The sequence below is a fragment of the Pseudonaja textilis genome, chromosome 4, assembly GCF_049901715.1.
Source record: "Pseudonaja textilis isolate UNSWEBS1 chromosome 4, rPseTex1.2, whole genome shotgun sequence".
NCBI lineage: Eukaryota > Metazoa > Chordata > Lepidosauria > Squamata > Elapidae > Pseudonaja > Pseudonaja textilis.
Window position 1 is genome coordinate 90,021,722 of NC_141993.1, and position 57,504 is coordinate 90,079,225.

The 57,504-nt window shown below is 44.4% G+C and overlaps 1 protein-coding gene and 1 non-coding gene across 2 annotated transcripts; both read left to right on the plus strand.

Annotated features, from left to right (window-relative positions):
* The first annotated feature begins 26,455 nt into the window (after window positions 1-26,455).
* On the plus strand, window positions 26,456-46,941 carry NUCLEOLIN (nucleolin multifunctional protein). Its single transcript, XM_026721659.2, has 15 exons — window positions 26,456-26,554; window positions 29,619-29,729; window positions 30,552-30,801; window positions 31,429-31,575; window positions 32,832-33,023; window positions 33,270-33,347; window positions 35,598-35,727; window positions 37,662-37,798; window positions 38,453-38,576; window positions 39,612-39,763; window positions 41,941-42,067; window positions 42,167-42,318; window positions 43,002-43,128; window positions 45,100-45,323; window positions 46,440-46,941. The coding sequence occupies exons 1-15, from the start codon at window positions 26,537-26,539 to the stop codon at window positions 46,523-46,525; spliced, it is 2,055 nt and encodes a 684-aa protein (XP_026577444.1). The 5' UTR covers window positions 26,456-26,536; the 3' UTR covers window positions 46,526-46,941.
* Window positions 31,798-31,863, plus strand: LOC113450482 (small nucleolar RNA SNORD82). The gene has a single exon (XR_003375949.1). It is a non-coding gene; the product is annotated as a small nucleolar RNA SNORD82 (small nucleolar RNA).
* Window positions 46,942-57,504: the final 10,563 nt, after the last annotated feature.

Consider the following 57,504-nt stretch of genomic DNA (forward strand, 5'->3'; position numbering starts at 1 on the left):
AATACTATGAGGCGCATCCTGAAAAGCAAATGGCTTTGATATTTTTAGATGCTCAAAAGGCATTTGATAACGTGAATTGGAGATTTATGTTACTTTTAATGGAACAGATGGGCTTTGCTAGAAGATTTATTCAGGCAATAGAAGCAATTTATAATGAACAAACAGCTAAGGTAATGATGGAGGGAGAATTTACAGATCCTATTAATATAAGAAAAGGCACAAGACAAGGTTGTCCTCTTTCTCCCTTGATATTTGTATTGACTTTGGAAGTGTTGAATAGAAATATCAGAGAAGATAAAACTATAAAAGGAATGAAAATTAAAAAGGAAGAATTTAAACTACAAGCCTTTGCAGATGACCTAGTCTTTATCTCGGAAGACCCTATAGAAACAGCCTCGAAACTGTTGGAAAAGATAGAGGTCTATGGGGAGGTGGCTGGTTTGAAAATAAATAGAGATAAAACAAAGATTTTGTCAAAGAATATGTTGCTGAAACAAAGGGAAGAGTTGGCAGAACTGTTAAAAATTCAAGTTACAAACAAGGTTAAGTATCTGGGGATATATTTGACATCAAGATGTAGTACATTGAAGGAGAATAATTATATTAAACTTAAACAACAGATAGCTCAAGATTTGAAAAAATGGGAGAACTTACAATTGTCATTAATAGGAAGGATTTCAACAACCAAGATGAACATTTTACCCAGAGTCTTATTTTTGTTTCAAACAATACCAATTAGGCTTGGAAAAGAATATTTTGAGGATTTAAATAAAATTGTTTTGAAGTATATATGGCAAGGCAAGAAAGCAAGAATAAAGTTAAAGCTTTTACAGGATGCTAGATTTAGAGGAGGGTTTGGTCTGCCTAATTGGGAGTTGTACTACCAAGCTGCAAACTTGACGTGGGTTAAAGAATGGATAACATTAAGGAAAACCAGATTGTTGACATTAGAAGGTCATGATTTGTTGTTGGGCTGGCATGCTTTTTTATGGTACAAGGGAACTAAAACACAGGGGTATTTTAGAAGACATTATATACGGGAGTCTCTGTGGTTGAATTGGGAGAAGATAAAAAAACAGTGTTATTTGAAAATTCCAGTTTGGTTATCGACGATAGAAGCGTTTTCTTATCCTATAATTTATAAAAAGGAACAAACAGTTAACTATGGGGAATTATTAGATGAAAAGGGTGAACTTAAATCGATGCAAAAATTGGAAGAACAAGGTATACAGATGAATTGGTTTTCATATTTGCAAATACATTCAAAGTACTATGAGGATTCCAAAGCAGAGGGATTTTATGATAAGCAAACTGACTTGGATAAGATTTTGATGGGTACTGATGAAAAGGTGATTAAAAATTGTATGGTTATTTATTGCAAATTAAGCTTGAGGAAGAACAAGTTAAAGAAACTATGATTGCGTGGGGAGGAATTTTGGATATGGGATTGATTTAGAGAAATGGCAGAAATTATGGTCGCAAAATTATAAAATGACAATGTCTACAGCCTATAAAGAAAACCTGTATAAGATGTTTTACAGGTGGCATTTTCCCCGACAAGGATAGCAAGAATGTTCAAGAACAAATCCGAAAAATGCTGGAAATGTCATCAGAAACCTGGTTCATACTATCACATGTGGTGGACTTGTGAGGATGCTAGAAAATATTGGACTAAAATCCACATGTGGCTGGAAAAATGACAAAGAAGCACATAGACTTGAAACCGGAGTTTTTCTATTGGGAATACTACCAGATACTTATAGTAAAGAGTTGAAATATTTGATTGTAAATGTATTGACTGCTGCTAGGATTGTATTTGCAAAAATTGGAAAAATGAGAAAATTCCATTGCAAGAAGAAGTTGTAAAGAAAATTTTGGAATGTGCTGAGATGAGTAGATTGACTTTTGAAATTAGAGAGCAAGAAGATAAACAATTTTATTTAGTTTGGGATCTTTTCTATCAATGGTTGAATGATGAAATATTAAAATATAAAAGTTAGATAATAAGGAATAATAATGACTTTATTTTCCCTTTCCTTTTATTGGTTTTTGATACTATATCTATATAATAGTTTTCTTTGTTTCTTTCTTTTTCATATTTGGGATAGAATTGGTATGATTATAAGATTTGTTTTAGAATAAAATATTTAAAATATAGTTATCTCATAAAGGCATGACCGAATAAAAGTTTAGTCAAATTTTTTTTTTTCTTTAATAGCGATACTAGGATTTATAAATTTGTATTGATAAGAGTATTATATAAAGTAACTGTAATTGTGACTATGAGGTGAATGCACAAAACCGATGGACCAACCGACTTACTGTGTGTACAAAAATATGGGGGAGCTGATACTTTTATGTTTTGTTGTGTTTTTTATGTTAAAAAAATAATAAAATTTTTTTTTTAAAAAAAAGAATAGAAATAGAGAATAGAATAGAGTAGAATAGAATAGAATAGAATAGAATAGAATAGAATAGAATAGAATAGAATAGAATGCAGAATTTTAATTATTTTAATTTTTAAATGCTCTGTAGTGTGATTGTGATGTGGTATTTGGGACACTGTGCTGGAATAGCTTTCAAATTTCATTGTATTTGTAGAATGCAATGACAATAAAGGTATTCTATTCTATTCTTTAGATCTTTGGCTCTGCTTTTAAGCAGAGCCGAACCTTCCTTAGGACTGAAGCTGTGCAGGTTCAGCTAACCGATGGCAGAAACACAGGTCTCTGAGTAAATCTGTGATTCTGTGAATAACTCAATCTGCCTGACTGCTTTGCCTGATTTTGGGTAAAAGTTGCTCTTTTTTAAAAAAAAAGTCAATATTTACATACATGTTGTGTTGTGAGTTAATTTTGTGAGTTTGCTTGCTAGCAAATTTTATGTGCTCAATTTCAGGTAGCCGATGGCAGAAAGATAGATGTCTGAATCTGTGATTCTGTGAGCAACTCAATCTGCCTGCCTGCTTTGCCTGATTTTGGGTAAAAATTGCTCTTTTTTAATAAAAAGTTCAATATTTACATAAATCTTTATAATATTTACATACAAGCCATGACCAGCAAGCCATACCCACAAATTAGGCCACGCCCAAGAACCAGTTGTTAAGAAATTTGAATCCCACCCCTGCCTCTGTTGTTTGTGTGTGTGTGAGAGAGAGAGGGAGAGAGAGAAAGAAAGAAAGAAAGAGATGGAGGGAGGGAGGGAGAGAGAGAGGTTAGATCAGATCTCTCTCTCTCTCACTCTCACTCTCTCCCACCAACGTCAGCAAGCCACCATCAGTCAAAATTCATATTAGTGGTCCCCGGGATTTAAAATTATAAGTTTGGTAGTCCCTGAGGTCCAAAAGGTTGGTGACCCTTCTTCTAGTCCATCCCCCTACTTAGGCAAATGGTTGTCCAATCTCTTCTTAAAAACCTCCAGTGTTGGAGTATCCACAACTTCTAGTGGCAAGCTGTTCCACTGGTTAATTGTCTTCACTGTTACGATGTTTCTCCTTAGATCCAGGTTGCTTTTCTCCTAGATTAGTTTCCATCCGTTGCTTCTTGTCTTGCCTTCAGGTGCTTTGGAGAATAATATGGTAATAATAATAATTTTTCTCTTCAAGTCTCCCTTTGGCAATTTTGGGGAATCTGCCAGAGGTGTTTAACCTGAGGCTTCCAGGGATTCTCTGAAGCTATCATTTCATAGCAGAAGGAAAATAAAGATTAAATACTCAACCAGAGGGGAATCACAAGCGGCCTGCAATTAAATTTGAATGGAGTTGCAATTAAATCAAATTTAAGGCTGCTAATTTTTACTTGTGAATTTTGACCAGGGTTGGATTTCAGCTTCGGTGAAAGCAAGGGGATGTCACATTATAAAGGCTTACATTACTTATTTTTACCAGTTTGGATAGGATTCTCGAAAGTTTGGCTGCCAATTAAATTGCCTGGCCTTTCAAGCTTTCATTCCCCATACACACGCTCCGTGACTTATGACTGTAATTGAGCTTGCAATTTCAAGCGTAAGTCACGATGTTCGTTAAAGCGGACACAACTCATGACCGTGCCCAGTTCTACAACTGTTTTTTTTTTCAATCGATCAGAATCAGAGCTGGAATGGGCCTTGGAGGTCTTCTAGTCCAGGGGTCGCCAACCTTTTGGACCTCAGGGACCACCAAATTTTAAATCCCGCAGACCAGAGACCGTGAGGAAATCCCCCAAAAAGTCTGCAGGAAAATCCCCCACCCCGTTTTCCGACCAATCGATCATTCTTTATTTGGGATTGCAGGATACTGTCTCCAGCTCCATTCTCAGAGGGAGAGGGAGAGAGAGACTTTTGGCTTCATGCAAGGAAAGCAGCAGAAGCCGCAGAAGTCTTTCTCTCCCCCAAACTCCGCCAGAAATGAGTCTTTGCCGGCGCAGCCTCTTGGAGCAGGAGGCCTTGCAGGGTCCCAAAGACTCATTTCTGGCAGAGTTTGGGGGAGAGAAAGAAAGACTTTGGCTGCTTTCCTCGCATGCAGCCAAAAGCAGAAGAAAGAAGCGGAAAGAAACAGCCTGGTGGCCAGGTGAGGCGTGTGGGGCGAGTGGGGCAAGTTCTCCCCCTCTGCCCTTCCCCCCCTCCCCTCATTACCTCGTGTTGTTCACAATGCAACAACACGACACAAGCGTCGTGTTCCTGAGGGCCATGTGGGCAGCTCAGCCTCGTGTAACCGCTCAGCCTGGATTAATTGCTTTGGGGGGGACACATTTCTCTGCGGACCACCAAAATTTTCTTGTGGACCACCCGTGGGCTGCAGCCTACTGGTTGGTGACCACTATTCTAGTCCAATCCCTTGCTCACGCAGGAGTCTGTGCGCAGAGAGGTGATTGCCAGTATGTGCCAGTTGCCGAGCGGCCGAAATTTGATCGTGTGACCCTGGGGAGGCTGCAATGGTCAGAAATGTGAAAAACTGCCATAAGTCACTTTTTTCAGGGCCATTGAACTTGGGCCAGACACTAAACAGAAGTTTAGGACTCGTCGTATTGTTAGGAGCTACAGCCATTATTCTCAATTTAAATCCCTATTCGGCCATAGAGGATGTCATGACCTCCGTTGGAGCCTGAATTTAAGGAGTACGACAGAGCTGGAGGTCATGGAGCGGGCAGCTTCATTGGCTTCAGAGGAATGTGGGGAGGAGCAGGCCGAGGTAGCCCAGGTCCCCTCAGGATTGGGGCAGCTGGTTAGCAGGGAGGAACGGGGGTGTCATGCCCCTGTCGGAATCTGACTCGGAGGAGGAAGCCGAACAGCTGACAGGGAGTGGGAATGTGGCTCCATTGGCTGTGAGAAGGGCAATGTCTGGCTGGGCAGAGTAGGAAAGAGGTAGAACAAGGGAGAAGGAGTTCAGAGGAAGACCCAGGCCCATCCCCTGTTCATCCTAGGGCATGCAAGGAGGAACGGAGAAGGGCGCAATGTGGGTTGTGGGGTTTATGGTGGAGGAAAGGGCCCTGATTCCCTTCATTAGCTGCAGCTAGGAACACGGTGTTTAAAAATGGAAGCTGCATGCAGCAGGCTGTTGGAAGCAAACGTGAATTTATCTTGTATTTATCTTATCTGTATTCTTGGCGTCTTCCCAACTGTGTGAGTTTTGCCCTATTTTCAAGTTTGAAATTCCTGATCCTGCCCTGCCAAACCAATTACTTCAGTTAAGCTTGTTCGGATTTTAAGTTACAGTTTGTGTTGACCATGTTTTGGACTTAATTTTCTGCAGTCAAGTTTTTCTCCAGCCCAAAGGTAGCCCGGACATTGGGGGGAAAGTTGGAGATAATAAAGGGACTCCTACTGATATTCAGATGGTGTTGCCTTTGTGCCACGCCCCTTTGGGTGATCACAGGGGGCAGGATGAGTGAGAGAGGGCAAGCAGTGGCAATGAGGAGTGATAAAGCTCAGGCGATGAGCAAGGTCCCCCCCACTCCTGATCCCCGACCACAGAGAGTGGAGAGGAGGCAGGAACAGCGCAGGCCAACCCAACAATTCGGGAGGAGAGCGACCTGCCCCTCTTCACAAGGCATACCTGGAGATTGAGACTTAAGGAGATGCAGTGGGGAGGGGCATTTGTTGGGAACAAACGTTGAATTTGTAGAGTTTTGTGTGCCACTGAAGATATTTGGAGTTTGTAGGACTGTTTGTGCACACCTAATGCATGCGCAGCTTTCCATACCCCAGCTGAGGTCTGCAGCGCCAATCAGCTGACAGGATAAAGAAGAGAAAAGCACAGGGGCCAGTGGGAGGGCCGATCCTGCGCTTTACTCTTCTTTCTCCTCTCAGCTTTTCTTTTCCTTTTCCTCTCAGCTTTTCTCTTCCTTCTCCTCTCAGCTTTTCTCTTTTCTCCTCTCAGCTTTTCTCTTCTTTCTCCTCTCAGCTTTTCTCCTCTTTCTCATCTCAACTTTTCTCTTCTTTCTCCCCTCAGCTTTTCTCTTTTCTCTTCTCAGCTTTACTCTTCTTTCTCCTCTTTTCTCTTCTTTCTCCCCTCAGCTTTTCTCTTCCTTTTCCTCTCAACTTTTCTCTTCTTTCTCCCCTCAGCTTTTCTCTTCTTTCTCCTCTCAACTTTTCTTTTCCTTCTCCTCTCAGCTTTCCTCTTCCTTCTCCTCTCAGCTTTTCTCTTCCCTCTCCCCTCAGCTTTTCTCTTCCTTCTCCTCTCAACTTTTCTCTTCCCTCTCCCCTCAGCTTTTCTCTACCTTCTCCCCTCAGCTTTTCTCTTCTTTCTCCTCTCAGCTTTTCTCTGCTTTTCTCTCTCAGCTTTTCTTTTCCTTCTCCTTTCAACTTTTCTCTTCCCTCTCCCCTCAGCTTTTCTCTTCTTTCTCCTCTCAGCTTTTCTCTTCTTTCTCCTCTCAGCTTTTCTTTTCCTTCTCCTTTCAACTTTTCTCTTCCCTCTCCCCTCAGCTTTTCTCTTCTTTCTCCTCTCAGCTTTTCTCTTCTTTCTCCTCTCAGCTTTACTCTTCTTTCTCCTCTCAGCTTTTCTCTTCTTTCTCCTCTCAGCTTTTCTCCTCTTTCTCCTCTCAGCTTTTCTCTTCTTTCTCCTCTCAGCTTTTCTCTTCTTTCTCCTCTCAGCTTTTCTCTTCTTTCTCCCCTCCGCTTTTCTCTTCTTTCTCCTCTCAACTTTTCTCCGCTTATTCCCCTCAGCTTTTCTCTTCCTTCTCCCCTCAGCTTTTCTCTTCGTTCTCCTCTCAGCTTTACTCTTCTTTCTCCTCTCAGCTTTTCTCTTCTTTCTCCTCTCAGCTTTTCTCCTCTTTCTCCTCTCAGCTTTTCTCTTCTTTCTCCTCTCAGCTTTTCTCTTCTTTCTCCTCTCAGCTTTTCTCTTCTTTCTCCTCTCAGCTTTTCTCTTCTTTCTCCTCTCAGCTTTACTCTTCTTTCTCCTCTCAGCTTTTCTCTTCTTTCTCCTCTCAGCTTTTCTCTTCTTTCTCCTCTCAGCTTTTCTCTTCTTTCTCCTCTCAGCTTTTCTCTTCTTTCTCCTCTCAGCTTTTCTCTTCTTTCTCCTCTCAACTTTTCTCCGCTTATTCCCCTTAGCTTTTCTCTTCTTTCTCCTCTCAGCTTTTCTCTTCTTTCTCCTCTCAGCTTTTCTTTTCCTTCTCCTTTCAACTTTTCTCTTCCCTCTCCCCTCAGCTTTTCTCTTCTTTCTCCTCTCAGCTTTACTCTTCTTTCTCCTCTCAGCTTTTCTCTTCTTTCTCCTCTCAGCTTTTCTCTTCCTTTTCCCCTCAGCTTTTCTCTTCCTTTTCCCCTCAGCTTTTCTCTTCGTTCTCCTCTCAGCTTTACTCTTCTTTCTCCTCTCAGCTTTTCTCTTCTTTCTCCTCTCAGCTTTTCTTTTCCTTCTCCTTTCAACTTTTCTCTTCCCTCTCCCCTCAGCTTTTCTCTTCTTTCTCCTCTCAGCTTTTCTCTTCTTTCTCCTCTCAGCTTTTCTCTTCTTTCTCCTCTCAACTTTTCTTTTCCTTCTCCTCTCAACTTTTCTCTTCCCACTCCCCTCAGCTTTTCTTTCTCCTCTCAGCTTTACTCTTCTTTCTCCCCTCAGCTTTTCTCTTCTTTCTCCTCTCAGCTTTTCTCTTCTTTCTCCTCTCAGCTTTTCTCTTCTTTCTCCTCTCAGCTTTTCTCTTCTTTCTCCTCTCAACTTTTCTTTTCCTTCTCCTCTCAACTTTTCTCTTCCCACTCCCCTCAGCTTTTCTCTTCTTTCTCCTCTCAGCTTTTCTCTTCTTTCTCCTCTCAGCTTTTCTCTTCTTTCTCCTCTCAACTTTTCTTTTCCTTCTCCTCTCAACTTTTCTCTTCCCACTCCCCTCAGCTTTTCTTTCTCCTCTCAGCTTTACTCTTCTTTCTCCCCTCAGCTTTTCTCTTCTTTCTCCTCTCAGCTTTTCTCTTCTTTCTCCCCTCAGCTTTTCTCTTCTTTCTCCTCTCAGCTTTACTCTTCTTTCTCCCCTCAGCTTTTCTCTTCTTTCTCCTCTCAGCTGATCCTCAGAGGCTTTTTTTTTTTACTACCGATTCGGCTGAACTGTACCGAACTGGTAGCATGCCACCACTAGTTTGAACTCTCAGCTGGCTGTGTGCCCTTTGTGCCTTGTCCCAGGTCATAACAGAAGGTTCCTGCGGGATGAGCTGTCTCTTTCCCTCTCTCATCAGCCCAGCCTACCTCACAGATGGGGGTAGGATTCTACCGGTTTGGACTGGTTTGACCAAACTGGTAGTTCTGGTAAGCATTTGGCCCCACCCACCTGCCACTGCTCCTTCCTGCTCTTTATTTCGTTGTTTTAGAGCACAGCTGATTCACGCTAAACCTAACCCTAACCCTCAGCTGTTTTATTCGCAGGGGTTGCTGCAGAAGGTAAGTATTAGAGCTGAAAATGAGCTTTTTAAAATGCTATGCGCGAGCATGCTAAGCGCATGCTCACCGAAGCGGTTGTTACACCAGTTGAATCGCACCACTGCTCAGAGGGTTGTTGTTGTGGGGTTTCAAAAGAGAGGATCAGATAACAGATAATCAAAGTTGGAAGGTACCTTGTAGGTCATCTAGTCCAACCCCCTGCCCAAGTAGGAGACCGTCCACCATTTCTGACAGATGGGAGTCCAGTCTCTTCTTGAAAGCCTCCAGGGATGAAGCTCCCACAACTTCCGAAGGCAACTTCTGTTTCATGGGTTGATTGTTCTCACTATCAAGAAATTTCTCCTTGTTTCCAGATTTGTGGTAATATATCCATCATATTCTGCAAGTTCTTGTACAGCTTTGTAAGATCTGGGGGTATCACAAACGCTCCTCATGAGGGCAGTAGTGTCTTTATGATGAGAGTTTGATCCTGTTATCTGCAAAGCTCAGAGACCAGGAATCTGTGTGGGAGTTCACAGTACCTATCCGAGCCATTCCCATGAGACCTTTGGTGCCCTGCTTTCTCACGGAACTTTATCACCTTCGCCGAGGCCTAGCTAGATAATGTTGCTGAGCTAATGTTGAAGTCATTGTTTTGATTTTGTATTTGCATTTTCTTAATAAATACTGCTACCCGGGGCTCTCGGGGCTGGCAGTTGCTCAGGCGTCTTCCCTGCGTCTCCCATCATTTTCAATTGCCAGTCCATCACAAGTGGTGACCCCGGCGTGATAGTTTGGAAGGCTATACGTTTTGGCGTGATAGCTTGAAAGCTATCGTTTCCCGCATCCCATACTCATCGTCGCGGACGTCGACTGGGCCCTCATCTTCTTCGCTGGACGGAGATAGATTCTTTTCGTAAGTATGGGGGAGATTTCTCGAAGGCTCAGACAGGGCACATTAGGAAATGAGAGAAATCACAGGGAATAGTTTTAAGTTTGGAGTTCATAGTAGAGGACATGAAGTAGGAAAGAAAGAAATTGAGGATTTATTACAGTATGTTTGGAAACATATTCCGTGTTATCCAGAGGGAGGTAGTATTAAAGTAGGCTGGAGAAAGATAGGGAAATTTTGCACGAGGAGCCTCGTGCCCCTTCTTCAATTTTGTTAACCTGGAGGGTGGTTATGGATGCATTAGCTACGCATGAACAACCGCTCCTATCACCCCGAAGAAGGTTTGCCGCCTTACAATGCGTGCGTATATTGCCACCGACAGCACCTCCAGATAAATCCAGAGGGCTGTCAGGCACTGAAAATACTTTGTCAGAAGAAGAGTTTGCCTTTAAGAGTTCAAGTAGATGCAGTTACTGCAGCTATTCAAGAAGCAACAAATAGAGGGGAATTATCAGGAGATGATTTGGTAGATTTTGGAGTGGAGATTCAACTTAATCCAGTAGAAATTGGTGTAGATGCTGCTTTAAATCCACAGAGAATATGGAAGCCTCTGCCTCTTAAGATTTTAAAGGAAGTTAAGCAAGCAGCAAAAGAGTATGGTGTTAGATCGCCATACACTCAGGCATTGTTAGAAGCAGTTGGCTATGGAAATAAAATGATTCCAGCTGACTGGAGAGCTCTATTTAATATGATTCTAACTCCAGCTCAATATTTGGTGTTAGATCAGAAATGGAGACAGCTGGCAGTTCAAGGGAACAGCAAATGTTACTCCAGATCAGCTTTATGGATCTGGTAATTTTACAACAGTGGAATTACAGCGAGATGGAATGCCTGAGGAGGGTTCATTCTTCTCCCACAGTTAATTTTTTCAAGCCGTACGGACTCTCCCTGATGGCGAAGGTGGTGAGAAGACCTTTACTAACATCAAACAAGGAAACAATGAACCCTATGAAAATTTCATTAGCAGATTGAAAGTGGCTATTGAAAGGCAAATTGACAATCAATTTGCCGGAATGAATGCTTTTGAAGTTAGCAGTAGAGCAGGCAAATGCAGATTGTAAAAAAATTCTAAATCCGCTTATTGCGAGTGGAGAGAGAGAATGCGGATTTGATAACGCATGTAGAAAGGTGGGGAGTCAGACTTTTAATATGGAGACTTTAGCTCTGGCTCTCCAGGCAGGAAATAACAAAGGCACTTGTTTCAATTGCGGGAAGCCTGGACATTTTAAAGCGCAATGTCGGGCTCCTGGGGGGGTCAAAGTCAGCAAAAAAAGAGATTATTGGGACAGGGTGCTCGTCCTAAATCAGTGTGCCCGAAATGTAAGAAAGGATACCATTGGGCAAATCAGTGTAGACTTCATTCTGAGGGAAAAACTAGGAAGCAGGGATCGGGCATTCTCCTACTCTAAAGAGTGAAGTAATGTCCGAAGGGTTGGAGCCACCAGAAAGAGGTAGGGATCAAATATGGTCACCAGCTACAAAAGGTTCAGCAGGAATTGATCTTCCATTAGCTGAGGATTTGGAATTAGGATATCCACATGTAGTTTGTTTAGGGTCAGCAGGATTTCTATGGACCGTTGCCTCTGGCTTCTGTGGGTCTTCTTCTTCCTAGATCATCAGCTCATAAGCGTAAATTGTTTGTGGTTCCAGGGTTATTGATTCGGATTATGAGGGTCAGATCAAAATTCAAGTTCATTCACCTGTTCCTCAATCTTTGAAAAAAGGGATTGTTTTGCACAGCTTTTAGTTTTGCCATATCTGTCATTGGAGGAGTCAGATAGAATTCGCCAGGGTGGATTTGGATCTACAGATATGTTTAGTGAGTCTAGTGTGTTTTCCATCATGCAAAATGTCAAGGCTGATCAGAAACCAAAATTAATTCTTTTGGTTGAAGGCAGACAGTTTATTGGATTGCTGGACACTGGAGCAGATGTTTCGGTGATTAGCGAAAGTGAGTGGCCTAGGGGTGGCCGACAGATCCTACACCGTCTGTTCGAGGAGTCGGAGGACTTCAAGGCTTACGGGTTAGTAGGAGGATTCTTTCTGCAAAACAAAGCAGGAAGTGCTATTGCACATTTCCAACCGATTGTTTTGCGCCTTCACGTTAACTTGTGGGGCAGAGATTTGATGCAACAGTTTGATACAACAGTTGTCATTCATGATGACTGAACACCCACCTGTGGAGTTATTAAAATTACAGTTACTCCAGCAGGAGCCAGTGTGGATAGATCAATGGCCTTTGACTAGTGAGAAATTAGTTCATTTACATGAATTGGTTCAACAACAATTGAAAAAGGGACATATAGTGCCTACCACTAGTCCTTATAATTCTCCAGTCTTTGTTATCAAGAAGAAATCTGGGAAATTCAGATTTCTTCATGATTTGAAGGGATAAATTCAATTTTAAAGCCAATGGGCCCACTGCAGTGTGGGACACCTAATCCTAATTTAATACCTGATGGATGGAATATAAGAGTGTTAGATTTGCAAGATGCTTTCTTTTCCATTCCTCTGCACCCTGAAGATGTAGATTTGTTTGCTTTTACTATCTTGAGTATAAATCAGGGGCAGCCCGCTAGCGATATGCATGGACTGTCCTTCCACAGGGGATGTTAAATAGTCCTACCATGTGTCAAATGTTTGTAGATTGGGTTTTGCAACCTTTCCGGAATAAATTCCGGATTGGAAGGTTTATCATTACATGGATGATATTTTAATAGCTGCTAATATTTCTGATGCTGCAATGGATTCTGCTGTCCTTCTTTTAACTGCTATGCTGAAGGAGAAAGGGCTGATAGTCAGCCTGAGAAATTACAAAAGGAATATCCTTTTGCCTATCTAGGTCATAAATTATTCTTGAGTCACATTACACCTCTGAAGTTGGAATTTGTTCTTCCTGATCCTTTAACTTTGGTAGGTCTACAACAATTTTTGGGTCATATAAATTGGATCAGACCGTATTTGGGTTTAACTTACTCTTCAATTAAGTCCTTTGTTTCAAGCTTTGGCTAGTGCTAAGCAAGCATCTGACATTATAACCCTGAATAAAGAACAGAAGGGAATTTTGTCATTAATTGAGCAAGCTTTGAGTCGTAGGTGGACAGATAGATGTTTGCCAGATTGTCCATTATCAGTGATTCTAATCTCAGAGCGTAGAGTTACTGCATTGATAGTTCAGGTAAAAGAAAAAACAGCTTTAAGGATTCTGGAATGGATTCATTTGTCTCATACACCATCGAAATCCATAAATTGTATCACAGAACAACTTGCTGATATTTTTAATCGTGCTCGTCAGCGCTGCAAGGCTATTGCTGGGATGGAACCAGTAACATGTTATGTTCCTTTTGCTTTAGCCACCTGGGAACAAATGATTTGCAATAGTGAGTTTTTACAAGTTTTGGTAGATTCTTGGCCAGGAAGTTTTCTTGTCATCCTCCAGCTGATCCTAGGTTATCTTTGTATAAATCAGTTAGAATTAATTTAGCAAATCTTTTTGTAAATCAGCCTATATCAGATGCTCCTACAGTCTTTACTGATGGAGGGAAAGTTTTTAGTGCTTGTGTTTGGAAAGATAAATCTGGAATTTGGCATACAAAAGTGACATCAGAGCAGAAGTCTGCCCAGCAGGCAGAACTTGCTGCTGTAGTTTTGCTTTTCAAAATTTTCAAAATCAGGATTTTAATCTAATAGTGGATTCTTTGTATGTATATAATTTGTTACCCTTTGTAGCAGGTTCTTATTTGTCTCCTGGAATATCACCTAATATTCTACGTTTGCTTTTGTTGTTGCAAGAATGTTTGGAGCAGCGTATGAATGTGTGTTTTATTGCTCATATCCGTAGTCATAGTAATTTACCTGGAATTTTATCACAAGGCAATGCCAAAGCTGACAGTGCTGTAACTTCAGTTCTCACTGTCCAGCCATGGGACAGCCATAGTTATTTTCATCAAAATGCTAAAGCGTTGGCACATCAATTCAAGCTTACTGCTGCAGAAGCTGCTGCCATAATTCAGCAATGTCCAACTTGTTCAAAGCAAGGCACGGCTATTCCTATGGGAGTCAACCCCAGGGGTTGAAACCTTCAATGATTTGGCAAATGGATGTTACTCAGTATCCATCATTTGCACCTTGGAAGATATATACATGTGACTGTGGATACTTATTCAGGATTTCTAATGGCTACTCCTCAAAGAGGTGAAGCGGTTAAACATGTCATCAATCATTGCATTAAGACATTTTCAGTCGCTGGTACGCCTCAAACTTTAAAAACAGACAATGGTGCGGCTTATCGGAGCACAGTCTTTGATCAGTTTTGCAAACAGTGGTCCGTGGAACATAAATTTGGAATTCCATACAATTCCACAGGACAGAAGCTATTGTGGAGCGTTATAATGGCACGCTCAAGAACATGTTAGCTAAATTAAATAAAAAAGGAGGAAGCTCCTGGGGCTTCCGGCAATTCAAGATCATTTAAATCTTTGCTTTGTATACTTTAAATTTTTAAATTTGTCTGGTAACCCCCTGCAGCGCTGCGGCCAGCAGGCATTTTTCTTCCCTTCTACAGATGCAGTGAGGCCTCGAAAGTGTTGGTGCGATTCCTTCCGGATCCGGCATGGGTTCCGCTGAGCTGATTACGTGGGGACGTGGTTATGCAGCAGTAGAACATCTTGGTCAAATTCGTTGGGTTCCTGGTCGATGTATCCGGCCTGATCATTCTGGCGCCTTCGCAGGTGCCAGTGAGGGATGTTCCTGATTCTCAGGATGGCGTTCCTGTGGTTCCTGATTCCGTTCCTGATGTTCCTGATTCTCAGGATGGCGTTCCGTGGTTCCTGATTCTCTTGATGCCGGCAGTCCAGGCGTGGCGCTGGGAAAGCTGGGAAAAGATGACTGCTTATCCGAAGTTATCAACTTGTATGCAGCAGGTTCCTTTGGGGAATTGGACTAAATTAATCTGCAAACAGCGGCATCTTTTGATTTTTCCAGCATATTGGTCCTGGCATAAGGGTCAAGACATTCTTTACTGGGACCTGATAAGGATATTATATCTTCAGCCTGTGCTACAACTCTGATTCTGTTTAATGTTTCTGTTTCAGACTATGGACAATATTGGTGTCAATTGGAGTTGCCTAAGTTACTTTACACAACTTCTTTTTCCATTCGTCTTATGCCTCCCACGGACTCTAATGCGGAGGCGGAGAGCTGCCATTATCTCAGAAACTAGAGACCTTGGTGATAATTTATGGAAAGAAAATTCCTACATCAAGGACGTTCGGATTGCAGCAAAGAGTTTAAATGTAACTAATTGTTAGCTTTGTATGCATGTACCCACCTTTTGGAATAGCTATGAACTATAGAGATATTCATATTTTAAATAATTTTACTGTTGCTATGTTTTATGATACTGTTGAGAATATTAAGATGTTAAATGAAGAAGTGTCTGAAATTCGCCAAGTTACTTTATGCTTTAGATATAATGTTAGGAGTTTGTGCTTTAATTCATTTACATTGTTGTGTTTTTATACATAATTATGAGCCTAACATTACAAGAACTGTTCATGATATGGAAGACCGCATAGCTGAACACGAAGCAGGGAAAGATGGCTTCAATAAGTCACTTTGGGCTTTGCTATGGGATTGGCTTCCTGACAGCTCATGGTTACGTTTATTGTTTCAATTAGTTGTAATAATTGTTATTACACTTATTATGTTATGTTGCTGTATTCAATGTATTCCTAATCTATTTCAAATGTGTGCCTCAGCCTTAAGTGTACGAAACCAAGTTTGCGAGGGAACTGTGTATTTTGCCACTGAAACACCCCTATCTTTGAATAAATAAAAAAAGGAGGGAATGTGGTAATATATCCATCATATTCTGCAAGTTCTTGTACAGCTTTGTAAGATCTGGGGTATCACAAAGCGCTCCTCATGAGGGCAGTAGTGTCTTTATGATGAGAGTTTGATCCTGTTATCTGCAAAGCTCAGAGACCAGGAATCTGTGTGGGAGTTCACAGTACCTATCCGAGCCATTCCCATGAGACCTTTGGTGCCCTGCTTTCTCACGGGAACTTTATCACCTTCGCCGAGGCCTAGCTAGATAATGTTGCTGAGCTAATGTTGAAGTCATTGTTTTGATTTTGTATTTGCATTTTCTTAATAAATACTGCTACCCGGGGGCTCTCGGGGCTGGCAGTTGCTCAGACGTCTTCCCTGCGTCTCCCATCATTTTTCAATTGCCAGTCCATCACAAGATTGAATTTCTTCTTGTTCAGTTTCCATCCATTATTCCTTGTCTGGCCTTTGGGTGCCTTGGAAAATAGTTTGACCCCCCTCCTCCTCTCTGGGGCACCCCCTCAAATATTGGAAGATGCTCTCCTGTCTCCCCTGGTCCTCCTCTTCCCTAGACTAGCCAGGCCCAGTTCCTGCAACCGTCCATCGTATGTTTGAGTCTCCAGTCCCCTCATCCTCCTGGTTGCTCTTCTCTGCACTTTTTCTAGAGTCTCAACATCTTGTTGAAATGTGAACAAAACTGGATGCAGTACCCTAGGGAGGTCCTAGGTGACTTTTAGGACCGTTCTGGCCACCGTTGTTAAGTGAATCACTGCAAGTCGTTCAGTTAGTAACACAGTCATTAAGTGAATATGGCTCTCCCCGTGAATTTTGCAGTCAAAAATCAGTCGCAAAACGGGATCATAGGACACTGCGGCCATCATAAATACGAGTCAGTTGCCAAGTGCCTGCATTTTATTCCCGTGACTGTGGGGATGCAGCAACGGTCGTAAGTGTGAAAAAATGGCCGTACGTCGCTTTTCCCCCCCTGCTGTTGTAACTTCAGATGGTCACTAAATAAACCATTGTAGGTTGAGGACTACCTGTAGTTAGGATTTTATTTTCTGCAAGGAAAATCAGCATATTTGTCACATACTTCTGCACCGCAGGCTTCAGCCTGCCTGCTGTGCCATTAAAAAAAAAAAGCTTTTATGCTGATTCAATTCATTTTTGCTGCCTGGTTTAAACACAGGGTGTTCTCTCTCTATATATATATATAAATTAAAATTTTTACCTGCTTTTCCTCTTTAGGTTCCTTCAAATCTGAGTTTTTTTTATAAAAAAAAAACAGGAATAGAAGGTAAAAGTAGCTTTGTGCTGCCCCCTAGTGGAGGCCTCACACATAAAAGCGCAGCCAAGCTTGCGCAACTAGCTGAGAGACCAAAAAAAAAATCAAATCAAAATTAAATTACTCTGAAGTGTCTTAACAGATAATAGATAATCAGAATTGGAAGGGACCTTGTAGGTCATCTAGTCCAACTTCTTGCCCAAGCAGGAGACCCTACACCATTTCTGACAGAGGGGAGTCCAATCTCTTCTTGAAGGTCTCAAGTGTTGAAGATCCCACAACTTCTGAGGGCAACTTCTGTTCCATGGGTGGATTGTTCTCCCTGTCAGAAAATTCCTCCTTATTTCCAGGTTGAATCTCTCCTTGTTCAGTTTCCATCCATAATTCCTTGCCTGGCCTTCGGGTGCCTTGGAAAATAGCTTGACCCCCTTCCTCCTCTCTGGGGCAGCCCCTCAACTATTGGAAGATGCTCTCCTGTTTCCTCTGGTCCTTCTCTTCCCTAGACCAGCCAGGCCCAGTTCCTGTAACTTCTTCATATGTTTTAAGCCTCCAGTCCCCTCATCATCCTGGTTGCTCTTCTCTGTACTTTTTCCAGAGTCTCAACATCTTTTGTATAGTGTGGGGACCAAAACTGGATGCAGGACTCTAGGTGTGGCCTTACTAAGGCTTTAAAGAGTGGTATTAGTACCTCCCTTGATCTCCAATGTATCCCTCTGTTAATGCAATTTAGGATTGCGTTGGCTTTTTTGACTGCCGCTGCACACGGTTGGCTCCTATTTAGCTGATTGTCCACAAAGACTCCAAGATCCCCCCACCCCCCAGTTCCTGCTATTGAGCCTGGTTCCACCCAGTCTTTCAGGGCTCCTCAGTGCTCTCTGATCTTGGTTGTTTTCCAGCAGACATTTCATGACCCAACTAAGTAACATCATCAGTGTTAGAAGGGAGCGGGGGGCTGCTCTCTTTTTATATACGAAATTTTGATCCCGGGACCATGGAGATGCAGTGACAGTCGTAAGTGTGAGAACCAGTCATAACTCACTTTTTCCCACTGCTGTTGTAACTTTTGAACAGTCACTGAACAAGTGGTTGTTGCAGGTCAAGGATTCCCTGTGTACAGATGGAGCAAAGGAGGAGGAGGTGAGGGAGGGAGAGAGAGACAGTCTAGGAGTTTAGGGATGCAAGTCTATGTGTGTGGGGGGGGTGTCTAATTTTGTTTATTAAAAGTTTTACAAAGAACATGAAATCAACAAAAACTGGAAGGGAGGAAAAGAGGAAGGAAAAGAGGGAGGGAGGGAAGAAAAGACGAAGGAAGGGTAGAAGGAAGGAAGGAAAGAAAGGGTGGGAGGGAGGGAGGGTGGAATGAAAGGAAAAGAGAAAGGAAGGGAGAGAGAGGGGAAAAGACAGAGGGAGGGAGGGAGGAGGAAGGAAGGAAGGAAGGAAGGAAGGAAGGAAGGAAGGAAAAGGAATGGAAGAGGGGAAGGAAGGAAGGAAAAAGATGAAGGAAGGAAGGGAGGGGAGAGGAAGGAAGGAAAGACAAAGGGAGGGAGGAAAGAAGAAAGAAACAAAGAATGGAGGGAGGGACGAAGAAGAACGGAGGGGAAGGAAAGAAGGAAAGATAAAGGAAGGAAGGAAGAAGGAGGGAGAGGGAGGAAGGAAGGAAGGGAAAGACAAAGGAAGAGAGGGAGGAAAGAAGGAAAGAAACAAAAGAATGGAGGGAGGGAGGGAGGAAAAGACGAAGGAAGAACGAGGGGGAGGAAAGAAGGAAAGATAAAGGAAGGAAGGAGAAGGAGGGAGAGGAGGAAGGAAGGAAGGAAAGACAAAGGAAGAGAGGAGGAAAGAAGGAAAGAAACAAAAGAATGGAGGGAGGGAGGAAGGAAAAGACGAAGGAAGAACGGAGGGGAAGGAAAGAAGGAAAGATAAAGGAAGGAAGGAGAAGGAGGGAGAGGGAGGAAGGAAGGAAGGGAAAGACAAAGGAAGAGAGGGAGGAAAGAAGGAAAGAAACAAAAGAATGGAGGGAGGGAGGGAGGAAAAGACGAAGGAAGAACGGAGGGGGAGGAAAGAAGGAAAGATAAAGGAAGGAAGGAGAAGGAGGGAGAGGGAGGAAGGAAGGAAGGGAAAGACAAAGGAAGAGAGGGAGGAAAGAAGGAAAGAAACAAAAGAATGGAGGGAGGGAGGAAGGAAAAGACGAAGGAAGAACGGAGGGGGAGGAAAGAAGGAAAGATAAAGGAAGGAAGGAGAAGGAGGGAGAGGGAGGAAGGAAGGAAGGAAGGAAAGACAAAGGAAGAGAGGGAGGAAAGAAGGAAAGAAACAAAAAGAATGGAGGGAGGAGGGAGGAAAAGACGAAGGAAGAACGGAGGGGGAGGAAAGAAGGAAAGATAAAGGAAGGAAGGAGAAGGAGGGAGAGGGAGGAAGGAAGGAAGGGAAAGACAAAGGAAGAGAGGGAGAAAAGAAGGAAAGAAAGAAAAGAATGGAGCGAAAGAGGGAGGAAGAAAGGCTTAAATCACCACATTCAACCAATCTGAAAATGAAACTTGGTATATGTTTAAAAGCTACCGCTCAGTCTTTGGATTTGGGGAGGAACAATTTCAAGGTACAGGAGTAGACTAACTTTTCCCCCCAAGTTTAGCAATTTTAACATGTCTGAGCTTCAACTCCCAGAATCCACCAGCCTGCACAAGCAAACAGAGTTTACCAACCAAATGGTGGAAATCTGAATTTCTATTTTCTTTTCCCAGGTCCATTGATGCAATTGTCTTTGTTTTCTTTTTCTTTTTTTAAAAACTATGCAGTTTTGACAAGAGGTCTGCCACTTTTCACTTCTGGCTCAGCTGATAGAAGACAGGGATGCAACTATTTTATTTTTTTCATTGTTTTCTCATTCCTTCAGAGGCCACCCAGCTCCATAAGATTCCAGACAGACATTGAATCAACCAAAACTCCACCTCGTCCTATCTTTTTGCCTGGGGAAAACGACTAGATTTTCAAGGACTTTCTAAAAATTATCAGAATGCTAACAACAGGTGCTAACAACAAAGAAGGCCCATTCCCTGCCTCCTTTTGTAATCATTTTATTAAGGGTTATCTGAAAGAAATAAAATAAAAGCTACAAAAATGCAGGTGGGAAAAAGAGAAACATATTTTAAAAGTGCAGAAAAAAGAAAGGAAAGAAAAAGAGAGAAAATATATCAAAAGAAACCTCACCCTTCATTCCCAGCAAGTATATTCAACGTTGACAAATTGTTCTCTTTTAAACTACAACCTAATATCTCTTCATTTCAAGCCTCACTTCATTTTCTACAAACGCAACTTGTTCTCCCTGTCAGAAAGTTTCTCCTTATTTCCAGGTTGAATCTCTCCTTGATCAGTTTCCATCTGTTATTCCTTGCCAGGCCTTCCGGTGCTTTGGAAAATAGCTTGACCCCCTTCCTCCTCCTCTCTGGGGCAGCCCCTCAAATACTGGAAGATGCTCTCCTGTCTCCCCTGGTCCTTCTCTTCCCTAGACTAGCCAGGCCCAGTTCCTGCAACCATTCATCGTATGTTTTTGCCTCCAGTCCCCTAATCCTCCTGGTTGCTCTTCTCTGTACTTTTTCTAGAGTCTCAACATCTCTTTTACAATGTGGTAACATCTCAAACCAGGGGACTTATTCAGCTCCATGAGTTTCCTGGAACTTTCACAAAGAAGTCCTGCAGTGTTCTCTCTCTCTCTCTCTCTCATATATATATATATCTCACACACACACACACACACACACACACACACACACACACACCAGCTGGTGGAAACCTACTTTTGCATAAAAATGTGTCCATCAGAAAATGTGTTACCAGATACTTCCTGGGGTTTTTTTCCCCCAGGACTTTAGGATGGATGAAAACCATAATATCACCTCAACCTAAAATTGCTTTAAAAAATAATAATAATCCGTAGAGTTTGTATCTTCCTTCTGAGAAACACGTGGGTGGAGAGTAGAAACCTCTAATTTGCCTGAAAAGTGAATTGGCTTTTTTTACAATCACTCATTAGGGAATTTCTGTTTGTTTCCTATCTGGCATTTGTGACGCCGCAGCAAATGTGCACGTTTTGTGTTGAGCATTTGCAACACACATCCTGGAGCCGTCGCAGTTCGTATGCAAAGACATAAGGAAGCCAGAGGGACCAAGAAAGGAACGGGCTGAAATAAAGAGAGAACATCTCAGCTTCTCTTGATCTTAGAGCCAAACTTGGCAAATTTGTGGACTTCAGCTCCCAGAATTCTACGCTGTCTGGGGGATCCTGGGAGTTGAAGTCCACATATCTTCAAATGGCCAAGTGTGGAGATCCTTGTCTTTGAGATTCTCTCAGCAGTATTCCAGAGGGTCTTTTAAATATTAAATATTTTCCTGAGAATTTAAAGAAAGACAGAAGCGCTGTTCTATCTATACCAGGGGTCGCCAACCTTTTGGACCTCAGGGACCACCAAACTCATAATTTTAAATCCTGGGGACCCACTAACCAGTTCTGTGGGTGTGGCCTAACTTGTGGGTGTGGCTTGGTGGTCATGTGACTGGCTGGGCGTGGCTTTTGTGTAAATATTATAAATATTGATATAAATATTGATTTTTTTATTTAAAAAAGAGCAACTTTTACCCCAAAGCAGGCAAAGCAGACAAGCAGATTGAGTTGCTCACAGAATCACAGATTCACTCAGAGATCTGTGTTTCTGCCATCAACTAGCTGAGCCTGTATTGCTTCAGTCCTAAGGAAGGTTTAATCTAAAGGTTCTTACTAGCTAATCTAAAGAAATCCAACGATTTCCTGCTTTCTAGCTAATCTAAATCTCCCTGCACAACAGAACAGCTGATGGTCAGGGGGAAAAGAAAGGAAAAATAGCAATTTAGCAGGCAAGTTTGCTGGGTAAGGAGTAAGTGGGTGGGAAGGGTTCCTGCGGGCCATGCGGATGGCAGAGCCTTGTGTTCCTTTGCAGCCTGGGTTAATTGCTTTGGGGGGTGCTCTGGGGGTGACATTTCTCTGCGGACCACCAAAATTTTCTCGCAGACCACCAGTGGGCCACGACCCACCAGTTGGCAACCGCTGATCTATACCAACCAGGGGGTGGGATTCTACCGGTTCACTAGAACCGGTTGTTACAATTTTGCCCCGTTCTGAGAACTGGTAAAGCGTGTCCCTGGCTGGCCTGCCCTTCTCCATCCGCCTCTCCTCTCCCCATCCGGTCAGTCCTTATAGCACATGCACGTCACGCGCATGCGCGACATCACTGACTACATTTTCCCCTGCCCGCCTCACCCCACCCAGTCACTCCTTATGGTATTTGGTTTTTTTTCCTCCCGACGATCAGCTGTTCCGACAATCAGCTGTTACCTGTGAGCATAAATGGCCTCCTCGGAGGCTTCCCTGAGGCCCAGGAGGCTACAAACATGGACTGTGGTGGAGGGGGGGTTGCTGCACAAAAAAACTCACACCCACACAGTCACATGGCCACCCCGCTTAGCCACGCCCACAGAACCGGTAGTAAAAATATTTGCCTCCCACCCGATACCAAGTCCGACAGCTGGTTTTCCTTACTCAAGGTTCCATGAATGTGACTTACAAAACAGGAAGGTTTTCTGAGAAGATGGGAGTTTCAATGACAGGCAGTCCTCGACATATGACCGTAATTGACCCCAAACCTTTCTGTTGTTAAGTGAGATGTTTGTTAAGTGAAATTTGCTCCATTTTACAACTTTTCTTGCCTCGGTTGTTCAGGGAATCACTGCAGTTGATAAATTAGCCACCTGGTTGTTAAGTGAATCTCCCCGCCCTTGACTTTGTGTGTCAGAAGGTCGCAAAAGGGAATCGCGTGATCCTGGAACACAGCAACCGTCATAAGTATGAATCGGTTGCCAAGCACCTGAATTTCGATCACACGAGCACGGGGAGGCTGCAAAGGTTGTAATTCTGAAAAACGGTCCTAAGTCACTTTTTTTCAATGCCATTGTAACTTTGAACGGTCATTAAATGAACCATTGTAAGTCGAGGACTTACCTGTACACTAGGAAATTAAGGGGACTGAAACTGGAAACTTTAACACACAGGCTCCACACAACACTGCAGATGTGATCACCTGAACACAGCTTGTTTAGTTACGGGGTTTGTCGGATGTGGGGTGCAAATAGCATTCCCAACAACTCAAACTGTTTATTTGCATGATGGTTTAATAAAGTTCTCCAACATTTAGATTATCTCCACTGTGTTGATATTTCAGAGGGCTTAAAGACCAAGTTTTTGCACAGGTCGATAACACGAGATTGTGTGTTTTTATTGTGTGTTTGCTTCCTTTTGTCCCTGTCTGATTGTTTTATCATTTTCCCCAACTTTAGAACAGAATAACAGAACAGAATAGAATAGAATTCTTTATTGGCCAAGTGTGATTGGACACACAAGGAATTTGTCTTTGGTGCATAAGCTCTCAGTGCACATAAAGAAAAAATAAAATACATTCATCAAGAATCACAAGATACAACGCTTAGTGATAGTCACAGGTTACTAATAAGCAATCAAATCATACTAGGGAATGAATATAACAATATAAATTGTAAAGATACAAGCAACGAAGTGCAGTGTTGGTGCAATGTCAGGGGGTTTCGGTTCAATGTGTGGAGTGTGAAGGGTGTGTGTTTGTGGTTATTTTCCTGGTCATGATGTGCATTGAAAATGGTGTTTGATTTCGTTGTATGAGGTGAAATGACAATAAAGTGAACTAAACACGGTTATAGTCATCAGTGGGAAGAGATGGGTACTAGGAAGGATGAGAATAATAGTAATACAGTCTTAATAAATAATTTGACCGTGCTTGAGGGAATTATTTGTTTAGCAGAGTGATGGCGTTCAGGGGAAAAAAATTGTCCTCGTGTCTAGTTGTTCTGGTGTGCAGTGCTCTATAGCGTCATTTTGAGGGAAGGAGTTGAAACAGTTTATGTCCAGGATGTGTGGGGTCTGTAGATATTTTCACAGCCCTCTTTTTGATTCATGGTGCAGGATACAGGTCCTCCATGGAAGGCAGATTGGTAGTAATTATTTTTTCTGCAGTCCTCATTACTCTCCGAAGTCTGTGTCCTGTTGGGTTGCAGAGCCAAACCAGACAGTTATAGAGGCACAGATGACAGACTCAATAATTCTCAATAATTTTACTCTTATCATATTTTATTATTTTAAGGTTTTCACTTGTAACCGGTTTCATTGAGCATCGGGCAGTTTGTATAATTTCCAAGGTGTGTGTTGAACATTTCATAAGTGAATTTGGTGGGAGACGCTCACACTCTGTCTAAACACCATTTATTTTCTTATTGAATGTGTGCTCTGTGGCAATCTCATGTATTTATTTATATCCTGTCTTTATTATTTCTACAAATAACTCAAGATGGTGAAGATATCCAACACACTTTCCTCCTCCTATTTTCCCCACGACCCCGTGAAGGGGGGCTGGGTAGAGGGGTTGTCCTGGTCACACAGCTGGCTTTCATGGCTAAAGCAGGACTCAGTAAGGTTACTATCTGTTGTAGAATATCATATATTTTGGCATATCCACCAAGTGGGTAAGTCCCATTGACCTGTCATATTTTGGATTGTGATTTGGGTTTATTATGATATTATCAAATTAAAAAAATTAAAAACTATCTTTATTGGCCGAGTGTGATTGGACACACAAGGAATTTGCAAATGCTCTAAGTGTACATAAAAGAAAAGATACATTCATCAAGAATCAAAAATCATCAGGTACAACACTTAATGATAGTCATAGGGTACAATCAGCAATCAAATCATACTAGGAAACAGTCCATATAAATCATAAGGATACAAGCGACAAAGTTAGTCATACAGTCACAAGTGGGAGGGGATGGGCGATAAGGAGAGATGAGAAGATTAATAGTGATAGTAGTGCAGACTTTGTAATAGTTGAACAGTGTTGAGGGAATGATTTGTTTAGCAAAGTGATGGCATTTGGGAAAAAACTGTCCTTGTGTCTAGTTGTTCTGGTGTGCAGTTCTCTATAGCGTTGTTTTGAGGGAAGTTGACACAGTTTATGTCCAGGTCTGTAGGGGTGTGAGGGGTCTGTAGATGAGAATAATAGTAATACAGTCTTAATAAATAATTTGACCGTGCTTGAGGGAATTATTTGTTTAGCAGAGTGATGGCGTTCAGGGGAAAAAAATTGTCCTCGTGTCTAGTTGTTCTGGTGTGCAGTGCTCTATAGCGTCATTTTGAGGGAAGGAGTTGAAACAGTTTATGTCCAGGATGTGTGGGGTCTGTAGATATTTTCACAGCCCTCTTTTTGACTCAGGGTGCAGGATGCAGGTCCTCCATGGAAGGCAGATTGGTAGTAATTGTTTTTTCTGCAGTCCTAATTACTCCCTGAAGTCTCTGTCTGTCCTGTCGGGGTGCAGGTGATAGACTCATTATTAGTAGCTTGTGACTCTTGGATGTTTTGACACTGTCTTGAGAAACCCCTGAAAGATGCAAAACTAAGCAAGCTGATCGCTTCCAATATTTTACTTTTTATTCCCAAAATCGAGGTAGAGGTTAAGAAGTTTCAAGATTATATTGTTTTATGTGGAGTCTAGATTAAGTAGGGTGTGAACGCAGCCTGAGTTCTATCAGATCTATGCCAATTTTCCTGTCCTGGAAACCAAATGAAGTATCAAAATCCCCCAGAAAAAGCCAATATATTCTCCACAACGCCCAAGAGACAAGAGACAGACGATGTTTCTTTATGGTATTTTAATAATTGAACAAAGCTCCAGCTCTTACCCTTTCAGAATACAAAATGACCGAGTTGGAAGGGACTTTGGAGGTCTTCTAGTCCAACCCACTCAAGCAGGAGATCCATTTCAGACAAACGGCTGTCCAATCTCTTCCTAAAGGCCTTCAGCGATGGAGCATCCACAACTTCTGGAGGCAAATCATTCCACTGGATCAAGGGTCTTTGAACTTGAGTTTTAAGACTTGTGGACTTCAACTCCCAGAATTCCTGAGCTAAGACGACTGGAGGAGGAATTCTAGGAGTTGAAGTCCACAAAAGTCTTAAAGCTGTCAAGTTTGAAGACCCCTTCGACTGGGTTGTTCTGTCAGGAATGTTTCACACCAAGAACTGGAAGATTCGCCATCCGAGTTGTCTCCGGACACCGGCTCTTGCGTTCACACGATCCGCCCCAATCTAGCCAACCACGTTTTTGGCGAGGATGATGATCAAGCGCATGGTAAAGCAGCATACAACCCAGCGCCACGTGCAGCCTCACTTCCTCCACCCCGCCGCTTCCGCCCAGCAGAGCGCCCCAATCAGAGCGCCATGCCTTGCCAACTCGGCCATGCCATTGGCTAGGTTTCCTCCGCCCGCCTTCGAAAGAGGCGCGGCTTCTGATAGGATGAGGCGGGGACGGAGTTCATTGGCTCGCCGTGCGCTGTTCGCGAGAGCTCGAACGGCGGGCCGTCCATCCCGCCGAGCGGGCGGGGCGTAAGGGCGCGCGGATCCCGATTGGCCAGAGCAACCCAGCGGGGGCGGGGAAAAGAGCGAAGAGCTCCCTCAACCTCCCTCTTTTCGGCTCAGGCGGAGACTCGAGCTAGGCGCTGGGAGCGTGAGGTGGGGTTTTTTTTCTCGCTGCAGCTGAACATCCGGACAACTCCGCCGCCATTATGGTGAAGCTCGCTAAGGTGAGACGCGCGGGCCTAGCCTGAGAGGAGGAGAATGGCGGCGGCGGCCTTAAAACAGCCAGGCTATTGAGGGGCGGCGGGAGAAGGTGCGGGGGGTTAACAAGGGCGGGTAAACTCGGGCGGCCTTGAGCGCGCGCGCGCGCGGGGCGACGGTTTCTAGGCCTCCCGCGCGCGCGCGCAGTCCATGAAGAAAGCAAAGCGGTGACGATGATAATTAGAAACGGTTTAAGCGGCCGCCCGCTTAATTTTTTTTTCTTCCTCCTCCTTCAATTCCTTTCCTCGCGCTTACTTTGAAGCGTTTCTCGGGCGCCCGCACGCGTTCGGCGGTTTCTAGGCACCCCCCACCCCTCCACGCATCGGACCGGCGATTTGAGAGAACGCGCGCGCGCTTGCCTGCCGAGAACGGTTTCTAGGCGCCCGGCCTGCCGCCCGACGTCGCCGCTCCTACGCACGCGCAGAGAAGCTAAAAAAAAAAAATCCCTCCCGTATTCCTTGGCGCGCGGGTTTTCCGCTCGCGCGCGCGCGCGCGCCGTCCGACCACGTGACCCCTACTCCTTTCCGAGAACACGTGAAAGGAGGGAGAAGCCGCGATTCCTCGTGGGTGGCTGGATGGAGGCGCACGTGGAGCCCTCCTCGGGCCAGGCCGCGGTCCTAGGGATCGCCCACCCGCCTAGGCTTCGGGACACCCCCCCACCCCACCCCTGATCTGCCCTTTTGAAAGGGAACCCGGGCGGGAAGTCGGGTGGCTGCCCACGAGGCCGAGACACGGAGGCCCGACTGGCCGGGCCCAGCTTGGCTCCCTCGAAGTTGTTGCCCCAAACCCCCCACCCCACCCGCGGGTGACCTAAACGGGCTGCCCCGTGGGGCGCCTCTGCTTACCCTAACTTTTAAGTCAACCTCAAAGCGGGGGCATCGAGGTAGGCCGGATCGTAGACTTGCCTCGGGTTTCCCCGCAGCCCTGATTCCCTAAGGCCTTTCCTGGGGTTTGTGCGGAGCTTTCGGTGGGTAAAGCACGTGCATAACAGGGTGATCGAATAAGTTGGAAGGGGACTTTGGGGGGGGGGTCTTCTATTCCAACCCCGTGTTCAAGTAGTTGATCCTGTGTAGAATAGAATAGATACTGGAATGAAGAATAGAGAGTAGAATAGAAAACGGAGTTAGAAGGGACCTTGGAGGTCTTCTAGTCCAACCCGCTGCTTAGGCAAATGGTTGTCCGATCTCTTCTTTAAAAACTCAAGTGAAGCACCCACCACTTCTGGTGGCAAGCAGTTCCTCTGGTTAGTTGTCCTCACTGTTAGGAAGTTTCTCCTTAATTCCAGGTTGCTTCTCTCCTGGATTAGTTTCTGCCTTCAGATGCTTTGGAGATGGAAGATGCTATGTCATGTCGTCCCCAGTCCTTTTTATTAAACTAGACATACCTAATTCCTACAACTGATTGCCTCCAGTCCCCTAGTTATCTAGGTTGCTGTTCTAGGTCTTCTAGTCCAACCCCCTGCTCAAGCAAGGAAACCCTGAAATCCATTTCAGACAAATGTCCAATCTCTTAAAAACCTCCAATGTTGGAGCCCCCACAAGAGTGTTCCCCGGGGGGGGGGTTATTCCTTATCACATAAATACAGTTTGCTCAATGGAAGATTCCTTCTCTATCTTCAGCAGAGTTCAACTCATTTAATCAAGATTTTCTTTCTTTGTATTGGCGTCTCAAAATTGGTGTCTCTATACTGTACCCTGATACCATCCATATCGGAGACTTGAAGACTTCAGCATAGCAAACTGAGAGACAAAAGAATCTGATTTATTTAGATACAAATGAACTGTAGTAAGAATGCAGAATATTTCAGTTTGAACCATTTCAGGTGGTGAATCTTGCAGAAAACCCATTTCTAGTACGAAATTTGAGTGTTTTGAGCACTGGGAGACTTTGAAATGGAATATCTCACGAAGTTTCATCTTGAAACGGTTTTGAGATTAAACTTTTTCAAGAGTTTGCAATGCATCATTTTTGTTCGCAACTAAAATTCACAATCTAACGATTTCTGATCTTTCTGTTTTAGGAGGCTGATACAAATTCTGCCAAATAGACACCCAACCATTTGTCACTCATGCTATGAAGCACTTAGTGTGATTGAAAAAAAATATAACTTCAGTGCTTTAGATTTTAAGGATGAGGCAGCCCAGCAAATTCAAATCATGAAATATCCTTCAAGATAGTAGGACAAATAAAATATCTGAAAACTAATCATTGCAGAGTGAAATATTGGTGGAAGACTCATTTATCAGCAAAACCTATTTGCAATTCCAAATACTTAAATCATTATATGATAGGACAATACATATAAAGGTAGTCCTTACTTACCGACTGCTTAATCAGCAACTGTTCAAAGTTACAACAGCACGGAAGAAGGTTTTCAACTAGTCCCTAAATTAGTGCCCATTTTTGCATCATAACTTTGTAACATTCACAGCCAATTTCCAGCGAGCAAAATCAGTGAAGCAGGATCCAGTGTGGGTCAGGAACCAGTACTTGGGCCGGAGCCCATCCTCGGGGAACATCTCTGACCATGGGCTCCAGCAGGGGCCTGAAAGCTCAAGATAAAATCTGGGGATCTGGGTGACTGACCCGGATTGGGTCCTGCAGCATTATCCTGGGACACATATATTAGTCAAAATCGATGATGCTGGCGAGAAACCACAAATCACGGTTGCATGTTACATTTAACAGCCATGGGCGATTCACTTAATGACTGCTACTGGAATTGACAGTAAGTGGGCCCAGTTACTTAAGCTTCACTTAACTACCACGTTGCTTAGCGATGGAGTTTGCAGCCCCTGTTACTCAGTAAAGACTGAAATACCTGGCTAGCTGTAGGTATTTTAGATCATGGGTATCCAACCTTATTGGCTTGCCTAGACCTCACTGCATCAAGAAGGGTTGTCTTGGGTTACCTATAAAATATATACTCGATGTATATAAATCATGTAATGTTACAAGTTTATGATTTTGTGCCAGACCCGCCAAATTCCAGATGATGAGAAAAGACCTCACGTATTTTTTGTTTTGCAGAATGTTAAAAATCAGCCTAAGCAAAAGAAAATGACTACCCTTCCCCCAAAGGAAATTGATGACAGTGATGAAGAAGATTCATCAGAGGAAGAGGAGAGCAGCGAGGAAGAGGTGAGAACCATTGTGTGGTGAAGGTGCTGTACTAGGAGCAGCGATATGAGTACTGGTACAGCCTCAGCCCTGGAAGTTAATTGGAGGACTTTTGCTCTGTCTCCCAAGTTCAGTCTTCTGCACAAGAGTTATCGTTGTGGGTGACAAAGAATAATAAGACGGAGGGCTCCGGACACAGCTTTGAGCTTCCAAACAATCTTGGCCTTAAATCCATTTCACGTTATATTAGAAACACGATTGGAATTGAAAGCTGCTCCTGTTTCTTTGTGCCTCTCTCCCTCCCTCCCCCAACGTGGCTTGAACCTGTTAAATCTGATAAAAGCACAGGTAGTTTTCAATGACTGGAAATGGAAGTCGAGGTATCCACATAGCCCGAAGTACTTTTCTCGCCTTTTTTGTGATGCTCTTTAGCCCAGCCCGTTCATTTGCTGGAAATCCGCAAAAAAATAACCTGCCGTAAAACATCATGTGACCACATGCTTCCACGATGGATAACTGATCACACGATGGGATCGCTGTAATCATTTATGGTGATAGGGGGCTTTATTAACCGTGAACCCCCATTGTGTGACCATTGTAACTTCACACAAGTGTAAAATGAGGGGTTATAAGTTATAAGGACTGCCTGTAAATGAAAATATACAGTTTATATGGATAATGATTGTTCCCTAAATGGAATGATGGTTGCACAGTAGTTTTTTCCCTGCTAGGTTATACTTTTTAGCTTAAAAATAATTAACTGAAGCTACTTCCTTAGTGGATTTTAATCCCTATTTCCCTTATTTCGGGGGCTCCGCCTATTGTGATGCGTTTTCTCCCTAGATGCTTGCTCCTAAGAAAGCCGCTACCCCAGCAAAAGCAGCTGCTCCCAATAAAAAGGCAGCAACTCCCGCAAAGAAGGCGGTAGCTACTCCGGCCAAGAAGGCGGCGGCTCCTCCGGCAAAGAAGACGCCTGTCCCTGCCAAAGGAGCCAAAAACGGGAAGAATGCAAAGAAGGAAGAAAGTGAGGAGGAAGAAGATGAGGATGATGAAGACGAGGATGAGGATGAGGAGGAAGATGATAGCGAGGAAGGTAAGTTGAACGTGCTAAACAGGAGGGCCCTGTTTGTAAATGGTTTTGTTTTCTGCCCTATCCAGAGTCCCCCGGAGTTGAGTGGTCAGTACACTGAAACAAATAAATGGCAATGCAGGCGCTCCTTGACTTACGATCACAATTGAGCCCAGGATTTCTGTTGCTAAGTGAAACATTTCTTAAGTGAGTTCTGCCCCATTTTACAGCATTCCCTGCCGCATTCATTACATCCCTGCTTAGTCACAAGGTTGTTGCAGGAATCGCTTGTCCCCAGGATAGCATCATGTTCCCAAGTGTCCACATTTTGATCACATGACCACGGGGAATGCTACGACGGTCATAAGTATGAACAAAGTCCCCTTTTCTAGTGCCGTGGTAACTTTGAGCAGTCGCTAAAAGAACTGCTGTAAGTCAAGGACAGCTTGTATCAATATTCCTTACGTTTGGCGCTCCCAAGCCCACGTCTTCTGGAAAACATCTTCCCACAAATGTACTTAGTAGGGAGTCCCTGGTTGTTGTTTGTTTGTTTTTTCCCACCCTTTTTCAAAAGGAGGGTCAATTTGTTAAATGTAAGCTTTTATCAGTTGATTGACTTAAGAACTAATCTAATTAAAACTGCTAATACAGATGAATCTGAGGAGGAACCTGCCGCTGTGCCGGTGAAAAAACGGGTCGCCCAAGCACCTCAGAAGAAGCCTGTAGCTCCTGCCAATCTGAAGCAACTGGAGGAGGAGGAGGAGGAGGAGGACGAAGAGGAGGATAGCGAAGATGAAGGTACGTCTCCTTGAGAAATGCGCGGCTTCCCGAGTCTAACAAAAGCTACGAAGAAGGGCTAGCCGGCCAAAGCGGATTCCACAAGACTTCGCGCTCCTTTGCTTTGCAACAAACCCGACTACAACTGAATTGGGTTGAACGAAGGGGAGAGCAGTTAAATTTAGGAAATTAGCAGGGAGGGCAAGGGGGACTTATTGTGAAAAGGGGTGGTAGGAAAACATCAGCACAAGTGATGAGTTTTGGGACTTAATACTGATCCGGTGATGTCTCGTGTAAGATCTGATGTGTTGATCCCGCCCTTAAGTCAAATTACAGAAAAGGAGTAGCTCTTAAACAGGTTTTTTTTTTTTAATTGTCTTGAGTTGAGGGGAATTTTAGAATGGCAGCCGATGAGCCTACAGGTAAGTCCTCGCTTTTGAGGGCTTACGTCATTTCATTCAGTGACCATTCAAAGTCACAACAGCACAGAAAAAAAAGTTACATATGGGCGTTTTTCGCACATACAACGTCCCCATGGTTACCTGATTAAAATCTGGATGCTTGGTAACGGGACTCCTTATTTATGACGGTCGCAGTGTCCCGGGGTCATGCAGTCACATTTTGTGACCTTCTGACAAGCCATGGCGAATCCAGATTCACTTAACCGTGTTACTACTTTAAGGGCTGCTATCATTTGCCTAACAGCTGTGTCAAGAAAGGTCATAAAATGGTTCAAAACTCACTTAACAACAGAAACTGGGGGCTCAATTGTGGTTGTAAGTTGAGGGTCACCTTTATGTTCTTCCGCTTCTCTCTTTATGTCTATAGAGATTCTCGGTCATCCAGGTCACAGTTGTCCCAAAGGTGCTATTTTTTCAGGAGGCAACTGGACTTTCTGTTTTTTCTTTGAAGACATTTCTCTTCTCATCCAAGAAGCTTCCTCAGCTTTGAGTGAGTGTGAGGAATAGAAGGATTTACGCTCCTTTATCTGCCTTCATACTTACAAGAGTATAAATCCTTCCATCCCCCACCGTCCGTTCAGAGCTGAAGAAGCTTCCTTGGATGAGAAGAGAAATGTCTTCGAGAGAAAAACCAGTTATCTCCTCGGAAAAAAAAAAAGGCACCTTTTGGGACTCCTCTCTTGACATTAATTAGGATTGGCAGGGCGTTTTCGGGAGGGGAGGGGAGGGGTTAAGCCAAAGATGCCAGAGAGAGGTGAAGGAGAAGGTGATCCTTGAGAATTGGCCTCTTCCACGGCCCTTCTGTTCCGGCTCCAGAGTCAGAAAACGAGCCCATGGAGACCACTCCAGCGAAGGGGAAGAAAGCTGTGCCAGCAAAGGCAACCCCTGCCAAGGCAGCTCCAGCGAAGGAGGATTCTGAGGAAGAAGAGGAAGACTCTGAGGAAGAGGACGAGGAGGAAGGGGATGAAGAGGAGGAGGAGGAGGAGGAGGAGGAGGACGAGGAGGAAGGTGAGTTCACCTGTCCCGCTGCTTTTGCATGAAGCCCAAGGTGGATTTTCTTTTTCACCCCAAACTGGAAATGATGATTTCTCGCTGAACTGATGTGGTCCAAAATCACACATGAGCAAATCCTCAAGATAGTCAAGTCCTGATCCAGTGCTACTTTTGGGGACTCTTTGTCTTGCGGGCTTTTTTCCTGTATACATGAATTTAAAAAAAAAAAACAAAACACCTGTTTGCCTTTTTACTCCCCAGACGCTCTTCCCGGAAAACGAAAGAAGGAATCAGCCAAGCAAAAAGGTGCCCCGGATGCCAAGAAGAAGAAAACAGAAGGTGAACGCCCTCTGCAAGACCCCATACCCCCCCCCCCAACAGAATTGCTAATCATTACTTCTCTCTTCATTAAATCCTTAAATTGGCTTCGGATATTTTAATCATCCAATTCTTGACGTCCCTGAAAGTTTCAAATAGGCGACAAGACATTCTAAGTTCAGGAACAGCAGTAGCATTTTGGGCTTCTGTCCCGCCCCATAGCCCTTTACAGCCCTCTCTGGGCAGTTTACAGTGGGAAAACGTCGTTTGCTTATTTCCCCCAACAATCCGGCTCCTCATTTGACCGACCTCAGAAGGCCCCATCAGGATCGAACTCCTGGCAGTAAGGCAGAGTCAGTCTGCAATATGCACTTCAACCATGGTGCCATCAGGGCCTCCTGTAAAGGTAGGAGGGTGAATCATTAGCCCCAATCGTTAGGTTCTTGCTGGTCTGCCCCCAGTATATAAATTATTGTTAGGGATACACCCTAGCAGAATCTGCACGGCAGTCAGGCAGGCATAATATGTGAGATAAACGTTTTTGTAGCTTGCACTCAATAAAACATACACTGTGCTAGTTAAATAGTTTATTCCAGCAAGAGTTACAGCATAGTCAAAAACAGTCCATATACCGTATTTCCCCATGTATAAGCACCCCCTTTGTATAAGCCACCCCCCCAATTTTTGGACTGTGAAGTTTTGAAAAAAATATTTTATTAGAGAAACAAGTTATGAAGAAAGAAAATTTACAAAGAAACAAAATTCGACGTCTAGATCTACAACTTCGGTCATGACGCCGAAAGCGGTGCGGGCGACGCTAGCAATCTACGCATCGGAACGAGAGTAGGAACGAAGCATTCAGGCTGATGCCTAGCGTATGCATTTCTATCGCGTACTCGCACTCGTAATCGTATCATCATGTACAATTTTTACAAAAAAGTATAGCATACTGCTGGAAAACCAGTTTATTCCTACTTTATTATTTTATGCATTTTTCACGTATAAAAAGTGTACCTGCTTTGTATATGCCACCCCCCTACTTTTGGGGCTTGAAAATTTTGGAAAAAAGGGGTGGCTTATACATGGGGAAATACAGTATCATTCACTAGTTCAGTCCAACCGGGGATTATTCAGTTGCAAAGTCCAGTGTTGAAAAAGAGGTCAGTAAACTTACAAATATCAGTCCAGTAATATATCTCCTGGCAGTAGAGAGATGAAGAAGTCAAACCTCCTTTCTTCCTTCAGCAACTCAGCAGTAGGGAAAACACGCAGTTAACAAACCATCAAACCAGCAATTAGCAGGAATCGTCAGGTTCTCTTGCTCCCTCTTATGGCGGTTTCACAACCGCACCCAAAATTACATGCTTTGCAGTTTAAAGTGACACACACTTAAACTTACTATCATAGTTTATATGTATTATTTTACCCAAACTATGTTAGGTAACCTTGTTATTCCTAACAATTGTCCCTCAGAGCAGGGGTCCCTAACTTGTGGGCCGTGGCCCACTAGCAATCCACAGCCTATTCTCAGCCGGGCCACATGAGTGGCTGGCTGGTCCATGCATGCAGATCCCTACTCTCAGATGTTGCAGGCACCTGCCCCTCCCACAAAAGCATCCCCCCCCTCTTCCCCCACAGCTCCAGGCCACCAACGTGGAAAGGTTGAGGAACTCTATTAGAGGATAGTACAGGTAGTCCTCAAATTACAGCAGTTTGTTTGGAGACCGTTCAAAGGTACAACAGCACTGAAAAAAAAGAGACAGACATTTTTCACGTTTATGTCCATTGCTGCATCCCCATGGTCACAAGATTTACACTCAGACGCTTTGGCGACGGGCACGTACTTGGCGACAGTGGCAGCGTCCCGGGGGGGGGTCACGTGACCCACTTTTGTGGCCTTTTGACAAGCCAAGTCAGCGGGGAAGCCAGATTCACTGAACAAACCGTGTTTAACAATCAACTGCGCTGAATTCGCTTAACGAATATAGAAAGAAAAGCTGTAAAATGGGACAATGGCTCCCTTAACCAATGTCTCCCTTTGTGACAAATTCTGATCACCGTTAACAATCGTAAGTCAAGGGCTACGTGTAATTCCGCATTGCTGTCCTGCTTTTCCCAAAAGTTGCACGTTGGCTGTATAAAACAGGCCAAAGTAGCAAGGAACACGGAGTTTTTTTAAGAAATGTCCCCTGCGTCTTTCCACCAGCACTTCCTGCTAATCCTGGGGGTGCCTTAGCAGATGCCTTGACCTCCCCTTCTTTCCCTCTGCAGAGGCCGCCTTCTCTCTCTTTATGAGTAACCTCAATGCAAGCAAGAACTTTGAAGAGCTCAAGGCCGCCATCAGAGACTTCTTCGCCAAAAGGGACCTTCAAGTCCAAGAAGTCAGGATTGGCAATTCAAGGTAAGAACTTCACCAAGTGGGAAATATTGGGGGAGGGGGGGTGTTTCTTCCTTTAAAAATGTAAAAATTTAACTTTAAAGCTACCTTTCCGAACCTCGTGGATCCTAGAGGCGCGGGGATTGTACCTTGGGTTTTGCAGACATTCCGTTGCCGAATGAAAAATGGTTTATACATTTGTAAATGCCATAGACTTATGGGAGGTGGCTAATTTAAGTCAAAAAAAAAAAAAAGGCTTGGAGCTTACCAAAGAGTACAAAACTGGGTGGAATGAACTGGTAGAAACCAGAAATGTGTTGAGATGGGGTTAGGGGTAAAAATGGACTTGGAGTTATAATTGATTGCAAACTGAACATGAGTGAACGGTACAGCGTGGCTGCTTTAAAAAAAAAAAGGCTAATGCAGTTTAGGCTTCTATCCACAAAATGCAGCTTCCAAATAATGAGAAATAATGATTTTATTATGTTCTGCAGAGGGGCCAGAATCATAGAGGCTGGAAGGGACTCGGGAGGTCTTCTAGTCCAGGGGTCTGCCTGGGGAATTACGGGAGTTGAAGTCCTCCAGGCTTAAAAGTTGACAAGGTTGGAGACCCCTGTTCTAGTCCAATCCCTGCCCAAGGCAGGAGTCCCTATATGCCATCTTAGTCAAAGGGTTGTCCAAACTTTTCTTGAAAACCTTCGGCAATGGAATGCCCACAACTCTTGGGAGGGAAACTCTTCCACTGATAAAATCGTCCTTACTGTTAGAAAACTCCTCCTTAGTAACCAGGTAGCATCTGATAAGCTTTCCCCCATTGCTTCTCGACCTTCCCTTGAGTGCTTTGGAGAGAAAAAACCCACCACTTCTCTGTGACGGCCATTCAAGTCCTGGAGGACAGCGATCCTTGTCACGCCTAATCCTCCTTTTTGTTAGAGTAGACATACCTAGTTCCCTTAGCTGTTCATCCCACGGTTTAGCCTCCAGATTACTGATCACCTTTGTTTCACTTCTCTGTACTCTTTTCTAGAGCTTCAGCATCTTTTTTTTTTTTTTTTCGTACGAGGACCAGAACTGGCACTGGACAGTTCTGGGGCCTCATTGCAAATTGCCTTTCATGATTGGGGTGTTTCTGTGTTTATACAGATATTATGTCCCTTTTGAAAGCGTCTACTTGTTGATGGGGTAATCTGGGAATAGAGGTTTGAGTTAAAGCAGCAGGCATTGAACAAATGAGCGGGCCAGTGAGAGAGGCATCCCTTAGGTCTAGCCCCACCCATCTTGTTTACAAGAGACAACCAAATACCAGCGTGTAATTGCAAAGGTGCTCAGATATGGTTCAATTGCTCTACTGCATTTATGAATTAATGCCTGTAACCTTACAATCTCTCGAATCCTGCCAGCGTTCCGATTTAGGAATATTGTTTTAAATACTATGACCTTCTATTAATAATAGTACTCTTGAAAGCTTCCTGATTAGCAGTATGAATACATGAGTACATCTTTTGGCTTGCCAAGCACCAAGCACTTTTGTAAAATTTCTTGGTTTGTATGGCTCTTCAGAAATACTCTGGCTGCATTTCAGAAGGCAAAAAAAAAAATTCCGGTTGGATCGTCTTCTTTTAGTTTTGGGGTGTTCATGCTTGCATTATGCCCAGTCTCTTGTGTGCTTCTTTTGTGGAGATGGTGGAATGCATTTAGAAGCATACGGTCTGCTAAGATTCAGTATTTATGTGCCCTGTAGGTACATTTTGTGGCCTGGTGAGTTTTTTTGTGTCTGTCCCTTTAGCACTTTAAGTAATAGGACATTACAAATGACAAGAACGATGCAACCAAAGTAGAGGTCCAGCTATCTTAATTTGCTTGAAACTGGGTAGCAGTTCCACTTGAGAAAGCAATCATGTGTGCTGAGTGCTTTTTTTTTTTTTTTTTAAACTGAACATCTTTCCTTTGTCATGCAGGAAGTTTGGCTATGTCGATTTCTCCTCCGAAGCTGAACTGGATAAAGCACTCAAATTAAGCGGGAAAAAACTGATGGGCCTGGAAATGAAACTAGAAAAAGCAAAGAGCAAAGAGAGCCTTTGGGAGAATAAAAAAGGTGAGCGGTAGTATAGTTCACATATTTTGTTTGGCAGCACCGTATATATATACACCATGTCCCTGATGCAGCAATTAAGGCCGTAGTAATTCAGGCATCAGACGAGAAACTGGGAGAAGAAGGTGAGTTCTAAGTCCTACCTTGGGCAGGAGCCCAGCTGGATGACCTTAAGACAATCCCATTCTAGGAAGGAGGAGGCCAGGGCAAACCTCCGAACACTCTGTCCAAGGACAGGGCCCTAGGCAGTGCTAGGAGGCAAACCCAACTCAAGGTGCAGCAGAGACACACTCAAGAGGTTAACCTTAAAAAAAGGTAAAAAAACCCCTTGGGTCCCAGATTGAGATGAAGTTCCACTAAAAAGAACAGGAAAATATATTCACCGGCTGGAAAAAATTTACCCTTCCAGCCCAGCGGTGCCTATTCTGGTAGCTACTAAGCCTTGAAGAACTTGGTCAGATAGCAGGGTTATCCATGGATGTCCTGCTGAAATTCTGTATGTCTGTGACTTTTTCTTTTTCTTTTTTTTTTTTTGGTGGCCAGTTTTTTCTTTGAATAAGTGGCAGTTTTGATTGACTGGTTGGCCAGCAGCGTGCCAATGAAATGGCCTAAATGTTGTAATATGCGGTGGGGTTTTTTTTTTTTTTTTTCTCCTAGAGAGAGAAGCAAGGACCATTTTCGTGAAGAACCTCGCTTACAGTGTCACCCAGACTCAACTGTATGATGCCTTTGATGAGGCCATTGAGGTCAGGCTGGTGTCCAAGGACGGGAATAGCAAAGGGTATGTTGCTCTTAAGAAGGCGCCCAGTCTGTTTCTTTTATTTCTTTGTAATGAGATTCGTGCCGCTTTCCCTTTTTTAAAAAAAAAATAGTTCAAAGGCATTCTGTCATTGTAATCACATCCACGTAACGGTGAAAGTCTTTGTTTTTAAAATCTCCGTGTAGATGTAATTTATTTTGGAGTTCCTGTGGCCATTCTGCTAAAGATTAACTATGCAAAATCGAGCTAGAAGAGAAACCATACCACCCGACAGATCAACTAGTTGTGAAACTAAATGAACATTTATTTATTTATTTTGGATATGGCACAGAGCAGATGTATAACAGTAATAAAATTATATAGAACCAGCACATCATAATAGGGTATGTTAGACACGTAGTCAATGTTGTAAGATTTGGAGAATTCAATAAATTATATATTAGTTATTAGGTTAAATTTTATGTCGATTCATAAGAATACAATAAGCGTTCTTCATATTAACATCTAGGCCAAAATGAACCCTGAAATTCCTGAAATGAACCCTTCATTTCATTTTTAGGGAAGATCCCTAAAAATTACTCCTATTTGTTGAATTAGCTTAATAAAAGCCAAACCTGAAGGAACAACCTGAATTAACAACTGCTCTTGGAAGTTAGCTTAGGAATACAGGTAGTCCTTGACTTATAACAGTTCATTTGCTGACTGTTCAAAGTTTTACAGCACTTGGGAAATGGGGACTTTTCATACTTAGGAGCATTGTGTCCCAAGGTCATGTGATCCCCTTTTGCGACCTTCCGACAAGCACAGTCAAGAGGGGAAGCCAGATTCACTGAACAACCATGTTACTAATCCGTTGCAGTGGTTCATTTAACGACCGTGGCAAGGGACGTTGTAAAAACGGGGCAAAACGAAGCCTCTTGCTTAGCCATAGGTATTTTGGGCTCGGTTGTGGTCGAAAAGTCGAGGGCTACCGGTAGGAGCAGGGAAGCCGCTTCTTCTTAACAGGGCTTCCCCAAACCAGCCTTTGACAAAGCCGTTCCTTCCCTTTCGTTCCAGGATCGCCTACATCGAATTTCAAAGTGAGGCTGATGCAGAGAAAGCCTTGGAGAAGCAGGGGATGGAGATCGACGGACGCCCCATTGTCCTCGACTACGTAGGTGAAAAGAGCCATCAGGATAGCAGGAAACCCGGCAAGGGAGCCGCCTCAGGTAAGAGGCCCAGGTGGGATCCACTCAGGGTGCCCAAAGCTGCCTCTACTGCGGAGAGAGGCCTCCAGAATAAATTAACCAGGCAAGGGGGGAACACTTTGGTTTTCATTCACCCAAGGAGAACCCTTGGTTTAGCGATAGCACTTGAGACTTAACGTGCTAGTGGTGCGGTGGCCTAGAGGTGAAGCTCTCACCTCACAATCAGGAGGCTGTGAGTTCGATCCTAGGTGGAGGTAGGTATTTCTCTCTCTGGAAATGCATAATAAGAATATATCTGCTGGGGGGAAAAAACTCCACATTGGCAACAAGAAGGGCATCTGGCCATTAAACACTCTTGCTAGCTCCGTTTGGTTGAGCAGGCTCCACCTCTCAAAGGATTACGGGGTCATTAAAAGAGGATGGTGACTTAAGACTTATATGTTATGACTCCCCTTCAAAATTCAAACGAACAAAGCAGAAAGCAGCCGTTTCACAATTAAATCAAACGGAAAGAAGTCTTACAAGATAACAGCTGGCAGAAACCACAGCATAAATCTTTACTCTGTCCGGCAAACCAGTCCTGGCAATAAATCTCCAGTCTCAGAGCTTCTTGCTGTAACCATCTTCTATTTTTTACATTTAACCACAAATTTTCCAAGTTCTCACCTCCACTAGAAGACTCTCAAAACTTCCCTGTCAGCCATTCCCGGCTGTTGATCAGATAAGGAACCAGAGGAGGTCAAAGGTCCTGACAATTCTAATACATCAGGTCTGTCGTCCTTTGTCACGTCCATCTCCTCATCCTGGTTATCAGTCCAATCAGTAAGCCAGGCCGGCTCATATTGTTCTGCCATGACCTCTTCACTTGAACTCATATCAGTCACAGGAGCTGAATCCAAGCCCGGAGCCACAACACATATACATACCGCATCACAGTGCTTTCCAGCCCCTCTCTAACCAGGTGAATCAGCCTCTTGTCCCAACACTCTGGGTCCTCATTTTACCCATCTCGGAAGGAGCAGCAGAATTAGCCTGCAGTACTGCATTCTAACCACCGCTTCGCTCCAGAGAAGACTTCTCCCACTATTCACTCGTTTAGGAACGGTTCACAGTTTCGACCATGATGAAAAAATAACTTTCCAATTCTTGCATCATATGTAGACCTTTGCAAGTCTGTCATGCCAAAGTAAGATCAAAATGAGCCCTCGGTGAGCCCTTCGTTCCTTCATGGTTAGAATACAGCACTGCAGGCAAACTGCCCACAGCCTAGAATTTAATCCTGACCGGCTCAAGGCTGACTCGGCCTTCCGTCCTTCCAAGATCAGTCAAATGGGGATCTAGATGACAGGTAAACCTCCAAGTGGCCTCAACGACCCTCTACAAGGATGCAAAGGACCAGCTGTCTGCAAGGAGTATAAATCCTTCCATTCTCCAACATCCAGTCATCTTTATTTCTACTTATATAAGACCAGAGAGTAACAAGTGACATTTCGTGACTTTTTTCCCTTCACGGAGCTGGGGTGGGGTGGGGTCACTTTGACACCCCCCATGTTGATGGTTTGGAGCAATATGCAAAAAATGCTTCTACATTGTTTAACCACCCAGAGAATTCTGTAAAGCATTACGGAGTGATATATGAGCCTGAGTGCTATTGCTAAAAAAAAGCACGGTTTCACTTAATGACCACTTAATAGCAGTAGCACTCAGACTTGTATACCGCTTCACAGTGCTTTTAGCACAGCCCTACTCTAAGTGGTTTACAGAGTCAGCCTCTTGCCCCCAGCAATCTGGCTCCTCGTTTTACCCACCTTGGAAGGATGGAAGGCAGCGGTGGGATTCACCCAGTTCGCATCCCTTCAGGAGAACCGGTGGTTAACTTTCTGAGCCGTTTGGTGAACCGGTTGTCGGTAGAACTCATTAGGAGAGAGGAACCGGTTGTTAAAAGTATTTGAATCCCACCACTGACGGAAGGCTGAGTCAACCTTGAGCCTGGGGTGGGATTTGAACTGCCAAATTGCAGGGGGCTGGCAGTCAGCAGAAGGTGCCCTGCGGTGCTGCACCCTAACCCTTGTGCCACCGAGGCCACGTTCGATATTGCAGTTGTCTCTGAAGTGAGGATGACCTGTATTAATTCTCAGTGGCAGACTGCTCTCAATTGGAAGTGTGGGGTTTGTTTGTTGGGGTTTTTGTTTGCACAGGGGTAGAATCCAAGACGCTGGTGGTGAACAACCTTTCTTACGATGCGACCGAGGAAAGCCTCCAAGAGGTCTTTGAGAAAGCGTCGTCCATCAGGATTCCCCAGAACAACCAGGGGAGACCCAAAGGGTGAGTAGGAGGAGCCCAGGCGGGAGGCGCTTGGCACGCTTGGGCCCCGCAGTTCCTCTGGTGACCCTCCTCACCCCCCCCCCACTTCCCTTGGAACAGGTATGCCTTCGTCGACTTCGCCACAGCTGAGGATGCGAAGGAAGCCATGAACTCCTGCAACAACACAGAGATCGAAGGCCGCACAATCAGACTAGAATTCAGCAACTCGGGCGGACAGAACAGAAATACAAACATGAAAGGGGGCTTTAGTCGTAAGTAAAAGGTTGGCTACCTTAACCTGGAGCATTAAAGAGGGCCCTTCCTTTCTCTCCGGGCCAGGGCTGATCATAGGTGCAGGCCGGCTTAAATAGGTGCAGGCTGGAGAAGGTCCGTTCGAGTCCCCACAGCCGGTCCTCCCCGTGTGTCTGGGAAGGCAGGTCGCTTAGCGCCCGGTCAGCCACCTCCCCCAGTGCCTGAGGGGCCTGAGACAGCGTCGTCCTCAGCCTCTGGCCTTTCTGAATACGCCAGGGGAGATGTGCCATCCCCATCAGACAGTCCCAGTTCCAGCTTCTCCAAACCACTCTTTTATCTCAGGGTGGAATTGATTTAAATCAACTCGATTTAAACCGTGATTTCTGAAGAGCCGCTGTCATGCAGCTCCTCCTCTGACCTGGCTATCGACTCACCGACAGTCCCAATATTGCAGAATCCACAGCCTCATACGCCACAAAACTAAGCTCCCATTTCCTACTGAATAAACTTAAATTGTTAATGTATCTCAAATGGAAAACTTATCTTTAGGTAGATTTTTTTTTTTTTACTCCAAAAGCATTTTATTAAGATACATTTGATTTAAAAAAAAAAATCCAATTTAAATCAAACAAAAGTTCAGGTTTTTTTTTTTTTTTAATCATCGATTTTTATCCACCCCACTTCCTTTCCTCCTGCCATTCAGAGCAAAGCAAAACCCTGTTTGTCAAAGGGCTGTCAGAGGAAACCACCGAAGAAACCTTGAGAGAGTCGTTCGATAGCTGCATTGGGGCGAGAATAGTGACTGACAGGGACACCGGCTCCTCCAAAGGGTAGGTGCGAGGCGAGCAGGGGGACGCTCGGGGCGCCAACTGCTGCAGAGGTCGGAAACCGCTTTTCCTTCTCAATGAGCTCCGTCCTGCTTTGTGCATTCAGTGGCAGGCCACGGATTCGCACGAGAAGAAGAGTAAACCCCTCGGCCCTGACACATACACACACACCCTCGAGAGTCTCCACCTCCTTGGGATGAATTAACTGTCACGGCTGCGGGACAACATGGTTACAAGGGCCTCCGGCCAGTTCGTCGCTTGTCAGGGAAATTCCAGAGACCGATATAGTGATGGGGACACATTTTGGGTGACCGTCCGCAGGGCTTTCGGCTGCGGCCTTTAAGGGAAGGAGGGGGGAGCTGCTCTTAAGTTTTTCTGAGGTCTTCTGCAGGAGGGGCAACCTAGCAGGTCTCCAGCCCAGCTTCTTGTAGCCCTGAGTTTGGTTTTGAAGGATCTCTCTGTAGGATGTGGGTCTCTCCTGCAGGAACCAACTGGGCGCCTCCTGAGCAGCCGGTTGTGCGAAGACGAGGAAAGGCTTTGTCCACTTCTGGATTTAGCTTCCAGCTCAGGCTTAACAAAACATCAGCCAGCTCATTTTGCGGCTACGCGGAAGGGGAGGGAAGGCAGTTGTGTATCCATGCTCTGCGTCGGCTGCCACCTGAATGCTGGCTTGTGCTGCGCTATGATATGGTGGCCAGACTGCCGTCACCTGCTTCAAGGTTGTCTGACATCAGAATGGGACAACACCCCACAGCCAAACTCTGCTGTGGGACAATTTAACAACCCCGTTTAATTATTTAAAATAAATATTCTACTTTTCTCCATTCCCATTCCATTCTGTCCCTACTTCCTCCCCTGCGTCCTTTCTTCAAGGATTCTATTTCACGCTTAACGACCATTGCAACCACCCCGAGTTCATGTGAGCAAAATTCAGGTGCTTGGCAACTGACTCACATTTGTGACGGTGGCAGTCTCCCAGGGTCACGTCGTCCCCTTCTCATGGGGAAGCCAGATTCACTCATCTGTGTTACTAACTTTTAACAACTGCAGCGTTTCACTTAACTGTGGCCCGAAAGGTTGTTAAAGTGGGGCAAAATTCACTGAAACAAATATTATCAACAGAAATTTTGGGCTCAATTGTGATGGTAAGTGGAGGACTACCTGTATAAGCTGCGCCGTGCCAATCTGTTCTAGTTTGTCTCCATGGGGACCTGGCCTTTTGAAGCTCTGGGCCAGTTTTAAGTTTCTGGGTGTCACCATCATAAAAGAGGACCTGACCTGGGGGGGCTCACATTGCAGCCCTGGTCAAAAGGGCCCAGCAGAGATTCTACTACCTGAGGCTTCTCAGGAAACAACAACTGGATGCAAAACTGCTGGAGACCTTCTACCGCTGCACCATAGAGAGTATCTTAACTTACTACATCTCTGTATGGTTTGCCAATTGCACAGGGGCAGATAGGAAAGCGCTCCAGAGGGTGAACGTCATTGCCCAGAGGATCCTGGGCTGCCTTCTCCCCTCTTTGGAAGAGCTTTAGAGCTCCCGCTGCCTTAAGAAAGTCCAAAACATCCTCAAAGATCCATCTCACCCTGGGAAGCCTTTTTTTGAACTATGACCACCTGGCAGACGGTACAGGATAATAATAAAAACCAGGACAGATAGGCTGGAAAACAGCTTCTATCCCAGGGCAGTAGCTCTCTTGAATTCTACTGTCTAGTGCAATATTAATCGAATATCAGGGGTTTTCAATTCAATGTGTGGAGTGTTAAGGATGTGTGTTTGTGTTTTATTTTCAATGTGCACTGAAGGTGGTGTTTGATTTCGCTGTACAAGGTGCAGTGACAATAGAAGTAAACTAAACTAAACTCTTCAGCACAACTGAAGAACAACAACAGCAGCTTCCCTCTCCGAAGTGTGTGCGTGTGAGTGTCTGTTTCCTGCCGTGACTCCTCTCTCTCTTTTTCTCTCTCTCTCAGCTTTGGCTTTGTGGACTTCAGCTCCACAGAAGATGCCAAAGCAGCCAAGGAAGCCATGGAGGACGGAGAGATCGATGGAAACAAAGTGACCCTCGATTTCGCCAAGCCCAAGGGGGCCACTCCCCGTGGGGGAGGCGGCGGCGGAGGTTTCGGCCGAGGCAGCAGAGGTGGACGCGGAGGCAGAGGCGGATTTGGAGGCCGGGGAGGAGGCCGGGGATTCGGAGGTGAGTATCCTTCCCTCGTACGATTCCACCGTTCATCCCAGGGCAGGGAGCGGCCCCTTGACGTGCATCCGTTCATTTAGTGACCGTTGGAATGAAGGTACAGCGGGTCCTGAAAAAGATGAATTGGGGCCCCTTTCTTGCCCTTCCCAGCAGTCACAGCACCCCCCATGATCCATCACGTGATCAAAATTAGGCCGTTTGGTTGCCGGCGTGTGTTTACGACCATTGCCACCTCTGGGGTTAGGTGACCGTCATTTGCGACCTTCCCGGCTGGCTTCCAACAAGCTCCACGGGGGAAGTTGTGTTCTGCACGATTCACTTTAACAATTGCAGGGACTCGCTTAGCAACCGTGGCCAGCAAGATTCAACGGGGATAGTTAGGGCTGCAGACCACTTCACACCCGTGGCCTGGACACTTTCAACTCCTCCCCTCTGGCTGCCACTATGGGGGCACTGCACACCGACAACAACTAGACACAACGAGTGTTTTTCCCCCTTGAAGTCATCACCGCCGATCGTCCAATTCCCACAGCACTTATTTCGTCCCTTAGGACGTGTAGTTGGGCTGCGTTGTTGTTGTTATCCTTCTCATCTTTCCTGTTAAAACTTTTTCCTTATAATTATTTCACCTTTGTTGTTTGCATCTACACTGAGAGCTTCTGCACTGGAGATAAAATTCCTTGTGTGTCCAACCAATCAAGGCCATCAATTGGCCCATAAAGAATATCCTGTATTCTGTTCTTCATTATTCTCTTCTTTCTATTTTCTCTTTTTTTTTCTGTTCTTTCATTTCTATTTCTGTTTGTTCTGTTCTTTCTCTTTCTCTTTTATTTCTGTTCTATTCTTTTCTCTTTGTTCTGTTATTTCTGTTCTTTCATTTCTATTCTGTGTATATTCTATGCTTTCTGTTCTATTTCATTTCTATTTCTATTTGTTCTCTTTCTAGTCTATATCCTAATGGGTCACAATTCACTTAACACCCACTTCGCTTAGCAACAGAAATTTTGGTCCCAATTGCGGTCCCTAATTCATGGACGACCTCACCCCTTTTCTTTCCTTCTTAGCTTTGAAGATTAGCCAAATTAACCCACTTTCCTTTTTATTTCATGGTTCCAGGCCGAGGAGGTGGCGGCTTCAGGGGAGGTCGAGGCGGCGGCGGCGACCACAAACCACAAGGAAAGAAGATCAAATTTGACGACTGAAGCGGGCGGGCGTTCCTTTGCATCCGAAAGGACTCTGGGGTTTTTAGTTGGGTCGCCTTGAGAGATGACAGAGCCTTCCGAGGACATTCCAAGACACGCCGCAGTCCCCGAGGAGCCTCTCCGAAGGCTCCCCTCCGCGAAGAAAAACAGCCAACCGACTGCCTGGCCGCGCATAAGAACTTTTTTTAAAAAGCAACAAGAAATGTGGGAGTTGACCCTGTGTCCATGTATTTCCCCCATCCGAATTTATAACGTTTTACCCATGTACAAAATTTAACTTCCTTATACATTTCTGTAGGCTTTTTTCTTGGGTTTTTTTCCCCCATCCCCACCCCCCCTTGCTGTAAAAATGCAAAATGTTTTATCATTTGTGTCTCGGCAAAACTGTCTAGGACAGATTAAAGGGCCTAAACGGAGCCTCCACGTGTGTTTCGTTGAAGCCGTTGAGTTGGGGCTCTCGGATATCGTCCTCGGCGTGTGCGGTTTCAGCTCAGCATCTCGGCTGATTTTGAACAGTCCGGTGCGGTGCAGCCATGCTAGGCCTTCCTCAGATTTTACTCAGGCAGACCTTTGGCTCCAGCAAAGAATATTTGTAGCTCAGGGTTGACATGAGGGGTGGGGTCCTTGGATACCGTCTGAGCTTGGTGGTTTTCTGGCAGACTTTTCATTACCCAACTAGGTAACAACTTCAGTGTTCGGAAGGATGGGGATTTGCAGAGGAGGAGAAAGAACTGTTGGGGTCCTTGGTAAGTTCCTTGTGCTTTGCTTGCAGAGGTTTCACTATCCAATCAGCTACAGTCTTCATCCTACTAGGATGATACCTCATTTGGGTAATGAAACATCTGCTAGAAAACCTCTCCGGAGGCTTTTAGCCACAGCCTTTGAGATGAACACCCTGGACTGGGGTGGGATTGTGAATGGGTTTCCGGTAAAATCGCAGGCTACAGGAACCCTTTGCACCACTCAGGCATCCCTGAGTCCCCAGGTAAACGTCCCAAGTGGCCTCAATGACCCTCTCAAAGGATGCAAAGGACCAGCTGTCTGCAAGGAGTATCAATCCTTCCATTCCTCACCATCCAGTCCTTTTTATTTCTACTTAACGTAAGAGAATAACAGTGAAAAAACTGGTAGTGCCTCTGTCCTTTAAGATTACAGATAACTGGTAGTTTAGTGACCGTTCAGAAATCACAACGGCACTGGAAAAAGTGACATGACCATTGATCCCGCGACAATTGCAATATCCCCATAGTCGCATAATCAAAATCTTGACAATTGACTCGTATTTTATGACCATTGCAGTATCTTGGGGTCACGTGGTCCCCTTTTGCGACCTTACAAGCAAAAAGTCGATGGAGAAACCAGTTTCTCTTCCAACAACCAGGTTACCTCTGCCTACCAGCATCCATCAGTATTTTGGCTAGCGTCCTGTTGGTGTGTGAGAGAGTTGAGAGCTGTTTGGAAACTGAAGCAGTATTTGCTGTGTGAGCAAGAAGGAAACAGCAAGGAGCCTGGGTGTGGCTTAGCTCAACTGTTCTGTACTAAAGCTGCTTGGTGCTCAAACTGAAACTCTTCTGCTTGTATTTTGCATTTGGAAGAGATTTCTTTCCAGGCGGGGAGGCGGACTAGAACTCTAGCATCAGAGCATGTTAATAATAATAATAATAATATAGGAAATACTCTAAATGCTCTGATAGTCATTTTGAAAAATCCTTTCTTAGTGAGCACCTAGAAGCCAAGAGAAACATAAATGCCCAATTTCAAGTTTGTAGGCTTTACAGTTCTGCAGATTTTGTGATGACGTGTGAGGGGCATTTTACTTTTATATATAGAGATTGACGTGAGGCAGGACAGCAAGGCTCTAGGTTGCTGTTCCTTATGGAAGGGATTATATTTGAAGATTGATTGCCTTTAGTAGCCTTCAATGGATGAGCTATTTTTAGGTACTGGCCGATCAATCGTCAATCAAATCAATCAATAAATCAGGACCAGAGCAGGACTTCAAGAAAGATGAAATTTTAATTCACGATATCAATACAATATGGGTCAAGTCTGAATTTGGTGCACTCTGAGCTTGGCTGTTTTCTTGCAGATTGTTCTAAATATTTCCTCAAGCGCTCCATTTGATAGCAATTACTAATTTATTCGTATTTTTCCCCTCCTAATTTTGCGACCTCTGTTTGTAAGGCACGCAATACTTTATTTTCTCCAGAATATCCTTAAACCCTGTAACTCAGGGTTGAAATGAGGGGTCCTTGATGCTCTCTGAGCTTGGTGGTTTTCTTGCAGACATTTCTTGACCCAACAAGGTAACATCATCAGTGCTGGAAGGGAAGGGGGTGTGTGGAGTGGAGGAAGGAGAAGAGGAGGAGGAGGACTGTGAGGTCCTAGGTGCTGTTGGAGCTTGGTGGCTTTCTTGCAGGCATTCTTTTAACATACTAAGCTAGGAAAAAAAGATTAATCCAGATCAACTCTGTCCAGTTTGATCCATATGGTGAAACCAGCCAATATAAAAAGCCAAGAAATGAAAAATGCATGCATCCAATATAAAAAGCCAACGGTGAAAGAAATGAGAAATGCATGCAGTGTTTTCTACTCTGATTCTTATTTCCAGAGGTTGGTGCTTCTGTTCCCTCAGTTACTGGCTGGGGATCATGGGGGTTGTAGTTTGAGAGAGCTGATTCCAAAGAGAGGAAGCGTTTCACAAAAAAAGCAGATTTGTGCGGATGCTGGAAAAAAATGCTCTGTTTTCCCACAAGAGAGCAGCAGAGCACTGAGGAAGCAACGGCCCTGAGCTGCACCACTTCGTGTCTCTGGTCAGTATAACAGAACAACAGAGTTGGAAGTCTTTCCGGAAGGAAGGAAGGAAGGAAGGAAGGAAGGAAGGAAGGAAGGAAGGAAAACAGATGGAAAAAGTGGGGGAGGGGGGAGAAGTAGGAAGTAGAAAAGAGAAGAAAAAAAGAATAGGAAAAAGGAAGAAGAATAGGAAGAAGGAGAAGAAGAAAAGAAGAAAGAAAAATATTAGAAAAGAAAATAGGAAGAAGGTGGAGGAGGAGGAAAAAAGATGAAAAGGAAGAAAGGACGAGCAGGAAAAAGAGGAAGAAGAAGGGAAGTAGAAAAAGAAGAAAAGAAAATAGGAAAAAAAAAGAGAAGGAAGAGGAGGAAGGGAGGAGGAGGAGGGAAGGAAGAAGAAGAAGAAGAAGAAGAAGAAGAAGAAGAAGAAGAAGAAGAAGAAGAAGAAGAAGAAGAAGAGGAGGAGGAGGAGGAGGAGGAGGAGGAGGTGGTGGTGGTAGAGGAGGAGGAAAAAGATGAAAAGGAAGAAAGAAAAGATGAGAAGGAAAAAGAAAAAGAAGTAGAAAAATGAAGATGAAAAGAAGAAAAGAATAGGAAAAAAGAGAAGGAAGAGGAGGAGGAGGAAGAAGAAGGAGAAGAAGAAGGAGGAAGAGGAGGAGGAAGAAGAAGAAGAAGGTGGAGGAGGAAGACAAAAGAAGGAAGAGGAGGAGGAGAAGGAGGAGGAGGTGGTGGTAGAGGAGGAGGAAAAAAGATGAAAAGGAAGAAAGAAAAGATGAGAAGGAAAAAGAAGAAGTAGAAAAATGAAGATGAAAAGAAGAAAAGAATAGGTAAAAAGAGAAGGAAGAGGAGGAGGACGGAAAAGGAAGAAGGAGGGGGAGGAGGAGGAGGAAAAAAGATGAAAAGGAAGAACGAAAAGATGAGAAGGAAGAAGAAGAGAAGTAGAAAATGAAGATGAAGAGGAGGAGGAGGAAGAAGAAGAAGAAGAAGAAGGAAAAGAGAAAAGTTTGTCTGTTGCAAAGTGAGTCAGAGGTAAACTCCGGTAAACGAATCGCTCAAATGAGTGCTGGGAGGGCGTGGGGAATGCTTCCTTTGCAGGGCAGCCCACCCTTCTGATCCAGGACTCCGGACTCTGCCTTTCCCGGCAACCGTGAGTTTTCTTTGCCAAACCTTCTAGGATGCCACGACTTGAAAACCAAAGCTGGCCTGCTTTACAAGACGGGAAGGGAACAATCAGTTTCACAGGTAGTCAACTGATGACCCATCACCTAGCAACCATTCAAAGTTATAACGGAACAACCCCACCCAAGGGTCACCTGGGTTCAAAACCCGGGTTCAAAACATGCCAATGTGGCAGCTCTTTCTGGGGCTGCCCTGAACTGCGTCTTGGTTGCTTGGCAACCGGCCCCGATTTGGCTCAACCCCCACCGAATCGTAAGATGGCGATTTATACCTGGTTTGGCTAAAATCCAACAGGGGGCTAGATTTGAATGAGCTGGAAGGGAGGACCTTGGAAGGTCATCTAGCCCAGCCCCCCTGCTCAAACAGGAGACCCCAGACCATTTCTGACAAGCGACGGTCTTAGACTCTTCTTAAAAACCTCCGGGGATGGGAGCGCCCACGATTTCTGGTGGCGAGCTGTTCCACTGGTTAATGATCCTTACTGTCAGGAAGTAGGCGCTCCTGGGTGAAGCGGTAAGGCAGCCGGGGGGGATCCCGGCACAGCTGATCAGAAGAACGCAATCCGCGATCTCGGGCATGCAGGGGTACGATTTTTCCGGTTCTCCGTACTTGCACGGAATCGTAACAACTTGGTTCCATAGAACCGGACCGAACCGGTAAGAATCCCACTCCTGGTTCCTCCTTAGTTCCAGCTTCCTTCTCTCCTGGATTAGTTTCCCACCCGTGGCTTCTCGTCTTGTGCTTGGGAGAATGGTTTGACTGCCTCTTCTTTGTGGCACCAGATGCCGATATCATCTGGGATTACAAAAAAAAACGCCACCCGGGATATTCTCTATGTGGAATATTCTATAGATGTTCAATATATGCTATATGTGTATATTCTATATGTGGAATATATGTGGAATAAGCATATGCTATACGTGGAAATACAGCTTGCATAATTACTACCCACCTGCCTTCCATGGAGGACCTGGATCCTGCACCCTGAGTCAAAAAGAGGGCTGTGGAAATATCTACAGACCCCTCACATCCTGGACATAAACTGTGTCAACTCCCACCCTCAAAATGGCCCTATAGAGCACTGCACACCAGAACAGCTAGACACAAGGACGTTTTTTCCCCTGCATGCCGTCACTCTACTAAATGAATAATTCCCTCAACACTGTCCAACTATCTACTAAGTCTGCATTACTATTACTATTAATCTTCTCATCACTCCTATTACCTATCTCCTTTTCTACTTGTGACTGTATGACTGTAACCTTGTTGCTTGTATCCTTATGATTTATAGGACTGTTTCCTAGTATGATTTGATTGCTTATTGTACCCCATGACTATCATTAAGTGTTGTGCCTGATGATTCTTGACTCTTGACAAATGTATCTTTTCTTTATGTACACTGAGAGCATTTACACCAAGACAAATTCCTTGTGTGTCCAATTACACTTGGCCAATAAAGAATTCTATTCTATTCTATTCTATTCTATTCTATTCTGTTCTGTTCTGTTCTGTTCTGTTCTGTTCTATTCTATTCTATTCTATTCTATTCTATTCTATTCTATTCTATTCTATTCTATTCTATTCTATTCTATTCCATTCCATTCCATTCCATTCTATTTGCACCAAAACAAATTTCTTGTGTGTCCAGTCACACTTGGACAATAAAGAATCCTATTCTATTCTATTCTATTCTATTCTATTCTATTCTATTCTATTCTATTCTATTCTATTCTATTCCATTCCATTCCATTCCATTCTTATTGTACCCCATGACTATCATTAAGTGTTGTACCTGATGATTCTTGACTCTGGACGGAAGTATCTTTTCTTTTTATGTATACTGAGAACATTTGCACCAAGACAAATTCCTTGTGTGTCCAACCACACTTGGCCATTAAATAATTCTGTTTATTCTCTCCTCTCCTCTCCTCTCCTCTCCTCTCCTCTCCTCTCCTCTCCTATTCTATATCCAATATCCAATATCCAATATCCAATATTCTATTCTATTCTATTCTATTCTATTCTATTCTATTCTATATTCTATTCTATTCTATTCTATTCTATTCTATTCTTCTCTTCTATAAGGCAGAAATTCTCCAGCTATAATCTTCTCTGGAAGGTGCATCTGAAAGCAACTTCTTTTTTCTTTAAAGTAAAAAGAAGAATCGACATTTATCTAGCTTGCTCTTCAGACTGTCCAGAGTTATCAAATGCTGAAATCAAGACGTATTACTTCTCCACAAAACCCCCGATCTACTAGGGAAATTGTTCAGAACAGTGGAGGAAGTTAGTCTGGCAAGGCTTGTTCTTGACAAATCCATAATGGCATCTGATAATTAGTGTCATTGTGAAAAGGTTTACACACCTTCTCCTTGGGATCTGCTTTTGCAATCTTTCCTGGCATTGATGTCAGATTCCTCCATTGTTTTCTTTGTGGCGAATGGAATATTTGTCCTACAAATTATAGGCATTTCACCTTTTCTCCAGATAAGGGGACGTCTTTCTCAACCTGGAGCAATTTTAAGAGTGCATATTTATCTCGTTTGCTAATCAGGGCGCCTGGAGCTGACAAATGCTTTGCTGAAATCAAGATATATTACCTTTCCAGAATACCCCCAGTCTAAAGGACTACTTGTACCAAGAGCCTATATGGCATTTTCTCACCCCATTAAATCACGTATCAAGCTTCTACACGTCCTTGTGCTGCTTTCACTGTTACTACATCTCAACTATGGGGGAGGGAAGAGGGGGACTGGAAGGTGGATTTTAAACATCAAGCCGGTAGGCTGTGAGAACCAAGGTCGCTTCAGCCAAGTATTTGCCAGGCTTTCAAGACATCGCCTCAAAACAATGCCGCGACAATTCATTGGACAATGTGACCTGGAGGGAAGGAGGATTCTTACACTTTAGTTATGCAAAGAGCACGGGAATTAACCGGAGCTGGTTTTGCTTTCATGCTGTGCCAAAATGATGTACTCAAAATAAAGTTGATCCTACCTCCTACCGGTTCGGTCCGGTTCTATAGAACCGGTAGCTCCAAAGAGCAGCTGACACCAAACCGGTTCACTGGGACAAGGTTTTGGTCTGCTCTTTGGCCCACCCGGGCTCTAGGCTGTCCTTTAGTGGCTGTGTTTTCCTCTTTGGCTGCTTTGCACAGCACAGCTGAGTGCCGCTTGTCAGCTGGAGAAGGTAAATGCTTACTGGAGCTGGTAGCACGCAGGCGCATGTAGCGTGCATTTGATGCACATGCGCACACTCCCCAAACTGGCTGTTATGTCGGTCAGATCCCACCCCTGGTTTAGCCCAAAGAGATCAGATCGGATCGTCAGTGCTTGCCGAGTTGGGTTTGTCAATCGGAACTTAGACATCACAACATTCAGTCTGATTTTTTTTTTTAAGCATCCATTTTTATTAAGAAATCAAAATATGAATGAATCCGGTTGTATTCGTATATGCATCTCCACCGCATCAAAGCAACCCAGATCTTGTCACATACACCCAGAGTGTACCTGCTATAAATAACATTCTTGTATTTTGCAGGTACCTGTAATTTCAAAACATAAAATGAAAGAACAAAGCAAACGTGTGGATTTTCTCATAAATAGAAGATCTCTGCCCTGGTCAAATTAGCCTCTCAAAACAAAATTGGGCACTTCTGAAAAAAGGAGTGAAAAAAGAAATCACAAATTAAAATTTCACAGTTGTGCACATCAATTGGTCCAAAGTAGAAGGAACTTCTGTTCCTTAAAGGCCGGCCCTGCAATCCGGTCACTTCAACAATTCATCTATTCAGTGAAAAATATCGTATTCCGTATTCATCACGCAGTCCGGTAACTGAGATCGGATACTAAAAGTGGTGCAACATCAAGGATTGGGGTTTTTTTGCACACACAAGTGTGTAAGCCTCACACTCGAGAGCCTCACGTTCTTTGCACGCCATTCAACCATCACACGTGTCAGATCTACGGCCACCCCAAATGGTCACTAAAGTGGGTTTGCTGAGAGGTGAGGGGACATCCAAGCCCTGGATCACTCATCCAAAGATCCACTTCAAAAATTCCCTGCATTTGTGTGTGTGTGTGTGTGTGCATGTGTGTATGTCTGAAATAGAGACACTGGGCTTTGTGGAACAATTGAAAGCAAGGGTATCCAACCTTGGCCACTTTTAAGACTTGTGGACTTCAACTCCCAGAATCCCCCAGCCAGCACAGCTTAATCTCTTGCGATCCCTTCCTCTGCAATCTCTCGCTCCACTTTAGGAGGTTAAGAGAAAAAAGAAACAGACATGGCTGGCTGGCTGGGGAATTCTGGGAGTTGAAGTCCACAGGCCTTATAGTTACCAAAGAGTGGACACCCCTGCTTTAAAATTAAGCCCATTTGAAACCTTAATGAATACTCTTAAGGGCATCATTCATTGCCGCCCCGTCAAATTTGAACCTTCTTTTTTGGGGCGGGTGAGAATGGCACACATGCTCAGCCCCATCTCGCTTGAAACAAGAGCGAATAGCACCAGGGTTAATCCTAGCACCAAAAAAAGAAAGAAAAGATTGCAATTTGGGTCCTTTAACTGGGGATGGATGGCTACTGGCTAAGAACACCGAACACAGCATAATCTGAGAAAGGAATCAGCTGTGAAAGTCAAAAGGCAAACAAAGTGCGCCTGAAATAAGTGTGTGTTGCACTCCTTTCGCAAGACCAGGAAACGCCTAGCATTTTGGACACACCTCAGCCATGAAACTTGGCTTTGTGACTCAGTCAATAATGTCCTTCTTTGTGTCCGGGTTCTCCATCAGTCAGCCAGCTTGGCCCCATTTGGAAAGTTAGGCCAGGGAAAGGAAGTATTTTATCAGCTTTCGCCCATTACTCGGTTGCTGTCTTTCAGGAGCCAAGAAAGTGGCTTGTAGAAGGTGTGGTGGAAGAAGAGGACAGGACAGTCCAAACTCTTTTATCCTGAAGTGGGACAGCCCCGTTTGGGTAATGTAGGCCTCTAACCACGTCATTCTGGAGCCAGCAGGGATCAGGATCAGTGATAAGTTTCTAATAAGTTCACCAACAGTTTGTCGAAAATGTGCGCATGCAGGCGAGGCAAGGCACGGAGATTATCTTGGCTAAGGCAAGATATATAGGGCGAGGTGGGGCGGGCAGGCCCAGCCGGTGGGGCGATTTGCCAGTTCTCTGAACTGCACAGAATCATTACTACCAGTTCGGTAGAACCGGTGTGAACCGGTTGAATTCCACCTCTGATCAGAGCCCATCTGGAGAAGCAGTCCCATCACAGAACCCAGGGTTTTATTCGATTACCAACTCAAGTCATTTCTGAATTTGACCTAGCTGGGAACTCCACCAGGGTCAACCATGGGGGAACGGGACAACTCGCTGTGGCCAACTCACCACAGCCAACTCGCCGCAGGATGACTCACCATGGGCCGGCTTCAGGGGTGGGATTCAGCCGGTACGGACCGCTTCGGCATTTCCGGCAATGAGTTTTCCCTGTCCACTTGCCCCTGTGTTAGTCTGTCGTATATTTCCTTTGTTTGAAGCCCAGCGGATCGACAAGGCAGAGTAGATGGCCGTTCCTCCGCCGTTTTACTCACTGGAGATGTTTTTAAATGCACCAACCTGGTTGAATCCCTACCACTGGCCAGCTTGCCTCAGCCAACTCATTACAGGCCAACAATTGAACAAATCAATTCAAATATTTAAAATAACTTAAAAGAAGTATTGTAATTGTTATCATTCACATTTCATTCTTTCGAATCCTTTCTTTCACGGCTCTATTCCACCATTTCTGCGATGATAGTGTAACTCTTGTCCTGCAGCAAAAGTTGGCTACGGCGAGGGACAATCATAGCAAATTGGCCGCAACAGATTGGCTGTGGCGACTTGGTCGTGGCAAGTTGGCTTGTGATGAGTTGGCCATGGCAAGCGGGCCGTGAATTGTCATTGGATGAGGAGCCACAAGATACAATGACATGCGGAGTACCAAACGCAGCCAGGCACCAGGAAAAAAAATCTCACACTGGAGGGAGCCATGGATCTCCTCTAGAGGAGGACCCAACCACGAAGAAGGTCAACCACCTCTCAGAGTCATTCTCCCCATGTTCAACTCCACGGGGGTGAATCCCTACTCCTACATCCAGTTTCTGCTTCCTGAACCGTCATGGAGATTCAAGGGGGGAACTTTTTGAGATGGGTGGGAAGTAGGAAGTCTTCGGCAGAGAGGTTTTTTTTAAAAAAAAGTCCCGTTGGTTAATCTTCTCACCATTCATTGGGAGAATTTGCCTGGCTAGAAGGTAGACGGGGGGGAAAGCAGTGATCTGTGCCACCTGAAGTTCTCCAGATGTTGGACAATGGTGTGGACCACTGAGACCTGGAGCTCAAACTCTGAAATCCTCCTTTCTTTGATAGACCTATGTCTGCACGCGAGCTGACACGTCATTTGCACATGGTTTTGGTGAGTGTGGCACCACAACTCTGCCAGGTAGGACCCAACCGTGGTCACCTTCTCAGCCCACCAACCAACCCCGGTCGTCCCCTTCTGAGGGCGACAGAAACTTGTCTGTCGTCGCAAGAAGGTAAAAGTTAACCCTCTTCACAAGGAGCTTCTCAGCGACGTGTGTCTTGAACAAACCAAGGTTTTGCGTACCCAATGGCCAAATCTGGACTCACGATTTGCGACCGATCTTCACTTAAAGGAGACCCACCCAAATCTCCTTTGGCAACAGCTCTCGTGTCGACAGCATTCCCGCGTCTACCAAATTTGTGGGAAAATCCTCCCCAAGAAGAGGAAAGATCTATTAAATCTTTGGCCATAACCGGGTCTCGGAAAGAGATCTAGACTAGAGTTAGGGGGAAATAGGGGCCTACAGCATCTAGAACCAGAGCATCTAGAACAGGGCTGTTGAACTCAAGGCCCACGGCTCGCATCCGGCCCGCGAGGTACTTAAATCCAGCCCGCCTAGCTGGCCTGGAAATATCAAAGGACTGGCCCACGGTGCCTCTGGGGCTTC

What these genes read in the sequence shown, in the direction of transcription:
- NUCLEOLIN (XM_026721659.2), top strand. An exon ending in CAAGAAGAAGAAAACAGAAG is followed by an intron (nt 33,348 to 35,597) that starts GTGAACGCCCTC and finishes TTCCCTCTGCAG; the next exon opens with AGGCCGCCTTCTCTCTCTTT. An exon ending in AAGGACGGGAATAGCAAAGG is followed by an intron (nt 38,577 to 39,611) that starts GTATGTTGCTCT and finishes CTTTCGTTCCAG; the next exon opens with GATCGCCTACATCGAATTTC.